This window comes from Lagopus leucura, unplaced genomic scaffold, assembly GCF_019238085.1.
Source record: "Lagopus leucura isolate 7727_CA_CO unplaced genomic scaffold, USGS_WTPT01 Super-Scaffold_100002, whole genome shotgun sequence".
Taxonomy (NCBI): Eukaryota; Metazoa; Chordata; class Aves; order Galliformes; family Phasianidae; genus Lagopus; species Lagopus leucura.
In genome coordinates, this window is record NW_024962263.1 from 63125037 (window position 1) to 63196084 (window position 71048).

At 40.8% G+C, this 71048-nt stretch overlaps 2 protein-coding genes across 2 annotated transcripts; one reads left to right on the top strand and one right to left on the bottom strand.

Annotated features, from left to right (window-relative positions):
• The first annotated feature begins 12386 nt into the window (after positions 1–12386).
• On the top strand, positions 12387–46643 carry STMN2 (stathmin 2). Its single transcript, XM_042869569.1, has 5 exons — positions 12387–12610; positions 35216–35311; positions 35955–36127; positions 42872–43063; positions 45341–46643. The coding sequence occupies exons 1-5, from the start codon at positions 12592–12594 to the stop codon at positions 45398–45400; spliced, it is 540 nt and encodes a 179-aa protein (XP_042725503.1). The 5' UTR covers positions 12387–12591; the 3' UTR covers positions 45401–46643.
• A 21162-nt stretch (positions 46644–67805) lies between these two features.
• On the bottom strand, positions 67806–70979 carry HEY1 (hes related family bHLH transcription factor with YRPW motif 1). Its single transcript, XM_042869298.1, has 5 exons — positions 70868–70979; positions 70705–70780; positions 70553–70636; positions 70394–70475; positions 67806–69670 (listed from the first exon to the last, which is right to left on the bottom strand). Exons 1-5 carry the CDS (start codon positions 70957–70959, stop codon positions 69087–69089), a joined length of 918 nt encoding a protein of 305 aa, XP_042725232.1. The 5' UTR covers positions 70960–70979; the 3' UTR covers positions 67806–69086.
• Positions 70980–71048: the final 69 nt, after the last annotated feature.

Here is a 71048-nt window from a genome sequence, read left to right on the forward strand (position 1 = left end):
AGGGAAGGGAAGGGAAGGGAAGGGAAGGGAAGGGAAGGGAAGGGAAGGGGAAAAATGATTGCTTGCTGTAGCAAGAAATATCATTCTTCACCATGATTGACATTTTCAAGTAGTTTTGCCATTTTAATGTTAAAAAAAATGAATTTTATGCTGTCATCTTTTCTTCTCTGGGGTATATTCAGACCAAATTCTTAGCTCCCAAAACTATCTCAGACACAGGAAAAACTATTATCCCACTGCTGCAATGATGAGATATATGACTGCTGAGATAAAAAGCGCATGGCTGTAGTGTGTTAGTTCATACCTACTGAATTTAGCATATTATTAGCTGACAACATTCACTTTAGAATCACTGTAGCCATTATTGATGTTTAATAATGCCAATTTAAATGCATTACTGAATTGAAAATTTGAAGTCTCCAGAATGTGTCTTATTTACCTTTGAAATCATTCATTTTTTGCTATGTAGATACATGGTTTCTCAGAAATGATGGACATTGCATTTCTTTTGCTGCTCAGGATTCTTATCATCCTTTCAGACAATTGAATTTCTTCCATTTGTAAAATCTATTACCAGAGAAACAATTGCAAGTAAAACCCAATGACAGGAATCAGAACTGCTGTGGCAATATAGGAACAGTTCATTGATCCATATTACTACCTAGGTATCCCGTTTAAAATATTATATTTACTCAGTCTTAACAATTAGAACTTGAACAACATCAAAGAAAATCTTATGAGGCTTGTATTTTCATTATACTCTTAGAACAGATTTCTGCTCTTAAGCCTGAACTACTGAGATGTTTTAATGTTTGGAAATGCCCTAAATAAATGTAACAATATTACATTTTTAAAGGCTGATTAACCAGAGAGACTGCAAAAAACAATCATAGAGGAAAATCATTGTCCAAAGAGATACTTTCCGGAAAGATTCCCAAAAAAATATTTATTTTAATCCAGATGTGAAGCAGCATTTGTTGTAATCTAAATGCAACTATTAAATTATTGCTAGTAAATACAAAAATGCTCATAAAAATTGTGACATCGTAAGTAGTTATTTGCAGAATGACTAAGAGAAGTAATAGCCCATTCCAGACTTAAAAATTTATGAATTGATGACACTGTATTGACTAGAACATTTACTGAACCTTCCATAGGTCTAATTAATCAAACTATTCACACAATTAAACATAGTGCTTAGCAGTATGACGTTATGTCCCAGTTCTTTGCAGACATCCCTGCATTAAAACATTTTCATGCTCATACAGTGGCCTACTCAGCATCTTACTGCTTATCCTGGTCATGTCAGGGAGTGCTTAATTAATATCACGTATCTTTTGCTTGCCTGCATATCAGTGTAGAGCTACTTCAAAGACATGCACACTGCAGGGAGTGATATTTACTGAAACAACACTGTTAGAAATTAGATGTAAAGCAATATTTGGTTCATTTTATCACTTAACTTGAAAACTAACTACAGTGATAAAGATGCAGGTGATTACTTGGATAAATAAGTTTGTTATATTTTGCAAATTACAGCTGCATTTTAACGTGGTCCTTCACAGAGGTATAGATCCAGAAATAGGTGGTCCTCGCTACTAAAACAGAAAACAATAACCTGTAAAGCAAAGAGTCTGAAAGGAATCTGCATGAAATCTCAAGCAGCTACATTACGGCAAGAGCAACTAAAACAATTTTTGAACACATCAAATGAAAAGTAACGAAATAAAGCTTTCTATTTCTGGATGAAATAATTTGGAAATAAACTCAGGAGGCAGACAAGTTAGAAACTTGACTTTTTTCTGTGAAGATGAGGGTTTTTTTCATCTCTCAGTATGTTCATGTGATGATGAGGTACCTTTATAGAAAACATTTAGGAAAATATGAGCCATTTTGCTAAAGAGTTGTTAGAATTTAGTTACTCTATTTTGTCTTCCTGTCAAGGTAGAAAGTTCAGTGGAGCAAGGATTTCAGGTAAAAGAGATCAAAGTTTTCTAGCTCAATGAATCCTTTGTTGCCATGAACTCACAGCTAACCGGAGATCTATTAAGGGAATTTGATCCTTGCCTTACTTTCAATCTATAAATCCAGGAACTTAAAGCTATTATCCTGAAGGCCATGTTCTTACATGTTAAGATGTTACATCTTACAGTAGCACTGTCCTCATATTGCATGATCACCTAGCAGATATGTACTGCAACACTTCAATGCAACAGCCTCACAAAGAGAAGAGCTTACAGTCAGTTTTCTTGGTTATGTGAGCTTGTCAGCACCAAAATGTTACTTACACTTTAGATGTGTAAGAATCGGTTTAGCAGCCAGGTTTTCCATTGAAATCCATCAAATAAATGTGATATTCTGAATTTTGGGTAAGGAAATGTCTTAATTCTGAAAGTTACTAGCACTTGGAAACTGATACTCTACAGTAGAACAGAATACAGCTGTCTCTAGCAGTAGCAGTACACATGCGACTGACACTGTCGAGTCCAACCAGAATGCCTATCCTACATAGTGCATGCTTCACTCCTTAGCTCATAACCTCATTTTTTACACAGGTACTTCTCTCATTCATGTTTCTCTTTCACCTTTCAGATAAAATCAACTTTCGTGTGCTGAGTAAAGCTGCAATATGTAGGTTGCCAACACTACAAATCATGCAGACTTCTCTATTGGCCAGCTTCTCTGGAAGAAGAATATAAGAAGTCTGCTCCAAGATCTTCTTGTTTTGTTTGATCTCCAAGTTTTCTTTTTCTAGCTTTCCCATCCACCTTTACATGCCAGCAGAGCATTCTACAAAACACTCTTCAACCATTCTCCAGGCACTTATCCAATCAGAGCCGTGAGACGTTCTTTCTTCTTCTAGAGGAGTCCTTGGTTCTCATGCTGTTTATCTTGCTCCACAGCTTCTGCTCTGAACAGTTTTTCTTGTATTCCCACATGCATGCAGCTGGTGAACTGAAGATTTAATCTAATTTGATTTTCCATGTTTGGTTATTACAGCAACTACGTAACATGGAGTCATTGAAAATGAATGGCAGCTTTTCTCTTTTTTCTTTTTTTTTTCATTTTCTTGCTAACATAAAACCTTACTTGACTTTAATCTAATAGTATTAGACTGAAAAGGAAATCACAATTCAGACAGGAATTTTTCAGCCCTAGAAAAAATAAAAGTGATTTACTGCTTTAATTGGCTGTTGAATTAGCTCATATGAATAATAGCTCATGGTGTTTTTAAGTTCTGTGGTTTAATAAGACTCACTTTTACTTCTCTGTCTGAAGATTTACTGGAGGATACCCATTCCTTCTGGGCATAGTGATTACTTTCAAACTCCAGACGTGAAAAATGAAAATGCTATGCAAAGCAAAAAAGTATATGTAGTATATGCTGCTGGTAACATTGGGGTTTTTTTGCTGACTTTTCTTTCCATGTGGCAAATATAATCATCTGTTACAATTATGCTGCTGGGCCAAAAAAAAAGAGGGCTCTTCATTACCTGGGACTGCATATTTATATTGCATATAAAAATATATGCAAATATAAAATACAAACATATATAAAAAATAAAAATAAAAACAAGTGAAGCCAAGGAGGGTCAGATGCATGCTGGTATACCAGTCAGCAGAACCATCACCCATGTCACAGAGCTGGAACTCAAGCAGAACATGAGCTATTTCATGTTCAGTGCTGAACCAGCACTGAAAGAAATAAGGGAAGAAGTGTTATGTGATCCAAAACATGGATTTGTACTGAACCCTTTACCTACAGTAACCACAAGCAGGTACTACTAAAACAGTTTTGAGTGTACCACTAGACAAAAGAAAACGTCAATACTAAATGAAACAATTCTGTATTCTCTTTGAAAATTGTTGTTGTGGGTTACTAAGCCAGTAGCTTACTGCTTACATGAGCTTTTACTATAACAAGCAGCAGCATCAGAGATAATTATCTAGCCTCCAGCCAGCCACAAGCTGTTAATGCTTTGCCACTATCTTTCACAGCATCAATTCAACCTCTGCCTAAGCAATATTTACCCTTAGGTTACCCAACCATACCCTCATGGACCCTACCCATTTAAAATAGGAACATAACCATTGAAAAATACATCATAAACTCAGAACATCCTAAGAACAGCCAGAACAAACAATCCTGCCCAAGAGACAGGAAAAGGCACATGGGCCATCAGTATATCTCTTAATCCCCCTCCTGCTAATATTTCCTGCAGAAGGATGATAAAAACTGATTTTACGTGTGTATTTTGATATATTGTTTAGTTACTATTTTTGCACAGGGTAACTGGTTCACTCACCAAACAGCTAATCAATATTTTGCTTTCACCTCATAACTCATTGTGTGGCCCATGCTTTGTTTACTGCTCATTATTCAATTGTGTCATGGTGGTAGAATTACTAATTTCCTCCAGGGCTTCTCAATAGTGCTCATCACTTCAACATATGAGTGCTGCAAAAAATGCAAATTAATTTATCTTCACAAAAATCCACAGTGGCAAAGAAAAGGTAGTATTCCTATCAAAAATGTATGGAGTAGAGGCACAGAAAGATTAAGGGCACACGTGTTCACTAATTTTACGTGTCCCGTCTGATGCATCAAAGATGCAATTTAAAAGTGTTTAGCAATATTTCAAACACAGAAGTTGCAGCATCAGTCACAGGTGTGAATGCTGAGCAAATTGGATTTGGGACTCTAACGGTGGTCATTAAAATCAGATAATTAGAAGCTATTAGACTATCAGAGGTTTCACCTAGAGAGACTGCAGAACTGTTTTAAGTGGATATATTATCACTAGATGGGAAAAATCCTGTGCAGCAGCGCATTAATTCAGTCACATGTCTTTCCTTTGCCTTCCCTTGCTTCATTCATTAACTACTCTCAAGCTCAAGCAATAAATGAGGCAGGAGTCATGCAGGCATCATCACACAGCCCCAGTGCATCCTCAGAGCAGGTCCATCCTGTACCACATTGGAGCCAGCAATCCTGCATAAAAACAATACATGATCACAGACGTATCATACAGGAACTGAATTAAGGTTGCCAGGCAACCTCATCCCCACATTATGCCACAAATCCTTGTCCTTCATCTTTTCAGCAAACAATGCCAGGCCCCAACTCACAACCATATTCTTTCCTTAGTCTGCCTCAGAGATCCTAATTAGCCATGCTCCCAAAGGCTTCTTCATCTCAGTCTCTTTGTCCAGAGAGTTCCAGCTTTCTCTCATTACTCCAGTTGTAATTTTGTTTTCTACATAGTCCTTAGTCCATCTCATTCCCTATTTCCCTTACAAGTTCTCAGTCCTAAGAAATGAGACAGATACAATTAAATAAAAATAAAGCATCCTCAGTGGGATAGAAACTTCAGAGATTCTAGTGAGATTTTAAAGTATCTCCAAAAGCTGTACATAGCACTTCTTTTCCTAAAGCACAAAAATATTGCCAAGATTAAGTGAATTTTTACAGTGAAAAGATAGCAAAACTTTCCACTACCAAAATAATTGTCTATCATATTTCAATTATCTATTGCAGAATAGATACTGTTAGAATGTTCCCAAGAGAAGACCACCAGAATGAACAAAACATTATCACATTACTTAGAGCTTATGGTCAAAAACAGCTAAGATAGCTGGGTTTTGTTATTGTTTTTCTTTTTTCAAACAAAACAAGTAATTGATGGACATGAAACACTGAAAACATCAAATTAAGATAATTAAATTTGACAAAGCTGTGAGCAAAAACAGGTGCTGCATGAAATTTCCTGTAAACTTTGTATGGACTACAAGCAAGACTAGAAATAGAAAAGTTCTCCTACACTTCTTTCTCAGTGTTGTTTTTTGCTACTGTTTCCCTGTAAGTGTGAATTTCACCCAAATGCAACTAATATATTCAAAATCTATTTTATATATCCTCAACTTTTTTTTTTTTTTTTTTTTTTTTTTTACTTCATTGTCATCTGTTGTCTATACAGTGATAAATTGCTGAGAAAGTAAAAATAAATTCTAGTTACAAAAGGAATACATAATGAGCCTGGTATCAGAAACAGGATCATTACTTGAGAGACAGTAATAACATAGCACTTATTCTCCTAAAATCTGCCTGACTAACAAAGAAAATGATCTGTAGTATATTTGGAGCATCTTCTTCAAAGTTTATGAGACAAGAACCATGGTGAAACAGCTAATTACCAAAATTAGCCACCACTGAGTGGTGGCTAATAAATAAAGTATAAGTATAAATAAATATTAAAATCAACAAGGGCACAAAAAAAGTTAGTCAATCCTAAGAAGAGCAAAAGCATCAAAGGAAAACCTGACTAATTGCATTTATATCTCTGCAAACAGTATGGTAGAGAGAACAAAGTGAATCAGACCTTTGCAGAATACTTTATTGCCTATTTCTCTTTACAGACGGCATTTTGCTGTTCAGAAAGACTAGAATCAGGAAACCAAATCAGAAAAGTGACAATGTATGCTTCATTTCAAATAAAAGGGCCTTCCTGGAGGACATTTTCAGTCTAGGACTTCTAATTCTGTAATGACTTGTGATTTAGATTTGTTGAATATTGTCACTTCTAAAACAATTTCATGGAGAATTTCTGACTTGCTGTGGATGTAGTTGTCACTTGCCTGTCTAATCTAATTCCTTATGCATCTTCTTCCTGCCCGCAGGGTTACTTGAAACTCCTCCCATTTTAAAAGGATCTGATGTTCTCCTCTTCATTACCTTCTACTTTAAAGAGTGAAGAACCCTATGACTCCAAATTGTAAGCATACTTAGCATATCAGATCTAGAGATGGACATAATAGGTCTTGGCAGGACCTATCATGCTTAAAATAAAGTTTATTTGCTTAAAATACGCAAAAGAAGATTGTTCTTTACAAAGGAGCCAGCCTGTAGAACTGACCACCACAGGACATAGTGGAAGGTAAAAGACAGCACGGGTTCAAGCACACTGCACAAGTACTTAGAAAGGTTTGTAAAGGGCTGCTGAATAGGAAAACTGTACCAAGCTCAAGAATCTGCTGAGAAAGTGGCTGGAATGATCCCTGGGGAAGAACTGCATGTACTTGTCCTACTCATGGCCTTCCCCAGCATTCACTTACAGCCAGTGATAAGGGAGAGGGTAGAGTCACTAAATGTGTAGAAAACATAGGAAACCAAGTCTGTAGAAACCAAACTGCGTATATTTAATAGAAGAGAGAATAACAGGAGCACTATCATGGAATTATAGAATGAACCACAGAATCATAGATTGATTTGAGTTGGAAAGAACTTCAAAGAACATCTAGTTCATCTCTTTGCTGTGGACAGGGACACTTCTTACTAGATCAGGTTGCCAGGGGCCATCCAACCTGGACTTGGACATTTCCGGGATGGAGCACCCACAGCTGATCAATCTAGTCCAGCATCTCACCACCCTTATAGTAAATAATTTATTCCAAGTATCTGATCTAGATCTACCCTCTTTCAGTTTAAAATCATTGTTCTTTGTCCAGTCCTATACCCGCTGATAAAGAGTCCCTGTCCAGCTTTCCTGTAGGATCCCCTTTAAGTACTAGAAAGCTGCACTAAGGTCTCCTTGGAGCTTTCTCTTCTCCAGGCTGAACAAGCCCTGCTCCCTTCATAGGAGATGTGCTCCAGCCCTTTGATCATCTTCTTCAACTCCTCTGGACTCACTGCAGCAACTCCACACCCTTCACATGTTGGGAGCCGCAGAGCTGAATGCAGCACTGCAGGTGGGGTCTCATGAGAGCAGAGTAGAGGGAAATAATCACTTTCTTTGACCTGCTGGCCACGCTTCTCTTGATGCAGTCAAGGATATGTTTGGGCTGCTGGCACGCATTTATCATACACACTTGCTCTCTGTTAATCCTCCTAGACCTGTGTCTATGACTGCTTTTCCTATAAGGCTTCCATTTTAGAGAGAGATGTCAGCTCTTTATCTGTAAACAGGAAATGAAAGAAGAAATAAATTAAGAAAAAGAAATGCATGGGAAAACAGATCTAGAAACATGTAGGCAGGGAAGAGTTAAAGGATTACAAAAGTGAAAAATAGGAAGTTAGAGGGGTACATCAAACTGTGTACCTCTAACAGCATTTTTGTGAGCATTCTGAAAATGCTCACAAGGCATTTTCACTTGTAAAAATGGCAAGCACTTCTAGAGGCAGTCCAGCGGTGGTCTACTTGGAGATGTGTCAGGATAAGAAAAGTGAAAGATGTTCACAGGCGTAGGATTCCCCTTCAGGTTGCATCCTTCAGGAGCTGTTGATGACCAGTTTGTCTGTGGCTAGAATGTTATTGACAAGAAGATCCCATTATCTGATGGGGACTTGAAAGGGGTGGGTATACAATTGAGAGGGTACTGGCTATATGCCTAGATGGCCCTTTGGACTGATTCAGCACAACAGTCCCCTGTGCTCAAGAATATGCTGACCTCATTCAGAGCCACAAAATTGGCTGCTTCTACGACTCTTCCCCCACAAGACCAAGGGTTGTTTGTATATTTGCAGCAGGGAATGGATTCTAGGTGCAACTAAGTCACTCCAGTAATGCAGCCTTGCACAGCTCTAGCCCACATCTCCTGGACAAGGGTACTGATGGAGGTCTAATTATGTACAATCCCCATGTTAAGCTTACAACATTGCTCAGAGATTTCTTGGAAAAAACATCCACAAATACCATAATGCCATTATTCAGGTTCCCTACCGTGATTCTGAATGTTGCTGATGTAACACCATGTGCAGTCATGCAAATATAAAAGCCTGCATGAAACCAGGCTAACACTAAAGCTGCAGTAGTCCAATGTGTGCTATGTTCAGCAATTGAAATCACTAATAGTGACACTGTTTGCAGCTGGCTTATTGAACCACTATCAAGCTGTAACAAGATGATTTTCAGAAAGGCTATGCTAAATGCTAGTAGAAATGTAAGAGTATGTTGTTGCTTCATAACTCATATGTTGCTTTGGAAAACGAAAGGATTAGAAAAGTGTAATACATGAAGAAAATGGTGATCATGATTTATATATGACTCGGTTACACATATATATCACTGCACTTTGTTTCTCTTAATGCATTCATCAGTACACAGATCATCTTTTTCTTTGCTTGTTAGAATATTTGTAGAATTATGCAGAAATTAAAAAAATTAAAAATCCAAATTACAAAATTGTATATTCATATATTTGTAGCCTCTCTCTAAATTCCACATTGAAATATGTAGGGTACTGAAATACACACTAGGCTAATTTATTCTAATCCATACTTAACCTGCTGTGAAGAATAAGTCTGGACAAAAGATTTTTTCACCCATGTTAGAAAATTATTCTGTCAAATGTTCCCTTAAGAAAATCTTTATTGTCCCCATGCTTTCAATGGTACAGAGGACCGTGTCATGATTCTGTTTTATGAGAACAAAATAAAAATAAAATAGCAAATAGTCCTCACCGAGGGAGCCCCATCCATTCTGCTATGGATGCAGGGAGAATCTAGTGGAAAAACAGCATGAGTACATAATTTGAAACTGTATCATAATATATATGTATAAGGGAATAATTAAGGTTGTACAGGCACCATTCTTCTCTGACTTTTAAAGACTTCATTGCACAACCTGAAAAACATCTTTCACCATAGCTTTGGGTGAAGGGGTGTAAGTAATGAAGATGAAATAAGTGAATCGGGAGCTAATTACTTATTAATCTTCAGAAATTGCATGAACACAAAGAGAAATTGCTTTGGGAGGCCTAAAGAAGAAGTAGGAGTGACCACAGCAAGAAACCAGCTGCTTTAAATAGGGTTGATTGTATTTCCTAGTGACAAATATTAAGTGTACAGAAGTCAGTAAGAGCTTAATTTCTCAAGTTATTTAAGTTCAGCCTATGCAGCAGAAACAAAAAGCACAGGCTAATAGGAGATGCATAACCTACTCCCACCTCTGCTGTTTGTAGGTGCCAGAGCAAACAGCATTTTCCATGCCAAAGGAGTTCGTTTACCTAGCAACAACAGTCTTCAAAGTGCTGCATAAACATTCCTCTTTCCAGTATCACCTCCCTCCCTCCTTTTCTTGTCTCCAAGTGGGTAGGAATTAAGGTTCTTTCTAAAAAACGATTGGAAAGAAAAGAAGAAATGTATAACAATGGACTTTTCAGCTATCTGGCCAAGGCCACAGGTGAAGTGTCCAGTGAAAACCCAAAGCCCACTGCTGTTTAGAAGCTTTGCCCTGAAGTGCATCCTTACAGCCTGCACACCCACAGCCTGGAGGTAGGCTAAGCTGCAGATGCATTTTAATGTCGACTAAGAAAAAGCCCAGACCATGAAAGAACACAAGTTGTAGCCTTGCTAGAACATGCTATAGCTTAATTCTGTTATCCTCTCAGATATATGTGAAACACAACATTAAAAAGTGGTGGCAGATCAGACACAATATATGGTGTGTCTAATAACTGCTCCTGTACGTGCCAATGATTGACACGACAGTGATTGCCAACCAATTTCTTGCACCACTGCCTCGGCAGGAGCCTCTTTTTGCAGGAGGAGAGCCGGTGTGAGCCTCTTTGGGCCTCTGCAGCCAGAAGGAGCTGCGGAGAGTGATGCGAGAGAGAAGGGCGGTGCCGGGCAGGGAGCGGGGCGACTCTGCTGTCACTGCGGAGGTGGCTGGGGGCAGGCTGGGTTAGGAAAAGAGAAACATCAGAATGAAATAATAAACTTAAAAAAAAGAGAGCAGACGACAAGGCGGCTTGGCTGCCTGCTGGGCGTGCCGCGGCGGGGGATGGGAAGCCGAGCTCGACAAGGAGCGTTACGGCAGGGCCGTACGGGGGTCCCCCCACGTCCCCTCCCGGCAGCTGAGCCCTCGGTGCCGGGAAGGCAGGAGCCGGGCGGGGCCGGCAGCGCGGCCCCTCACCCTCTCCGCGTTGCGGCTGCCGCGCTGCGCTGGCGCAGGGCCCGCGGGGGGAGGGGGCGGCGGGAGGAGTGCGGGGGGATGCGCGCCGCCCGCTCCGCCCTGCCCCTGCCCGCAGTCCGCCCGGCCCCACCCTCCCGTGCGCCCCGGCCGCAGCGCCGCCGCCTTCAGCACCGCGGACAGCGCCGGCTCCCGTATCCCCGCCAGCCGACGGGCTGAGGCCGCCCCAGCAGGAGCCGCCGCGGCAACCTCCGCGCTGCGGCTCCCACGCCGGTGAGTCACGGCGTCCCGCTGTGCCCGCTGTGCTGCTCTGGGCCGTCTGCTCGTCGTCCCCCCGCAGCTCACTTCCAGATCTTGCTGCTCGCACTTCAAGGAAAAACTCGGTACCCGCAATTCAGAAATGATCAGTAGTAACTCAAAAGAGAGAGCTGGCCTTTGACTGAGCTCCGGGCCCCACTCTACTCTGACACGCTTTGACTGGTCTGGAGGAAGCTCATTAATGAAACAACCCCACCAAGCTGCATACTCCAAATTCTGAAAAATTGCCCAATGGCTGCTTCTCTGCAAGCAGCATGGGGGTCTGCTACCTTCGGCCCCAGCAGAGGCAAGTGAGCTCAGCTGGATAACATAAGGATGAGATGGCCATGTGTTGTCCCCTTTGTAGCACAGGCTCAGATGCTGCCTCCTCTAGAGAGATGTCAGTTGTTTCCAGCCTTAGGAGGTGTGCAGCCATTGCCACATTTCTAGCAAAATAGTCAGGTAACCACCCACGTGTGTTTAGTTGTCAGCCACATCCTTATGAGAATCCTTAAAATGAATGGCAAGAATTCTTATGATGCATCCATCTCTTTTCATATAACAATCCTGTTGGGTCACGTTCGGCACTCTTCATCAAGAAACTCAGCCTCACAGCTTCCCAATGGCTATCCTTACTGTGCGCAGTGGTTACTGGAACTCCTTTTCACATTCATCCTGTTTTGGGCTTTCCAGAGCCCTTCCTGAGCACAAGCAGCTCTATATGTCGTTCCCCATGCTATGGCACAAAGCAAGTGGCCCAGGGTTAGCTCTTGGGTTTCTAAAAAAAAATATGCAGCATAAAAGTATATAGGATCTGCATGTACTAGTAGGAAACAGGATGCAGAAGGGAAAGTGACCTAGGCAGTTCTCCTATTGAAATGGTTTAGAAAATCCTTTCAATTTGTCCTCTCTATTTATTTATTTATTTATTGTCACAGCTTTGGAATAAAGTGTGTTAAAATGCATTTCTGCATGTTTTACAGGTAGCAACAGCAGAGCCTTCAACGCCAATAGGCTTTTTCCATGTAAGACATAAAACATTTGACATGGAATGTACTACTGAAGCCAGACCGAGGGGGGGGGAGGCGTTCAAGGACTGATTTCCATTTCAAACTGCATTCTGGCACTTTGTACTCCAGCACCATTGGTGGATCAATATTTAATGCCCAGAGATTCTGGCTCTGCAGGAGTCATGTCAGGGGACCTCTAGAGCCAATCTGCTTGGGTAGAGGAGTGATAATTATTCATGGGCTCCTGCCTCTTGCTCCTTCTCTTGCACGGCCCCACTCTGCTGACTCAGTGCCTTATTCAGTCTTCTCTCCCTCTCTGCACTGCTGTGGCTGGACCCCTTTGCCTTCAGCACCTCTGAGCGCCTGCACATCCCACCATGGCTAAAACAGCAATGGGTAAGAAAATACATCTCTTTTCCTTCCAATGCCACCTCCACTATTTCCTAGCACCACTCCATGCTCTGCGGGCTCTTCTCAGTGGCCCCAAAGTTTAGAAAAATCAAGAAAACGCTAAGCCTATTTTTTATTTGATGGATTAAAAAAAAAAAAAAATGAAGAAAAAAGAAAGGAAAAAAAAGGAATAAAAAGAAGAGATGAGGGAGGGGGAGGAGGAGGGTGGGACCGCGGGGTTCTTTTAACGTCCTGAGATCAGATTAAATATTTTCTGATGGCGAGGTTGGTAGTGTGAACACAGCCTTATTCTCAAAACGGTTTTTATTACTTCAAAGATTAGCGTATCTTATGGCACCGAATATGTACGTAATGTTAATATATGTATTAACGTAGAGCTATATTAAAAAAAAAAAAAAAAGAGAGAGAGAAAACGAATGGAAAAGTTCTCCCCCCGCAAAGATGCCCCCACCGCCCCGCAGCCCCGCCGGCGGACGTAGCGCTGCCCTTTATTTCTGAACCACGCCGCGTGGCGAGGGGCAGAGGGGGGATCCGGGGATGGCACCGCGGAGCGAAGCAGGCGGGGTGCGGTGCTGTGCGGGGAGCGGCTGCTGCGGAGCGCACTGCGGGCCGGCCGCGCCCAGCCCAGCGTCGGGGGCTGCGGGGGGGCGAGGGCAAGGAGTCCGCACCTGCAGTCTGCCGTGGGGGGGGAGGGGGTTGGAGGGGGAGAACGGGGGAGGGGATGTAGGTCACTGCACCGTCGATGGCTGTTTTCTAGCGGGTCCCACCCTGCTTTTCCTCTCCCTGGGGACTCTGCTGTTAGCTCGCGTTTGGAAGCTGCAAGCCCAGCAGCCCCACCCTGCCCCCCCGCCTCTGACGGAGCCGCGCCCTGCCGCCTCGCAGCCCCTCTCCCCGCATTGGGGGTGCGGGGACCCCCTGCTCCAGCCTTGCTCTGACCGCCGGGAGCTCGTCCGGGCACCCCGGGGACGGCGGCGGGAATGGGGGTTGGGGGGGGAGGGGGGCTGCAGCCCGGCCCCTGCCCCCTTTGTCTGAGGGCGGCTGGAGAGTGGGTGGGGAGCGGAGAGGCGCAGTGAGGGTGTGGGAGATACGGTAGCGAAGGGTGTGGGAGAAACGGCTGCTGGAAGCATCCGAACTTCAACACTTCGTGCGTTTTCCTATTTCCCTCCACCCTTTTTTTTTTTTTCTTTTTTTCTTTGGGTGGGGGGTGGGGTGCATCTGTGCAATAAGACAGGACCTGTTTGACGCAGTGAAGTTTTCACAGACGTTCACTATTAAAGTCGTGCACACACACATGACATGAAACGATGATGGAGAGCTTCAACACCATCCTTTCCCGAGAAACAAATTCCGTTCAGATTCCCACTCCGTGCACTGTCATCCACTCTCAGTCACGGTGCACGAAGTTGCACGGAGCCCTCCTGGCACTGTACGTGATGCATTCTGCGTTTATTTCTTTGAACGCTGACGTTCCGCTCCCGAGGAATAATCGGTGCGGATGGGAGGCGTTTTAGCCTGGCCATGAAACCCCTGGGGACAGGGCGGGAGACAGCTGGATGCCCGAATAGCGGGGGGGGGAGGGGGGGGAGGGAGGGCTGTGGATTGTGGCCAGCCCTGCAGTGCGAGCACGCCCTCCCCTCCCCGCTGCAGCAATCTCGTAATCGGTATTGATAATTTGTCGTCTGCCAGAGACGTATCGCTGCAGAAGGCCCTGCTAGGAGTGCTGTCAGTGGGAAAGAAAGGGCTCGTCAGCCTTTGATTAATGATCTCTCAGAGCACAAATATCGAGGTTTCTGCAGCAAGAGACATGGCGGAAATCATTAGATTTGCCCAGAGACTGGCTGGCGTATCATTCCTCTTTGCCTACTAATACCTGGCAAACAAGCAGCATAGAAAAGCAATTAAAACCAATATAACTACCTAGCTCAGGTTTCTGAAAGTACTAAATACAGTGTTCAATTAAAAATGAAGTGAATGTTAAGAAAAACATTTTCCTTCTTTAAAACTCACAAAGGCAAAAGCATCTTTTTGCCATTTCTTTAAACTTCATTCTTCTTTACTGTAGTTATTTTCAGGGAGATTTTGAATGTAGACAACATACAACAATAAACCCTTTCATCTCCATTTTGAGGATTTATTCAACAGAAGAAATTTTATTGTCTCATGGAAGAGTAGATGTTTTCTCAGTCAGATGTGCTTCCATTTTCTGCTAAATAAGCTGCATTTGTTCTGTATCCAAGCTTTACCCAACAGACCACTAAGAGACCTACACAGTGCCTGATTATTTTTTCCCTATTAAGCACTGTATTTTGCAAAGTGGCAATAAAGATGAGGCCCTGCTGTCATCAGAGCCAATGGAACATTTCTAATCAACTTAAGTCGGCCCACCATTATGCTTCTGGCCCTGCTCCAGCAAGACACTTAAGCAGGTGTCTGGGTTTGAGCATGTGAACAGCCCCAGTGGTGTTGAACAGAACTCTTCAAGTTACTCAGCTTTGGCAGGTGCTAAATACCTACCTTGATAATCTGTGTTTATCTTCTGCCATAAAGATCATTATGAAGTGTTTGGAATTTTGTTTTAAGACTGTTAAATTAAACCTTTTCAAAGATAACTCCTTTGACTTACATGGGATTTTCAACAACTAGAAGAAATTCTGGAGCTTGTTGTACCCTGAGTGCTCATGAAGTTCTTTCTGATCAGTTTGCATAATGTAGGAATGATGCCCACCAGGCACATGCATGCATGTGCATATGTGTGTGTCTTATTTAAAAAAAAATGCATATAATGTGACTGCAGAAGATGTGGCGACTTTTAAATGGCGCTCTTCTCTTGGCTTCTTCTTCCAAATAAAACTTGGGTTATATGGATATAGCACACAAGAGGCGCATTTTAGAACGTTAAATCTGCTGATTTTTTTGGGTGGGGTCACTGCAGACCTGGTAGGCCGTGTACGTGGTTGTATAATCCATCTTAGAGCATGAACATGGCAGTGTGAGGGTGGAACAGGCAGTGATGCTGCTCGAACAAAAAGAAAATGCATCTGAAATCATTATTCCGCTGTTTTCTTGCTGTGTTTCATTTAAAGAATACTTGTTCTGAGAACATGTTCAGGCAATTACCATACAGAAAGTCAAGGCGCTGCTTATGGTCTTCACTTTTTTTTATAGCAATTGGTCTAACAGAAATACACGGGATATGCGTGAATAATGTGTTAAAGGAGTGTTTTAATTTGGACTATTTTGAGACAGTCAGGAAGTCTGTGAGGTGACAAATGGGTGGAATTTATGGCAACATAAATATTTAGGCAGCCCCACGTTGCCTCTCAGTAAGACTGATTAAACCATTGTAAAAGCGCTTCAGAGCATTGTTCTTCTATCCTTTGTGTTTTAGCTACAAGCTCAGATCTAAACACTCAGCTTGATGGATGCACTGTTGCTGCTCAGCTTGTCTATTAATGGAGTACTGCATTATTGTTTTATCTGGTATGTAAACATACATACAAAGTTATGTGTATGGTTGTTGATTTTAAATGGTTCAATTATTTTAATAAGTAGGCTTTCTACCACGAAGAGCTAAGCATTTTGCTCTGACCTGCCAGTACTCTTAAACAATTGCTCTAACAGTTGCACATGAGTAGTCGTCTGGACATCAACAGCAATGACAAGCTTCAAGTTTAACAGCACATGGCCAAGTGCCAGGCCACATTCAGACTAAAAATGCTTCCTTCCATATTGTGCAGGCTTTCAGTGAGGGTTTTAAACTGTTTTCTTCCCCTTTTGTAAATAAGTGGACACAAGTTGTCAGTATACTAATTGTTAGAAATTTACATATTTGAATAGACTAATATAAAATTACTTCAAAATAAGAATTAATGTAGATGAGAATCTGAAAAGACAGTTTGTTGTGTTATAATGTTGACTGAAATGTGATTTGACTAAGACATCATCATTCCAAATTTTATCTGGGTCTCGCAGAAGAAACATTTCAATTAATCTGTTGGTCATTCTTCTGGTCATCACTATGCTAATATAAATTTGCTGGCCAGTACCGTTCACGTGAGAACTCAAGGTTAACACTTATTTACATTTTTTTCCTGTGCTTAAAAAAGTAGATTACTCTTTCTTCTATTGAAAATTTGGGATAATTTCACTAGCAGTCCATGTGGGTAAGAGCTTATGTTGCTTCATAGCAGTTCTTTATTTACCCTGTGAAATGTTGAAACAGGAGAAGAGAGCATCATCTATTCCATCACCTTATAGAAGATATCCCACAGTGTTCAGAGAAAATAAAAATCAGCAGCTTGAACACTTCCAAAGTATTCTCTTGCCTCTGCATCCATCTTCTCTTGTCCTAATACAAGCTCTATGTAGCTGAGCACTTCTCTGTTCAATAATGTATTCTTATAATCTATTCACATTGATATTTCTTTGGTTTTCTCTTAATTAATTAATTTAGCCTGGAATCTTTTTTCATTTCTTTGGTATTTGCACTACAATAGCACATTTCTCTAGATTGCACTTTGCACACATTTTTTCTTACCATAATTATGCATGTAATCTAATGGCATGGTTAGGTTTTTCCCAGGTGACATTTATATTCATTTTTTTCAGAAAGGAATTCTCCATTTTCAAATTAATACCACTAATTAAAAGACTGATTATAGCAGAGAGATTGGATGGTCATATTCAGCAATACACTTAGGTGACATTTTAGTCTTCAAAGACTGCAAAAATTAAGAGATTAATTCTCCTAAAAGCCTCCTGTGAGAAATAAGCATTACCATGTAGGCTGAAGAGCAGAGATCAGTTCTCACGTCAGGTAGGTCTGGGCAGTACTTAACACATGGAGCATTTTCATGTAAGTCTAATTCAACTGCCTTAGAAGCACAAAGCCAAAAGGAAAAAAAGATATTCAGTGTTACTAAAAAAAAAAAAAAAAAAAAAAAAAAAAGCCCTAGGCTTATTTAAGCCCTGTGCCTTAAACAAGGCATCCTAACATGATGCCACTGCAAATAATTGAGATTGTTGGAAAATGAACTCTCTGAAAGAGAATTGAATGTTAAACGGCATGTTGGTCACAGGGCGATAATCCTGCGGTCTGACCAGTGGGCAACAACTCAGCTGGAAATGGAATCCTCCAACAAGACTTTTTTCTAATTGAACATGTTTCCCAAAGGCTCTACATGTATTGACTACATTTGTCTTTAAACCTGCAATACCAGGCATCCATTTTTTTTTTTATCCTGGCACTACCAGTAGTTCTGCACGATTCTTTGAGGCCAAGTGAATATTGTGTCACAAACCAGCAGTGATCACTTGCCCTGCCTTCAAAGATCTGGTGTTAATTGTCCAGACAGCTTTCTTTTATAAGTGAAAACTACTGCTGTCATCAGGATGCTTGTGAAGAACCTTCCTCAGCAGTACCCATTAAATGGATGGTAGATGAAACAAATCTACAAGTCTTGTCTCCTTGGTTTCAGTGGAATTCAGGGCTGAGCCTACAGGAATGCAGGATTGTGGCAGATAATTCAGAGGAATGACCAATATTCACTATTTTTCGTAGGGTACACAGTCAGTGATTTCTGTGGAAGCACTCTGATCCACTGCTGGATTTTATTTTTTTTAAAGATACTGTTGATCTTGCTTGGAAGTGGGTCAGTGTGCTGCCGCAGACTGCAGCTCTACCTCTCAATCCTGAAAGGTGCACCCATGCCTGTCAAAAAGGCAGTGTTTGTTACTCTAGACATTACTCTAGTAATTAAGTAATTACTGTATGCACTACTATAGTGGCTCACCACTATCAAAAACTAAGAAACTAAAATTTTTTGAGACCTGCATCCTCAAACAGAAGAAAGGTGTCGTGCAGAAATGATGGTTCCTGGGAGCAAAATATTCAAGACATAATGTGTCTGAGCAGCAGCCAGCATACAAAGCTGCTCTGCAATTATTTCATTTTCCTCCACTTACTATGTTTTCATTTTCTGATAATACATAATTTAACAAATGAAGTGAATTCAAGCTTAAAGGATGTACAGTTAAACTGATGAAGAGCATCCACTGAAACATTAGTCACTGATTGACACATTTAGAAACATTTTTCGAAGGCGTAGTTGTCTAATCCAAGTTGTTCATGAATAGTGCATAATTTATGAACTCATTCTAGTACACAAAACCAATCACTGGGGTCCTCACCATCACGGCAGGAAGAAAGAAAGGTGGCAATGAGTGCATACTCTTCGGCCCTACAGTTGGTGGTTGGCCTCCAGTTGTGGCACTGGTCCTAGTGTGGCTCCCAGAGAATGCCAGAGCTGAGCTGTGTCCTCTTACCCATGGGAACAGCTTGATGCTGGAGAAAGGACACGAAGGCAAGTAGGTGGAAGATGAGTCCCACTGAGTACCTGGGAAGTCCTGGCTGGTTGGATGTTGCACACTACAGCCACTGGACTAAAAGTAGGAACAGTTGCAGGAGCTGAAAACAAAATTTGATTCTCTTTGGGTGGAAATTAGAGACTTTCAGGTTAAATCCTCTAATTTTGTAGAGATTTAAGCCTGTTTTTTTCTTAAATGCCAATATAGACATCCATCTCCCCTATTCGATTTATCCCTTACTCTTTCTATGATTTGACTTTCTCTTCATTACTATTGGCATAACTTTATATAATTATTTCAGCATTGTGTTGTGAAATTATGTTCCATAATGTATAGAAATGTGTAACAATGCTCTCTTGTTACTGAATTTTCAGAAAACTATCAGGTCAGAAAACAAAGCAACTTTCTGTCTAAAGATAAATTAGCTTTCTGAGCTGTTAAGGTGCTTCTTATAATCCTTACAGAATATCTCAGGTAAATGTGGTTATTTTATACCTGTTAGTGTAGAATGACTACAAACTGAGAATTTAGGTTCAGCCAGGGTATGTTTTACTTTAAGATATGCTAAGATATTTTTTAGTATTTGAGTTTTCTTACATTTAAATATATTCACTAGCCACTGGGTGACAATGCCACTGTAACTTCTGAACTTGGTATTATTTTTGATCCTTTCTAAAGTTTTGGAAAACATCAGTGACCATTTTTGCTTTGGTTTTATTATATCCTCTGGTTTCCACTCTGACAATGACTGATGTGATTTCTCTTGGCAAGATTCCCTGTGTCTAAGTGTCTAAAATTATTAGGGTTATTATTTTTTTCATCTCAAAAACTACACAGACTACATAAAGGTCAAAGATTCACCAAAAAATTGACCAACACCTTATCTATGATTGTATATTAAAATTAATGATTTTTCAGTATTTTTGTCCTCCAGTTACCTGAGTGGAGCTGTAAGAAATCTTTGTATGTTCCTGGGAAATGTTTTAAGTTAAAATAGAATACATGAACTGGTTTCCATCATTTTTTCAAATGCATTTTTTGAAGTGAAATTCAGTTCTGTAATCAATTTTATTAGGATTTATTAAATATCAAATTTAACAATTTTAATATATTTCCTTCTTACATCATTCAAATGTGAAAAGAAAGCACAGCTAATGTCACCCAGCAGTCATGTTTATTATCACTCAAATATAAAGTTTTGTGTCTCCAGGTTCTGGCATTCATTCAGTTTATTAGGTAAATGTAATACAAATGACTATTTTTAAGCTAATGTCTTTTCTATTCATTTAGATAGTTTTGGTGCTGTTAGGATTCCAGGCAGGCAGCTTTCAATATTATACATTGTAGATAGGAAAGATCCCCATATTCATTGTGGTTTTAAAAATAAAAGTTTAATATTTATTAATAAAATATTGTCCTCAAGTCAAATAGCTCACTGATGAGAAAACAGTGTCCTAATGCTAAACGTGATTGTTTTGTAAGTAGAATATCTATAGTGATTGCTTAAGAGAAATGGAGGATTCAAGTTATTCACTTCTGAAGCGTATTCATGGTATTTTGAAGTGAATCATCAAGAAGTGTAACAGTGAAAAGACTTTCACCTTTTAGTGCTGGAAGGTCTTAAAAACAGGGTTAAACATGGCAGAGGTATTTTCATGTGCACTGCAAAGTTGTAATTATCACTTGGTGTAAGTCACCAGCGTTATTCTGCAGCCTCAGCTTTTCTGGTATCCTGATCTCTGCTGCATGAGAGGTGACCAGCACAGTCAAGGGGGATAAAAACTTGCAATAATGAGAATAAACACTGGACCATAGCATAAAACTCAGGCCATTTCAGGAATCAAACAGAAACAATCTGCAACACAAAGCTTATAAAATTTCACTTGATACGTTTCTATGCAGCGACATTTCCTGGAAAAAAAGCAAAAATTAAGGAAAAGTATACTGGAAACAGAATACTAGATCACATGGACCTCAGTCTGTCCCTGAGCTGCTGTTCTAATATACCCATAGTCTTTCAATGCCATTTATTCTTCAGAGGAAAGCTTGAGCTGGCAGTCAGGAAGACTTCTATTTTTGATTTTCCAGCACTGAACTTCCTTCTGAGCATTCTGCCGTTAGAATCGCAGCTTCCCATCTGCTCCATCCCTCCCACCCACTGATTTCTACTCCCAGTCCATCTCCTTGATGCCCTTTTTCTCAAACTCAGTCTATTTATCCAGTCACCATTCTGGGTCCTTTTTCAATTATTCCATCCCTTAACAGGCTTTACCTTTTAAAATGTATTTTATTTTTATTTTCATTTATCTGCTATTCCTTCTACCAAGCAAATTCAATTTTCTTCCCTTCACATAGCCATTAGCGGTCCTTCAATAAACCTCTACACCTCTGAGGGACCAGACACAGAGGAGTTGATACCACAGAATAGTTGTTTTCTTTTTCCAATTTCCAACACTTCTCTGGCCCACGGGAGGAACAGTATTTGAAGCATCATGTGAATTCAGGCATGTCCAGAACAAAGTATCTTTAGAGAATTTGGCTGTACATTTTTGGACATGTCTCTCCTTGTCCCGAGGGAAGCCTGAAAGCAGGTATTTCAATGAGTTATTCCATTGCCAGCCTGGGCAGATTTTTCAAGGAAAGAATGATTTCCTGGCACAGAGTGTAGAGGTTTTCAAACAAAAGCAGCATTTGTCCAGTTTGCCATATGCAAGCTCTCTATTTTTCTGTAGTCATCTTCCCTGAAATCGTGAAATGATTTCAGCAGCAGGCAGCCCTCCAATCAACAAAACTGTTGGCCAAATCACTACAATTTATCCACGTGATGGTGAAACAAGGTCTCCTACGCTTCTCGTGCAAGTGAACTAAAAAAATGGCACTAGATGGGAATTCACTATAGCACTCACTATGACATATAGGCCATACATTTGAGTGGATAAGATGTGCAAAGATCAGGAATACTGATTTTGCTAGAATGATGTGCTAAACCAGTACAAATCTACTGCAATAGCCCCCATGCTGATTTACGTATTATGATGATTTTTTTCCCTTTAAATCTCCAGAAGCAGCTTAGAAAGGAAGCATCTCCTTCATTATTTTGAATAGTCATATGAGAGCCAAACACAGTAATGAAGGAGAATTGGATTATACAGGAAAAGAGACTTTTTAATACAGGAAAAGGAATTTGATTCCACGGCAGAAGAGAAAAATCAGGGCATTATAAGCTCCTGTTAGTTTTCAGATGTATTGAAATGTGTGATGAGCAGCCCAGCCCTGGAAGCTTGGTAAGGCTGTTACAAAAAGCAAGCCGAAAATGAACACCGAAGAAGTTTTCACAGTGTTGATGCTGGGATGTGGTTGTGCACAGTGTACTAGAAATGTAGGTATTGCAGGCAAGTCTCCTTACTCTAAATAAGCCAGGCAACCCCATCAGAGACCTCAGGCATCAAAAGTGCATCTTGACAGGGATCGACTGCTGATGGAGTTAATTTAGCAGCAGAGAAGTACAGCAAGTAAATAGACCCATACAGGCAGGCAGCCAGACAGACAGACAGGTACAAAGAGATAAATAGACTGACACAACAAATGACATCTATAATTATATTTCAAAACAGGAAAAAATCAGTAAATTGGAAAACTGTGTAACAGTAGAAAAATCTGAAAAACTGGTGGATAATGAAAGACTTAATTCAGAGCAGTCACATTATTAAAATCTGTGTAAGTTGCTGTAGTTTATACAGCTATGCATCTATATTACATCTTCAAGATCTGCATGTTTGCATTATGCAAATCTGAGCAAAGCTACTTCTTACATAGGTGGCTTCCTCTAACCACTGGTTGCTCTTTTTTTGTGTGTTAATTGTAAGAAGAATATCCCACCAATTGTTCTCTCTCAGACAGTTTCACGAATTATGAATAATATATTAACTTGTTTGCACCATCAGCATGGTTTTGAATAAGAGTTTGTTATTCTTTTATTTAATTATTATTCATTTTACACATCCTCTGACTAAAGTAATCAATAAGATTTATGATCTTTGCCTAACTGATAAACCTTAGTAATATGCTGCTGAGTGATATAATTATTTTCTTAATTTAGGCAATCCAATATTTGTAGATAGACCTGAAGACACGTCAGGACATGATGGTAGAAATATTTATCAGTTCATTAGTAATAATAGGTGCATCAATAGTTTAATCATGCAGAAAAATATCTGAAAGCCACAGAATAACAGACATTTTGCAGACGGCTCAAAAAAATCATCTTAGCCCCTGAGAAAGCATTTTTTTGATAAATCCACACTCCAAGTCAAAAGAACTTCTGGGTTGACTTGCAGAAAAGTCTGGGATTTCTGATTGATAATGAAACATGGCATTAATCAGCTGAAGCTCAGGACGGACAATAACTTTGAACTATTGTAATTCATTTGCAGTTCAAGTTATTGACAGTAGAATGTTGCTAGAGAGAAACTATGTCTTCTAGATAAGCTTACAGAGACCTACTCATAAATTCTACAGCTCAGTGGTTGAGCTTTTCTGTTGCATACGTGCATAGCATGTATTTTTCCTCAGACAAAGAAAGGATATGACAAATTGTGAAATGCTTGTCACCTAGCAGGAGTCAACGTTGCTGAAGATTTCATCCATCAGTTCACAGAAGTCACTTGGTTGGTTAACACAGCACTAATAAGTTTTACTAATAACGGCAATTTATGTCCGATCAAATCACAGAATCACAGGGTTTGGAAGGCACCTCAAGAGATCATCAAGTCCAATCCCCCTGCTAAAGCAGGTATCCTACAGTAGGTATCACAGGTAGGCATCCAGAAGGGTCTCGAATATCTCCATAAAAAGAGACTCTACAACAAGTCTTTTAGATTTATTATGTGGTCTGGATTTGGTTTTAGGCTTGACCATAACTGATTTAAATTGTGGCAATTTCTGGCTAAAATAGACACAGTTATATTCACAAGCTCTCTTTCTAATATGATCTAGTAGTTTTGCTTAATAACAAAACTTGCAGAGACCCTGGATTTTTTGTGCTACCTAAGATAATATTCACTGATATATAAACTATTATTTTATTTGCAGTGGTTCTAAGAATGAGATGATGACTTAGACTCCAAAAGCCATACAAAATCCCTCCCCCCCCCAGTGATGCAAAGCCAATAAATAAATAAATAGTTACAATGATGGTATCTCCTTCTGTGTATCTTATTTTTTTTTGCCTCCATCTGTTCTGTGTGTTTTATTGCTTGCAGACCTGAAAGGGTACTTGAACCAATGTGTTTCACAAAGAGGTAGGATGACTGGAGAAGTGGTAATAACTACACCTGAAGTCCAGCAGCCAAGTGGGCTGGGTCTCTCTCTTGTGCTACCACAGCAAAACGGCAAAAAGAAACCATGAGGTTCTTTGGCAAGGAGGTAGAATGGAGACCAGCGAAGGAAGGAGCTACTAGCAAGCCTTACCTCCCACAGGAGCACAAGATGAGCTTACTCTGGGAACTGAAAATCTGGTTGGAGGTACATCTAGAGATCATTTACCCTATCCTGCTACATGAAGCAGGACTATCACAAGTTCATTTAGCCAGCTTCTGAAATCTTCCATGGATAATCTCACAACTAACATCCCAAGCCACAGTTTGTGGCTGTAGCTCCTTCTGTTATCTGGCAGTACCTGGCTGGTGGAATTGGCTCTGCCATTTCACGGATCATCCCTCTAGTTCTAAGCAACTAGCCTATCACCCCTTAAGAGTTCCTTTTGCCAATTAAACAAATCTCATCTCTTCCACAAGCCTTCACAGGCCACGTGCTGCAGGTAACCCTCTGCTAGATCCACTCCTGTTTGTCCATGTTTCCCTTTAATTGGAGGCAGTACCTCAGGTGGAGCCTCACAATGCCAAATAAGTACAATCAATCCAACGTCTCAGCCTGTTCATTGACACACAACTCTGCGTCTGGCTGGACTCCCCCCTCAATTTTCCTCATCTGATGTCTTTAGAGGAGTGATAGAGGACATTGCAAAAAAGCTCTTCCACATGAGACTTTCAAAGCCCCCAAAAGAACAAAAATGGTCATTGCCCAGTATCTATTCCTATTTAGTGCTTAAAACTTCATCTTTAAGCAATAGCAGTTATGGGTTTATGTAGCTACGCACTGAAACATTATCTGAAATACCATTTAGGCATTTGTAGTCTTTTTAGGGCTGCATTCAAGTCTAAGAGAAAATTATCCTATGTTCTTAAATGCCGTGAAAATAGATTTGTACTGTGGGCATGCTGATCATTGAAATGTCTAGGAGTAACCTCAAAGATTCTAGACTTGAGGATCTGCTAAAAGATTGCTTTCTAGCCAATCCACGGCCCTCTTCTTATGAGACAACACCAAATGAAAAAAGTGAGTTTTACAAAAACTGCTTTGTATCAACGTGGTAGATCAGGGAGTTGATGTCATTAGTGCTTACTCTGTGCAGTAGTGTAAAAGACCTTCAAAATCTCAAGACATTATTTTTAGACCCAAAGATTTCCCCAAAGATAAACACACCCTAGATGTACTTCCTACATAGAGAGACTTTCTTAACTCAGGGTCGAAGTCTGTCTAACTTAGAAATTCAGTTCTTTGGAATAGCCTATAATTAAATACAACCTCTTGCTCCCATATATACCTAATCAAGAGAATTCTTAAATTATTTTTAGAAACTCTTAAATTACTTTAAGAAAAAGGGTATTTAAGCCACATGATAGTCATAAATCAGAGCATCAGAGGATCTTTAACAGGGTTGTTACATGCTTGGATTCAAAGCAAAAAAGCTCCGTAGTTAAAAGTTATACGTATGAACTCTAATGTCAAACAGTTCTATAGAGATCTAAAAGTCATCTAAACTTTGTTATGGCACTCAAATTTAAAATGCAGTTTTAATTAACATGATTATAATGTGTATGTTGTATTACTGTGAAAGTAGAAACACTTCATTTTTAAGTAATCTACTTACATACACCATTTGTAATTGTGTACAGAAGGCAAACAAATGCTTTTATTCACATGGATGAGATATCCTTATTTTAAAATGTCCCACAGAATTAAAATTCCATTCAGAACTCAGAAGAAAATGGGATTTTTCAGACTGTCTCCTTTCATTGTCATTTTCATTTTGACGTTCAGCCAGTAGTCATAGCAGCTCATAGGAGTGATTGTGTAGAACAAAGGTGTGGTTAAACATGTTTGGCTTTGGATTAAGTACATTAAATGCATGCAGATTGCTCAAAATGAACCAATAAATTTACAGAAAAAAAAAAAGGTTTTTGTAATAAGTATCATGCATATATATAAGGCGTATATAAACTAAGTAATGAGTGCTTCTGCATTTTTATATCAGACGTTATAAAATGAGTTTTCTAGGCTAGGTGACTAGGTTTATTTGAGGGGTACCTTTCCCAGCACTCACAGTAGCATGTTGTTTCTAAAATGGATTCTCCTGGTAATTATAGTGTGAAAATAATTAAAATATGTTCTGCACTCACTGAAGTGACTCAGCAAGCAATGAATACATTTAACTACTGGGATATAAAGATCAAGAGTCCAACCAAGCTGCAAATTATAATTGCATTTATTATAATAAAAGCACAAATCTCTACTTAGCTGATTGCCCTCAGTATTGTCTTTCCCTAAAGCAAATATGTGCTCCTTACAATTGAATTCGCAGCTCATTTTCTGTGTCTTAATTTATAACTAATATTTTGGCCTTCATTAGTTCAAAGAACAATTATTTAAATATTGGAAGACATTAAGGATATCAGTAACTTGGAGTGGCACAAGGCATGCATTAATGAGGACTGCAGTTACAAATCATACATGAATTATTATTAAAAAAATTTAAAAGGGCAACACATTTCATATCTGACTTCTAGTTCTTTCAAATATCTGAGTCCCAGATAAACAGCAAGAATGGACTTTCCAGTAACAGAAATTGTAGTAATGCATCTCTTTTTGCCTCAGTGAGGTGCTCCAATTTACATCAGCTGAGGTTCCTTTAATTATGGAAACAGAAAAAGTTGCATTCCATACCCATTCTTTCTTAACTGCCTGCTTTGCAGAAACGATTCCTTTGCTTGACGTTGTATCAATGGCTTACTTCTAGAACTTGTGCATAAGTCTCCGCAAGAAGTTGCTCTTATCCAGAAGCTCAGTGTGAGTCTTAGAACTGTTTTGCATCCAAATCCAGAGATGGGGAGCAAAGGGGAAGCAGGCCATAAAATAACTGAAATAGTATCAGTATGTATCCAGAAAAGATCTACATGTCAAGTTGCAAAGAAGCAGTAGCAAAACTCCTAATTCATTCATGATAATATGATCAATATCCTAGGATTATGTCATGACCCTCCAGCCAACAAAGAATAAAATGTCTCCAGAAATGTGATGCAACCCAGGAAGTGTTTGTCGAGGCTACATTTAGGGATCGCTGTAGTGCAAAATTAGTGGAAGTCTCTGAAGAGATTGTTGTGAAACATGGAATGCATGCTTCTGTTCCAAGGCTGAGATTCAAAACAAATGCTAGAAGCCAACTCTGTCACGTCCTACTCCACTAATCCAGTCTTACTGTGCTAAAATAAAACCTACAGCCTATTTCATACCTTGGGATTATGTTGTTTGATCATAGCAGACTGCTTAACTAACCAGTTACCACTCCGTTCCATCAAATTTGATTAGCATCCTTCCTTCAGAAGCTGTTCTACCAGCCAGCACCCATATCATCTGCACCATTCTCAAAGAGACAGCTGGGCCAATGAAAGAGTCACTCATTCTGACATCAGGAGACTGGGTTCTCCATGAAGCTTTCCTACAGACTGAGTCTGCGACCTGTGGCCATTTTTGTCATCTCCGGGTTATTTCATCCTCAGTGCACTCTGCCTGACTTTCTCACTTACACTTTAAGATGTTTGGTGCAGGGTGTTTGCCTCTGATGTGTTTGTACAAAAGTGGTGCATATCTCAGCTGGATGTCTGTATGCTTCTACAACATAATAATGAAGTGACCTTAGGAGCTCGCAACAGCATCTCCGATCTGGCCCTTGACTGCAGAGAAAACTGCTGTGTTCAGTACAAGAGCTTGAAATTGTGCTTCCCACCCAGTGCATGGTATCTGCATGGGCTGTCTGTAGGTTCTGTGTCACTTACCAGGGAAGATCTTCAAAGCTGTATTAGCAGACGTTCTGGGGTGAAGTATCTGACTTTTTAAGCCACTTTATATGTGACCTTTCTCAGAAATAAAGGATTCTAATGGCTCCATGTGCTGGCAACAGAGTATGTGGAAGCTCTTCAGGCACATGAGGCAAAGGAAATATGTTACACAGTGAGCATTAAGTCATGCAAAGCAAATCCAGCCAATCAGAAATTCCACAGCTTAAGGTTTTGATCCTTAAATCATCCATGTAAGTCTCCAAGAGAGAGCTTGGGGATTTTCCTTGAGAACAGGAATATTAATGACAGGATCAGACTCAGACTGATACATGTACTATCATTATTACTACTACTCTTACCAGTAGTCATAAATGAAAAGTGGAATTTAATTTTTCTGTATGACATGACAGAGCAGAGGTTGCTACAATACCATCAGAAGAGGCTGTTTTCCCAGTGGGCAGGTGTGCAGTCAAAACCACAGCAGTTCTCATGCAGGTGAGGTGGGCCAGGTAAGGGGGGTTGGTTCTCCTGGTGCAGCTCTTACTGCCCATCGCCTTTTTCTACCTGGTTCTGATTCAGGAGAATGTCTTCACTTATGTCTGAATTTCCATTGTCTTTTATGCTTCCAGAAGATACAAGAGAAGGCAGATAGCAGAATGATTACCAGGTGGGGCTGTGTTAAATGATTGTGAACCACTGGCCATACCTGGATTTCACACTTAGGCAATAATAGTGCATCAAGAACTATCTATGAGTGTGGTGGCCTCTTACGATGGTAAGCAGAACTTCAGCATCTTAAACGTCAGCATCCTGACAAATAAATTTGAAGAATTTGTCTACAGAGCCAAAGAGGTACAATGAAAAATTAAACAACTGCTTTCAGTTAACTGGCAGGAAATTATGGTGTCTCAGGGGCGTAACAGCCTTTAAGTTCATTCTTTGCTGTTCATTCTCTCCATTTTCCTCAAAGTCTGTTTTAGTAGCTGACATCCTTACCTATAGAAGAACCTCTATGGGAAGAAAACTGGGGAAGGAAGATGGGGTGTGGAGGCAGGGAAAATTCTGAGGTGAGCAGGGGGAATCTTGAGAAAATGGCAAAGGTAAGGCAGATACTGAGTGAGGAGGTTTTCTGTCCCCAGGGAAAAATCTGTGGATTTCTTTTTGAACCCTGCAAGAAGTTCACTGAAATTCAACTGAATTTCAGGAACAGCACAATCAGGGTTCAGTAAATGGATTTTCTCATAGCTCTACCACAGAAAATTACACACATAGAAACATTACAGTGCAGTAACAGCATTCTGACATCAGAAAGTGAACAACATTTGAATCAAATCCCACTCATTAAGTAAAAACTATGGACATAGCATCTGGAATAATCCAGGAAAGCATTATTGGGCAGTCTGCATAAGCAAACAGCTGCTTGTATATTCCTGTGGGTGGGTTTTCCAGCCAGATACTGCTCTGCCACCTGTGCTGTAGAAAGGCCATGTGAGAGCTTTCATTTGATGGTAGGGTTAATGGTTTGGTACAATTTGACACAGTCATAATAGTATGAAAGGTCAGATCTGTCATTTTCATCAGTTCTTGTGTTTTGAAGAAGTCATGCTCCCTAATTCCACTGCCACCCTGTGCCTCTATGAACAGTACTATTACTTGATTCTCCTCCAAACCATTTTAATCTGTTTTTCTAAAAAGGCTTTCTATTCAAAGAGAATAAAATGGCACATACTTCTGCTGGAACCTAGATAGCTTTTGTGATTTCGAAAAGTCCATGAAGGTTACAGAAATGAATGCCTAAAACTACTTTTTAAAATTCTCAGTTACTACAAACGCAGATTAATCTGTCCATGTTCTATCTCATTTTCTGCACTTATTGTGCACTTTATTGTCAGTGTTCACAAAGGAAACTCAGTAATGCACAATTTCTTTTCTGCATTCTGTTTCTTCTTTCCTTTTCACAGTTTCTGTCTCCTTCCCTTATGGCACAGATATTGAAATAGCAAAAATTCAGGGGCATGGGACATCATTCAAATTCTCTCCACACAAAACTGCTTTGCATTAAATGAAGAGCGTGCTTTTAAAGACTTGGTCAACAAAGAATGGCCCTGTTTACAGTAAAAAAGGATAAAGCCAACTAAATATTTTTTTCTGTGTGCTTTCTTTTAAATCTACAGAGATTAATCAAAATTTTATCTTCAGTGATTAAGAGAAAAGCAAAATGTGGATAAAATGCATGCCAGATAGATAATAATTTGATAGGGCTATCTTGGCTTGCTTCTGGTAGTTATCAGTTACAGTTATGGTTAGGTCGCACCATTTCATTTCACAGAAAAGTATGCACAATATTACTCAAATGAATTATGAAAATAAAATCACTGGTCAATAGAGTGTGTCTTTTGGTGTTCACAAAATGATGTGGCTTTTCATGACAAACCAAAAACTCTAGCACTTCCAAGAGAGCAGTCACAAAGTGAAATTTGTAAGAATCCGTTCTCTCAGTAACATTCTTGAGAGATCAGTGCAGAGGATGGTTGTGGTAGGTATTCTGTACCTTGCATTCCATGCTTCATTATCTTATTTCTTACTCTTACACTCTCTTCCAAATAAATTTAAAAAAATAAATAAATAAATTTTAAAAAGTGGGATTTCAGTTAGTGACTGTAATTCACCTCAGGAAGCTATCTGTCTTGTGGATGCCCAGCAAGGCAGTGGAGCTGAACTATCCAATAGGTTGCACATTTTGGCCATGGGCAATATGCCCATTCAAACTTTCCTCCAGGTGCACAGATTCTCAAAAGTTGGCTGGTGGCACTTCAGTTTTCAAAAATCAGTAACATTTTGTAATATGTAGATTGGATTCAGTACGGGAAAATGAATCAACAGACTTACGTTCATCAGATGTTAATTATAAAGTAACATTTACACTTATCTCTCTGCTTTCATGTGTTAAAAATAGTCTTGATTATGAATAACGGTCTCCTCTGTGACACAGCAATCTGTCCTAACTCTCCTTTGCCAAGGAACAAAATGTGACTGGATTGCCTATGGCCCATCAGTCAGTAAAGATTTTCATGTTTCAGTGTAAACTGTAGAAAATTCCTTATAGCTATTTGGTAACAGATGAGAGCAGACAGGGTGGTTTTAACAGTGTTTTCCCTAATGTTCCTGCTTCTCCCAGCAGTTTGTTGACTGTTTGTCCCAACTGTTTGCTGACTTCCAATGGCAGCCATAGCGCTCTTGCCTCTTAGCTTCAACCTGGGGGCGAGTTGAAGGACCTCTGTCTTTAGTGAAGAAATATGGAATGTTTCTGACTAAATCTGAGGTCAGGAGAGCAATTTTGAAGTGAATCATCAACCCCAGTTGACCAAGCTTTGGTCTACACTGCAGAGCAAACAGAGTTTGGTTGTGAAGTAAAGAAAACTGGAAGATACCCTTCAGTTGCACTTCTACTGAGCTCAGGAGCTAATGGTTGTTCACATCATGGAACTAACCTAGTCTAAAGAAAAGACCCTCAAAATGTCTACAGCATGTAGCATGGGGTCGTTGGGATTGCATCCCTCCACAGATTTCAATCTGCTGTGCATCCCTGCTTGTTATACAGATGCAGCAGGAGGATCCGGCAAGTAAAGAGCCCACAAAAATTTATTAAAGTATCAAAATGTTCACCAACACAGGGATTGGTTTCATAATTTATAGACACAGCCATTAGAAATAATTTCAGAAGTTTCAAAAGGTATTGTTGTTTGCTTCAAACTGTGATATTGAGATGCATTTGGAACACATTCAGGAAAAAAAAAAAAATTATGAATTTTTGTGTTTCAATCCAATCTGAGATTCTTCTCTGAAGCTGTCAAAGTTTTTAAGGGCATTTGGTACTATTTCCAAGCCTTTCTACAAGATTGCAAATACAAGGAATTCAATTTAAAAAAAGAATTGTATGATTGCTAATACTGAAATCTCTTATGTTTTTATCAAAAATCCGTGTTCTGAGTTCATGCCAGACTTCAAGGCATTTAATGCATCTAAACATTTAAATGGTGCTGCCTATAACTGAGACGATTCTGTTACAATCTTTTGTCAACAATTTCTTTCCTAGCAATTTCCCTATCAAAGCTTTTGTATTATTATGATTACTGTCATTTACTTGCCTTTATTTAAATTGCACATTTAATGCAATGATATGTACCCCACGTGACTGCACAAGAAGCTGTATCGTTAGTAAGCCAGTTGAAACACATTTGGAAAATAAACTTTGTTGCAATCACTGAAACTCTTTATGAGTTTTTAAAAGCTCCACTATATAACAGAACATTTTGGTACCTATTTCAGTTAACACAAGAAGACCTGTGTAATATGTATAAATGTTGCCTTTTGGTTTTAAATGTAAAATGTTTCCTTTAGAGAGAATGTGTTTCTGTGGCTACAACACTTAACTCCATAGGGCTTGGGAAATCACAGTTGTCCCCCTGTTCAGTCATGAGCTCCCTGTATGACACTGGCCAGCCACTCCAATCAAGACCACCATCTAGAGGTGCCTGAATAGTTGTCACTGGGCTAACCAAACTACTTTTTCTTACCACATATGTCAGTCTTCGTCTGGTCATGGGGGAGAAGTCTTCACAACACTGATGTTGGACACCTGAGGTGTGCAGGTCTTCCATTCCTTTGAGACCCTCAGACCTTAATTTTCCAATAGACAAAACTACCCAACAACACTGCAGGAGTACAACATGCTCTCCCAGTGGCTGCATGAGGCAGAATAGGTCTTCTCCTCCTATGCTGGCCCATGTCACCCATGTGTTGTGGTTTCTAGAGTTGCAGCAGACTCCAGAAATTGCTGTGAACGTTCAAGGTATGTTCTAACTGTGGTTGAAGGACTTCATAGGGCAAATAGAGACTAAATCAATACCCTGAGAAGCAAAATGTAATATCAGTAAAGCATGGAATGTCATCCTAATTCTGTCCATGTTCAGAATGGAATAGGACAATAATTTCAGCAGTGTGCTTTCAGTGCAGCTATTGTATTAAAAGAAATGAGAGCTGTGCACATTCTTATCTTTCTCCAGCCGTATTTTGCAGATGACAAGCTAGCACAACAAACACCCTTTTCTGATTGTTTTTAATGCTGCTAGGAAACAAGATATATTCAATGTCAAGCAAGGAGAAAAAATAATAATGGGGACCCAAAAGGCAAGATTCTTCAGACATCTCTTTACATGCCTTTTCCTACAAAGATATTTCGAGCTATGTGTTATGTCAGTGATTCATCGGGTCTTTTACAACGTTAAGCTTTCAGCTCATATTATCAATGGCCCTGTCTTTAACAGACAACCTCCTATGTTTTGACTAGCCCCTCATGCAGGATCTTTCCACAACCTCCACAATGAAGTTCTGGTGGTGTGGGCAGCTGGCTGGTCAAGCCCTCCTCCAAGGATATTTTGTACAGCCACGCTTTTGTGCTTAGAATTACACATGTGGTCACACACTTTATTGGATGAGGGCTTAAATGAATACAACATTATGTTTGACTATCAGTAGACATCAGTTCAAAGTCATTTGACTCTTCAGGGAATATTTGAGTTATTCTTTGCAAGTTGGCACTTGGTTTCAAAAGAAAAACTTGAAATCCAAACTTCCTTAGCAAGCTTAGTTCAGAGAAAGCAAAGTCTTCCATACAACCTTGACCTGAGATGCTGCTTTCACCAGTGGTTTCTGTAAAGCTTTATGTCCTTTGGGTGGGTTATTTAGTGTCCAAACAAAGATTCGTTAACTTAATTAATCATGCACTGGTGGTTAGAAATCCATTTTTAAACTGATGTATCATTCAAATACCACCATTCTGAGCATCACCTACAGGCTCTCAAGACCTCATCAGGGCCTTTCTGAGTAGGAAAAAAAAAAAAAAAAAAAAAAAAAAAAAAGAAGAGCAGCCATGAGAAATACTAAATGACAATTTTATCTGCACCCACTATTTCAGGATTACAGGGCTTTCTGATTTTCCTACTGTAACATCAAGGATTAATTTGGTCTAATCTGTTAAATGCAATACTTTCAGACCCAGTTATATTGTAAGTTATGTTTTTCGTATGCAGGCTGCAAATATATGTCTGACTCTGTAGATATGATTTTAATAGCAGCAGTGATTTGCATGTGCCAAGGTCAGTTTTGAAGCAGCCCCACCAACATACATACCTTGCACTGTGTGTGCAGCAGCTGGTGTATTGCCACAGGACTCAGGAGGCCTGGCTCTTGTCTGGGTTCTAATTTCCAGTTAATAAGCTGAGATGTCAGTAATTAGGATGGGCGAATGCAGACTATCATGTAATGACTAAGAATTGGTACCACCATTTCTCAGTCCATTACTGGAGTCTATAGGCACTGCAGACTAACACTGAAGGTAAATTGGAAGTGTGTTTATTGCATCAGCTGATATTCAGTAGGCCTGAATATGGAAGCAAAGTGACTGTACAGGAATTGAACAGGGAAATACTTCTTTGTTTCAAGTACTTTCTCATATTAAGGACATTATGCTAAGGATTTTATAAATGGATCCTCATTTCTGGCTATATTTTTAATTATCTGGATGACATTTTCATTTGTTGCAGATAATGAGTTTAGCATCTGCCTATGGCAACACATGGGCAATGTTTCAGAGCTGTTCCCAATTGCATTTGGAGACGTCATAGAAATTTGTAAGAGCTTCATTTATTTCCACCTGCCAGGAGATAGTGGGGTCATGGCACTCTTCCAATGCTAAATACATTTCCTGGTAGCTAGATTCACTTTCTTTTACTGAAAGAGGACTACATGCATTTGAGCCAAGGCTGAGGTCATGCATGACAACAGAAGCAGTTTATTCAGTACTGAACATCTCATATTTGATGTGATAAAGACTCCATGTTCAGAAGAAACAAAATAAATATTCTGGATAAATCTGCCAGGTGGGTTATGAAGCAGATTTGCTGGTCCATGGTCAGTCATCGTGGTTAGAGATTCACTAAGGAGAAGCTGAAGAAGGGGAGTTTGCTAACAAGGTCTCTTGTTTCAGCTTACAAGGAAAAGATGAAGGAGCTGTCCATGCTCTCTCTGATCTGCTCCTGTTTTTATCCTGAACCTCGCAACATGAACATCTATAAATATGATGGTGAGTAACTTTCACCTGCAGGTCAGATAAAATGCTAATGTTGGGACGTGACTCAGTTCACCATCCTGATACCTAATGTTAGACAGAGAATATTTTGCTTATTTAACCACTTCTTTTGCTGATTTGGGCTATTGCCTCATTGACTGTGTATTATTACTCATGATGCTTGATATTTTTTCTGATAGCAACTGACTAAACTCCTAAAGCTGTATCTTTCACATGGTGCTGTATTTTTCCTAGTACCTTGAGAAGTGCTTCCCATGTGAGAATTACGTCTTCACAGCTGACATCATAGTTCCCAAAGAAACCCAGAAAAGATGAAAGCATGCTTAAAATGTAATCAGTTTGGGCAGTGCTTGCTGGGAGTGTGAAATGACACAGAACCCCAGTAAGCTTCCAAAACCGCTGTAAATTTTTATCTTCATAGGGTTCGTGTATAAATAAACTATTGCAGGTAAAACGGGATGTACTTCTCCCAAGGACAATTTTCAGCCCGTAATCTGCCATTTTCTTTGAAATGCCCACAGCAAAGATGCTAAATCATTTGTCTGTATTTCCGATCCTACACTAATTTTTGTACTGCTTCTCTCCTTAACACCACCACAGTATTGAAGTGCTTACCGCTTCTCACTTTATTGTGCAGACATGGAAGTTAAACAAATCAACAAACGTGCCTCGGGCCAGGCTTTTGAACTGATCCTAAAGCCACCATCCCCAGTCTCGGAAGCACCACGAACTTTAGCCTCTCCAAAGAAGAAAGAGCTCTCCCTTGAGGAGATCCAGAAAAAGCTGGAGGCTGCCGAAGAGAGGAGAAAGGTATTTTTCGTTAAGAAAATATTAGTGATTATACCCAGCAGTGTGCAGGATAACATCCAATTTTCCTATCTATTTTGTATGTCTCTCATCTCCATGACTGACTCACAGTGTGCTAGCGTTGACAGAAGCTACTAATATGTTTAAATCGACAGGTTAGTTTATTTTCTTTCAGCGACTTGCAAACATCTGACTAGTCCGGATTTTTAGGAAGCATGTGTCATAAAATACAGGTAGTTTTGAACACAAAGTCCAAGTGGGTTCAAATTTATGTGCTTTCTCTCTGTGTGTAAGGGTACATTCAGAGTACCTATGATAGTTGCTGAAAGCTGGTTCAGTCTTGATTTAAGAGACAGATATGCAATTTGAACAGCTACTGCCTGGGTACCAAATATTGACTCCATGTAGGGTCCATGGAAATTAATCACAGGGCCTATCTGTGTCAACTAAACTGTCTTATTTATGCAGTATGGAGACGTGCCAGCCCTGAATAAAGAGTGTTCTGGATTGCTCACCAGACTACTTGATTGAAGATGCTGTCGTAGCATTTCTAGCAGACAGTCTGAGTAGTGCTGTAAATAGGCCTTGTAGAGTTATCTACTGAGTCTTTTCTCCCTTATGGTCTTACCCATAACAGACAATTCCTTTTTTATAATCATTAAGCTTGTCACAAAGAGCTTAGAAAGGTTGGTAGACCGTCTACATAGCAATTAGCACAAATGCAGTGTGCCTGCAGCAGAAAGACCCCTGCATTTACAGAATCTTTTGTAGATGTGGACAACAACGTATACAGAAGTTCAGGGACAAGAGATATGCCAGAGATAGAACATGGGGTATCTCCAGCAGCAAAAGGCTCTCTGTTCTCCTTTTGCTTCTGTCAGACCAGATCAGGGTTCCTTTCAAGAGATCTGGAGCCATTACAGCTCTATGTGATGACAAGTGAATCCCGTGAAGTCAATAAATCTGGATTCCTGATATTTATTTTAAAAGTGTTCCTTACTTTTTATTTGTGATGAAACTCTGAATCTCATTAACTGGAACAATTCAGTCATCCAGATGTTGCACATTAGTTTTATAGCTTCAGTCTTTGTTTTTGTCAAGGCATTCTCTTCAGTGGAAGGACATGCCTATATGTGAAAGGATAATCATACACACTAGCACCGGCCCAGAAGAATGAGCTGTGGCACATCGGTGTGATGGCAAGTTTCAAGGACAGTCTGTGAAGTACTTCTGTAACGAGTACACATTCTCAAGAAAGGATACAAACACAGAATGAAATGGCAACAGTTAAGAAGCCCAATATTATGCATATACTTAGTGGGAAGTAGAAACTGAATGTTCCAAAGATTTCATTTCATTGATTTCATTACTGTTCATTTCTTCCTAAAGGAAAACTCATTATTGCATTCATTTTGAATGAACATATAGCTAAATGAGCTATTTTAATAGACAAGATCTTCCATGCTAGCAGTGCAGGAGAAATTGCAAGCAAAGGAACAAAGAACAGAGCAGAAAACCTCTCTACATCACTGTTAAAATCCTTGGTGCTCCTACATCCCAAAGATTGCCTGCAGTTTTAGTCTAAAAAAAAGCATATAATGCAGAGAAGAGTGAAAAATGCAATCACAGGGATAGAACATCTTCCATAAGAAGGTAAATTAAACAGTCTATTTCTCAGCTTGGAGAGAGACAACAGGTGGAAGATAAAACAGAAGTCTTAAAGTCTTGAATGGTAATGAGAAGATAAGTAGGAACAATTATATTCTGTTTCACACATCCAAAGGGGAAGAAACATTCAACAAAATCAGACAACAATTTGAAGACAGAGAGAGGGAATTACCTTTGCATATATCATGTAATCAAGTTTTTGAATTTGTTACCATAAGCTATTTAGATGTTATTTAAATATTAATTATTTCAAAAAGACAATAGCAAAATTGGTAAAGAAGTACCTTGTAGAGATAATTTGACAGATACAACATCTGCCTCAGACAACATGTAACCTGGTGGAAGCTAGGAAAATGCATAGGAAAGAATCAGGCAGAATTGCCCAACTTCATGTATACTTTCCCAAAGCATCTTCTGCTTTCTGCTGCTGGACAAGTCAGGCAGATGTTTTCTGAGATCCAGCATGGCAGTTGTGATCATGCTTTTTTATCTATGTACCTCATCTATTAGGCATAACCATTCTAGATCATGTCCTTCCAGCACAGTTCTCATTAAAATCAAATATAACTAATGAATGAGAATTGTCTTTAAAAATACATTTACTCACTGGTTTTACACTTTATTTAGGACTTAGGCCCTGCTCTGCTAATTAGGCAACATTTGCATAGAACATCTGCAGCAATACATGCATTGCTTTGCTCTGTAAGCCCATGGAGGGGGAGCATCTTGTTCTCCTTGTCCGTTCAGTCATAGCTTTGGGAGAGCAGCTGTCTCTCCCTGTGTCTTGGCACACTGGTTGGGACAGAGAATTCTGACAACAGTCAGAAGTGGTTCTAATAATTAAAAGTACATCCCAGTGAGGAATATGCCATAAGTGAGTTCTAACTTACAGAATGGCTTGGATTGGAAGGGACCTAAAGGATCATCTAGCTCCTATCAATTTGTGCCCATTTCCTTGCTTTTATGCAGGAAAGCAACTTCATTTCTGCTACTGAAAACATCATATAATTAATTCCTTCTAATTAAGAACTTTTTATTAGGAATTTATATGTTGGCATTTGCATTGCAGTAGGAGTCTTTAATCCTACCCTGTAGTATGTCTTAAATACACAATACAATGAATAATACCAAAGTTATTGAAGCTTCTACTGAAGAATTTAATTTAAAATAAATCCATAGCATCACCAGGGTTGGAAAAAACCTCCAAGATCATCTAGTCCAGCTCTCCACCTACCCCCGGTATTCCCCCGCTAAATCATGTCCTTCAGTACAAAATCTAAATGTTTCTTGAACACCTCCAGAAACAGTGACTCCACCACCTCCCTGGGCAGTCTGTTGCAGTGCCTGGCCACTCTTTCAAGGAAGAAGTTTTTCTTAATATCCAACCTGAACCTCTCCTGGTGCAAATCAAGGCCATTACTTCTCATCCTATTGCTGTTGTAAGAGGCCAACCCCCACTTCACCACAACCTCCTTTCAAGCAGTTTCAGAGGTCTCCCATGAGCCTTCTCTTCTCCAGAAAGTATGTCTCATGCTGTGTCTCCTACATCCTAGTAGCTAAAAAAGTCAGGGAAATTTCTTGTTTAAAGTGTAATCCTTTATCTCTGAATAAATGGCTTAAATATTGGGAAGTATGCATCAAAGGAAAATAGATCAATGTGAGAAAATAAGAGCATAGAATCATAGAATCATAGAATGGCCTGGGTTTAAAAGGACCACAATGATCATCTAATTTCAACTCCCCTGCTGTGTGCAAGGTCACCAACCACCAGACCAGGCTGCCCAAGACAGATAAGTGGAATTTTCTTGCTCTGTAATAATAGTAATAACAATAATAATAAGACATTTCAAAATACAATTTCCATAATTTTGCTCTTAGAATGCTTAGTTGTCTGCATCTATCTCTGACCAGCTGAGATGCGGATTTCCTCATGAAGGACTCTGAAAACTGGGATTGCATATGGTCCTCTAGAAAGTGACATGAATGTCTTAAGGAGTTTGCCTGCATCAGTAATCTTTTCAGCACAGTAGTACATTTCTGGGAGCAAAATATCTATACCAGGAATGTCTAACAACATTTTTCACACAGAGGGTGGTGACACACTGGAACAGGTTGCCCAAGGAGGTTGTGGATGCCCCATTCCTGGAGGCATTCAAGGCCAGGCTGGATGTGGCTCTGGGCAGCCTGGTCTGGTGGCTGGCAACCCGCACACAGCAAGGGGGTTGAAACTGCATGATCATTATGGTCCTTTTCAACCCCCAGACCATTCTATGATTCTATGATTTTTATTCCTCTATATCTGGCATTAGAGGCTGCAGCTGTAGCTGCTGTGATTAAACCTTTTTATATTTAATAAGTCTTCTGAATATTCACCCAGAGTATTCTTTTTTTCCTTTCTCCACCATTTTACGCTTAATCTTCTTTATCTTCCATCCCACTTCCAGATATTTATGCACATTTTCTCATAATAGCTCTGCTAGAAGCATTTATTGTAAACCATTTACAAGTGCTTTAAAAAATGGAATATGAGAATACCTTTTCCAGCACTTCAATACAACGTTGAAAAATAAATATGCAATAAAAACTTCCTACATGTGTTAGATCCCACGTCAAATCTGTCCAAATGCATCAGTTAAAAGCCAACACCAACAACAAAGAGTCCATTAGTTCCAGGCACACTAGATATCAAGGGCCATTCATTTTAGTAATTTCTGGATATCTAGCAGGCTTTGAGCAGACTGGGTGGCCAAGATCTTTAGCCAAATGTATCTGAAACACAAAATCATATGACAATCCAGTACAAAAATGCATTGACTGGGTTCCAAAATTGTCGTAAGGGTATTTCAACAGAGATCTGAACGCAGGGGAAACAGACAGGCTCACAGCTGGTGTAAGTGGCATTAGGAAGGGGACATCAGTGTAAATGACACTCTCCTCCTTGTGTGCTTTGTGATGAGGAGGGGAGCCTTTATTCTGAACAACCCCCAAGTACCCTGAACATTTTGTGTGAGGAAAAGGGACGTCTTGTAAGGCACATCATAACGAACATCAGAAATGTGCAGTTAGTTCCTGAAGCATGGCATGGCTTTAATTTAGACTCTTTCTGATGCCAATGTAATTTACATTCAGAAAATACTGCATTAATTTGTAAGTAAGTATTTTCTTCATTATCTTGCATTAGTGACCAAATTAATTTTTAAAGTGTTGCCTGCCAGCACAGCCTCTAGAACTGTGTGTACTTTGCTATGGAGCTCTAATTTTTCACTTTTCTCATGGACTTATGATAATAGAAAGTAGTTCCAGAAAGCAAAAGGTTTCAGTGGAAGAAAATAAATCCTGACAAACAAGGAAGCGCCCCAAAGGCCCAAAGGCATTTAGATAATATCTCCCACTGATAGCCAGTGTTCTTTCAAAAAATGCTGCTTAGAAGCACAGTCCAAATCTTACTTTTTACTATGGGATGCATCCTTAGACGTATCTGTTGTCCAAATCTCCACATTCTTGATCATATATATATATATATAATGGGACTTTATGTTCCCATTTGCAATGTTTTGTCTGGCACATCAGTCATTTTGTCTGACTCGGTTGCTCTATTGCTATCTGTTCAACATGTGCTATAGTGGTAAAAGCAGTGAGGATCACTGCAAGGTACCAAGCAGCTCAGTGCAGCACTCCCATCAGCTAGCTCCAGAAACTACAGGTGAGCAGCAAGTCCAGAACTGCAATCAGGCTGGAGGTGAAAGAAAATCCAATGAATGGCCAAGAATGACAAAAGTAGCTTTATCTCTGATCTCAAGCAAGCTGTTCCAACCTTTGAAAGCCAGATGGATTTAGATCCAGTCTTGTTGCAAGATGTTCTGCCTGGCTTCTGCAACCTTGTCTATAATCTGCTTAATTTGCCTTGTCAGTATATTTGGCTGTATGTGTATCCTACCTTTGTTAATATATTTGTTTTCTTCTTCTAGCTGGATCTTCCACATATAAGAAAACAGCAGCTCTTTTTCACTCCATTAAAAGCCTCTCGATATAATTTAATAGGATTAATTACTGCTAATTGTAATTACTGGTTAAAACCCTTAATTTAGGCCTTAAGCTAGTCATTTTTATGGATAAAAATGGCAACAGTGTATTGTTATCTGTGCTGAAATATTCACTTAGCTTCCCAGAGCCATATTTCTTCCCTGTTTTCTGTTTGCCTCTCATTTTCCCTCTAATTTATTTTTTTCCAAGAGCATACAGTGCTGTTTATAATTTCTAAATAACCCCTCTGAAACACAGTCTTTTCTGCTAGACTTGCCTGAGGATGGGCCCAGTGCTGCAAATTCTCTGGTTTCTCTCCTAGCATTAGTGATTCTGTGTTATTAACTTGATTTAAAATAAATAACAAGCCTTGTGCTTCTGAGAAATAAGTTTACAAAGGATAGTATACTAGAATATGTTTAATTCCTACCTTCAGTTTTCATCTTTCTTGAATAATTTAAGTGAAAATACAATTCTTACATATTTTCTGTATAACATAACACCCTTTTTCTTTCATATTTAATGAGGAGAAGCTGAACATAAATACTGGGAGAAAAAAAACATTGTCTATATTGATTCTTTATCTTGTGAAGGATTCGTTTATCCTTCACAATTGTAAACTTCAAAGCCTGTTACTATTCAGACATACTAAAAATGCCCAACCTGGGCAAAAAAATCAGCTCCTTTTTAACACCATTCCCTTCAGCTCCCAGTCCTGTATCTCTACAAATAAAATATTCACACCTAAAGGACCGCAGCTCTCAGAGGTTAAGCAACCACTGCAATAACCGTGGACAGCACTTCTCATTAACAGAAGTGGTTTGAACACTGCTCTGCTGCTCCCTGAGGCATATTCCCCACATTTAGCCAGTGCTTCTCAGCCCGCTATTGAAACTAATCTGGTTTCTAAGTAGAAGTGATTTTACCCAGCAATGCTTTTAAAAATGAACAAACATTACAGAGTTTCCAAATTCAGTGAAGAGCCCCGTGGAGGTTATTTCGCTCCATGTGGGTTTTCAAGACACGTCTTTCAACCACACGTCTCTCTGTTTCCAGTCCCAGGAGGCCCAGGTGCTGAAACATCTGGCAGAGAAGAGGGAACATGAGCGAGAGGTGCTTCAGAAAGCTCTGGAGGAGAACAATAACTTCAGCAAAATGGCAGAGGAAAAGCTGATACTGAAAATGGAACAGATCAAAGAAAACCGCGAAGCTAATCTAGCTGCTCTTATTGAACGTCTCCAAGAAAAGGTAACTGCGCCATCACTCCTCAGTCTGGACTAGAGAAGAGCATCTGATCAGTATTTCAAAGAGATGCTGTGCATAGCTCTTTTCTCAGTTACAAAACTTTAGTTAGTTTTAAACCAGAATCCCTGATGCCTATCTAAGCCACTTTTGGGAAATCACAGGTTGGCAGGGACCCCTGGGTCCATCTGGCCCAGACCCCACTCCAGCAGAGACGACCAACACAGGGGGCCCAGATCACATCCAGGTGGTTAATGGAGGTCTCCAAGAAAGAGACTCTGCAACTTCTGGACAACCTGCATCAGTTCTCCATCACCTGCACAGCACAAAAGTGCTTCCCAGTGTTCAGAGTTAGCCTCCTGTATTCCAATTTGTGTACACTGCTTCTTGTCTTACAACCCTTTACAACCTTCCTTCAGATATTTACATTCACTGATAAGATTTCCCTTGCACCTGGAGAGGAACTTCAGTGGTCAAATTAAACATTTATCCTGTGTATATAGTTCTTGACTTCTGATGGGGAAAGAGTGAAAAAATCATGAAAAATTCTTTCCTATACATTAAAACATGCCTATTCTTCCAGTAAGTCTTGTAACTAATACAGTGTAAGCTTTCTTTTGAAGATCTTTGGTACAGCCATAGGAATTCCTCTTGAGAATCCAGTAAATTACAAAATACACAGTTGAGAGCCAAATGTACCCTTTTCCAAATCACCCCTCCTAAACAAGAAAGGAAGGCATGAGAATTAATGTTTAGAAGAGTTAACAAAAAGATAATTTACATTTATTTCTCTCACCAATGAACTTTCTAATATTTTTGAAAATAAATGATTAATAGAAATAAAATAGCTCCCAGTCACTTCCAGTGAGACCTCTCTGAATGCTTCTTTCTTTGATGGAAACAATAGTGTCATGCAGCAAAAAAGAAACCATTGTTTCCCAAAGTTTTAAGTGAATATGCAAACTAAATAATTGTGGAGTTTAAGAATTGTACTCAAATTACTCATTTTCTCAGTAGATGTGTTTACAGGCACATATCCCAAAGCTTATGAAAACAAAGGGAAAAGCCAACTAGCCATCCTGGAGATCCAAAAGGAAATGGGACAGACAGCTGGAGCATCTCGATGCTATGCTCATATTTACAGGCTGCTAATCTCTTCTTCAGCAATATCATGGCAGATGTTCATGAAATACAAAGAAGGTTTTTTAACAAAGACTATGATAACTCATTTGAGAATATTTGTACAGACCAAAAATTAAATACTACATGGCTATATAGTTTTTGCCAGCACAACACCCAACTCTTACTATGCAGGAAAAGATGATGTGAGATGTCTTCAAGAGTGACCAGAACTGTGGATGCCTCAAGGCTATGGTGCCTAGAAGCTCCTATAAGATCAAAGATAACTTTTGCATTCTGCAATTAACTGGAGCCCTGAGAAACAGGTCCCTTAGAAAATCTGGCACTTAAAATTATGAATCTTACAAGAAACTGTGATTTACAGACTCAGATGATACAATAAGCTGTGTTGGCCTATGATCTATAGCTTAACTCAGCCAATGAAAAGATTCCTGTTGAATTGATTGAATTTTTTACTAATCCCCATAGAATATCCCCTAATGTATGAAAATATCTAGGAAGTTCCTTAAACAGAAATCAGCTATGATGAGTTGCTTCTCTAGTCATCTTGTGACTTGTCATTTAGTTTTGTAACCTTTTTTTTCCACTGATCATATAGAAATGATAAAAATCTGGCAGTTTGACAGCTGAAAAACAAGAGGCACAAATCAAAAACCCTGAAATCTTGAAGCTGCCAAAAATCATACAGTTTTATAAACACCCTGAATGGAATGTTTCCTAAATTCGTTTGACAGCTGTTGTTCCTGACCACAGACCAATTTTCACAGAAGTATTTGAATATACAGTCAGTCAAATAAGTCTAAACAAGTCATGACTGGTTTAGTAAAAGAAAAGACAACATGGATATAACTGGACAGAAGGGCACAGCATTGACTTCTGGTATCTCCTCCCCAGCTTCATCATAGCAGAAGAAAGACAGAGAGGATAGCTAACTTCATTGTTCAGTCTAAGGAGGATGGAATGGAATGGAATGGAATGGAATGGAATGGAATGGAATGGAATGGAATGGAGATAGGATAGGATAGGATAGGATAGGATAGGATAGGATAGGATAGGATAGCTCAGCTATGTTATCAACAGGAACCTCCCTTGGCATGCAGGATGAGAACAAAGTTTGATTTTTCCTTTCTTGATGTTTTCCAGGAGAGGCATGCTGCAGAGGTGCGTAGAAACAAGGAGCTCCAGGTGGAACTGTCTGGCTGAGAACAGCAATGGTGGATGTGACCCATCCCCACCATTAGTAAACTCCCCCTGCCTATATTATTATGGATCATGCGATATCAGTATGGGAAATGTATGACATGGTTTAAAAAAAAAAATCAAGAACTCAATAAAAACTTTAAAAAAAGAAACAAAAAATAAAACAAAATCAATGCGGTCTCTTTGCAGAATGATTTGCTTGATGTTTAAAAAACTTGGATCTTATTTTGTAAATACTTACATTTTTGTTAAAAAATACAAGTATTGCATTATGCAAGTTATTTCATAATCTTACATGTCCTGTAACAGGCTTCTGATGTTGTCTATTTCCACTCAATTGAATTTGCTGGATCTGTCCATTTGAAGCACCTCATGTCTAACTCCATTCCCTGCGACTTTCATTCCAACTCACCACGAGGTCAGTAGTAGTTCTATGGTGCTAGAGACCAGTCATTGCCTAACAACCTAGGCTGCTTTGCCATCAACGAGCTTTGTTGAAACAGTGACTAGATCACAGGTGTCGTGACTTCACATTCAGCTGTCCAAGACAAGAGACTCTTAAAATATAGTTTCTTCAAATGCAACTCGCGCTACAGGACTCTGTAGCATGCTGTATAACTGAAGTTAAATCACCATGTGCACTACTTGGTGCTTCTGCTTTCTGAAGCAAGAGGCAACAAATAACAGCTTTGCAACTGAATGAAAGCAAGTGGTATCAGTTTGAAATGAATTTAAAAGGCACATTGTAACCATCAAGCTATGACAGATTCTAAATGATGCCAAACAGCCATACAAGTGCTAATTGTAAAGTGAGCTTAATCTACCACTTGAAAATTTATTAATGAAGCAACTAATAGATAGCATCAAGTGGCTTTATTTGTAGGTGCCATGATCTATGATACTTCTCTGATGCTACTGTAGTACATGTGTAACATTAAAAGAGGCAATCAAATATTTCACCGGGAACCCTTGAACCAGATGTTACTTTTTTTTTTTTTTCTCACACTGCTGACTTCCATTTGTCTTGACCTTTATTCTTCAGTGTTAGCCAACCCTAGAGACGGACAGCTAGGACTGAATGATCTTGGAGGTCTTTTCTAACCTTGGTGATTCTATGATTCTATGACTAAGAGGGCTGAAGCAGGAATGACTAGACAGGGTGCTTGTGCCAAGTACAGTATCATGAAACCTAACACATCATCCCCAAAATAGCTGCAGTTTTGAAGTTGTCCCTGCCCCCCACCCCCCCCCCCCCCCCCCCCCCAGAGGTTGCTGCCTGCATATTCTACTCTTCATTAGTGCTATTTTCCTGTATGTCATTGTGAGCAAGCTGTGATTAATAAAGAATTGGGGTTCTGTGAACTGAAAAAGGGCTTGTCTCTTCTCTCGCTCCATTACTTCTGGCATGTGCCTGTATGAGGTGAAAGCCTAACAAAGTCATAAAAGCATGGAAATGAGATTTAAATAAGACCTATTAATAAATCAAGTTGATTTCTCTGCTAATGCAGGTCTAGCTCCTGCTATGTGTTTTTCAGTACTTAGGCTGGTTATTTTTAAAGATTAACATATAACCTGAACCTATGCACATGACTCTAGCATTAAGTTATTACAAAAGAAATTGGTACATGGGCACCCCTTAGCCTGACTCAGTACTGAAAAAAAATGAGATTTCAAGAAAGAGAAGTAAATGAAGTTGTCCTGGGCACATACATCCATAACTGCATTAAGATTCTGGGTACTAGCACGCTGATTCTCAGGGTAAAAGGAGTTCATGTATCGGATTCACTGAAAAACATAAAATAGACCTGCTGTGCTGCAGAGATGAGATATAAAACTGGATCTGGCTCCATTTACAGCATCTAGAGAGTTAATAAAAAATTACCTTCAGCATTAGTTTTCTGATTTAAAGTCGTGCAAGTGCTGTCAATTGCTCTTTTGGAGAGATGAGCCAGAAGCTCCAGATCTGCAACAGTTGGTTTCTGACCCATGCAGGCTGTATTATTTTGGAGCCAAGTTATGTCCCTGGAAGACTTGGCCCTTGGTCAAAAAGCTGTAGGAACTCATCCACACACAATGCTGCAAGGTCAGCCACTGCGCTCAAGGAACTCTGTATCTCAGAGTGGGAGCAGCAGTCCAACTTGTAACAGCAAGTTGGTTTTGCAGCCTAAATTACTTGTCTTTCAGGCAGAATTAATAGGAGTAAGCCTGGCAGACAAGTCAAACAGTAAACTTTGAAACTGGATGTCAAGCTTCACCATTGCCAAGTCTTCAAACTTTGTGCTTTTCTTCAAGCCCTAGTGAAAAGGTCTCTCAATCAAGCTTATATTTGGCCTTAAGGTTCAGTATCTTGATTTGAGGTCTCTTGGAAACTGGTTTAATTTCCTAATGGCAAGTTACATACTGAGTTTTTCCTGACCTCTGACTCAACAAGACCCAGTTGTGTTCCAGACCCTATTTTGCTTTCTTTGCATAGCTAGCAGGGCAACAAGCCAAGGACAAACCTGTGGTGCAGGACCCAAGCAGGGCTGTCTGCCTTGTTTCCTTGGGACAAGCCTCTTTTCTGCCACAAAGGTGTCCATGTTGTCACGGATTTGACCAGATCAATCTATGTCCGTGACAGGGGCGACAGGCCTCTGCCCTCCCCCCCCACCCCAGTCCCACAAAAATGGGAAGGAAGGAAGGGAGGAAAAGAGCAGCGGCAACAATCTATGGAGGAAAACTTATTTTACTATAATATCGGAATACAAAATAACACAATATATACAATTTAGTTGAAATTGAGATTAATAAATCAGACAAGATGAGAGAGAGAGTTCCCGGGACCGATTCAAACCTGAAAAGCTTGGAACGGCTAGGAAAGCACCCTCCAGCACCCACTGCCAGGCAGCAAGAGAGCGCCCCCCCCACCCGGAAGGGCCAGACCCCGTGACTTCTGTAATGTACAGGGATAGGTAGCTGGGATTGGGCAGTGACACTTCAATGCCCTGTACACTACATGATGTTTTGATGTGGAATACTGAAACCCAAAAACAAAAAAACAAAAACAAAAAAAACATAGAACCATGACACATGTCCAGGAGGGCCCATAGCACACGCCATCCACAGAACTAGACCTGGGCCTGGGTATTAAAACTGCACCAGAGAATTAATGAAGAAGGCAGTCTGTCCTCTGCAGGCCACTGTCAGGACCAATGCTTTGGTCCTGATGGGTTTGCTGTAGGATACATATGCACACACGCACACAGCATGAAGCACCTACCTTGTCCAAGTTTTCAAATCCCATCACGTCGAACACGATGCTCTCACCAGGTTTTGGGTGGAGGAAAAGAGGATGGGAAGAGGTAGGACCTGCTCCCACATTGCAGCACGTGCCCTGTTCTGAGCTGTTCATACAGCAGGGGGCTGTAGACACCGAGTGGAAGAACTAGAGATGCTTTCCTGCACTCTCGGCTGGTGCTGCAGCGACACTGGTGCAACAGTGCCATGCAGTGGTCAGTTTTAAGAACGGGGATAACCTGAGTACACGGGATTGCTCAGATCTCTCTGAAGGATATTCAGCTCATCTGCCTCACAGTTCACACTGGGTCTTAAAACAAGGTTTTCTTAGTTTCAGCTGGGATGGAGTTGTTTTCTTCCGAGTGTCTGATATGCTTGCTTTTCTCCTAGAACCAAAACACAGCATTATACCAGATGGCTCTGAGGAAAACAATTCTGTCCCACATTAAACTAAGATGAAGGTAAATGGTGGCTCTGAAATCTGAAGATCGCAGACCTTTCCAGATTTAATGGTGTAACGTGTGGCACAACCATGTAAAGCCAAAAAGGTCTTGGCATATTGGTGTGGAGTGAGGAGTAGCCTGAATACAGACATTACAGAAGAAACTTGTGACTGTCAGAATACTTAATTCTTTGCGACTTCAAACATGTCTAGGAAGAAATGGGTAACATTCAACAACCATCCCAGATGAGAGTCATAGGAGATGATATAAAGTAACCTCTGAAATACAGGGAACAACAAGTAATGCCAGCATCAATGAATGAATCAGAGGTGGAGTGACCCATGGAACAGCTCTGACATTTGAAATGATTGGTCATCCTTAGAACTGTCACCATTCAGAAATACTGAACTCTTTTTCTCCCTCTACAAATACTGAGAACCAGGACAGAAGATGGAGAAGCCTAAAATCCAGCCTACAGTACACATAAAGGCAACTAAAGGCTCTGTGAGCTGTAGAAACAAGAGTTTGCAGTGGACTCCCCATGGATAAGGAAGATACCTGATGTACAAGAAAATGCCTATGCCTTGGGTATTCAGTAGTATCTGAGCTTTAAAACTTCCTCTGGGAAAAATAATGGTAAATTCTTCAAACGTCCACAATAAACGTAGGCAGGCATATGTTTGATAGTTTACTTGGGCAAACTTTCACTCCATCAAGCCAGCAGCATGATGCCAGCTTACCTTTCCAACCAGTACATGGATGCTGAAAACATTTTCCTACTGTGACATGTTGGCTTTGGTCAAATGGGTCCCAGGAAAGGAAGCTCCTGAGCAGCTCCTGAAGATGGAGTATGGGAAAAACATTATCCCAGATACAATCCAGGTAAGCATGGTGTAAGGAAAAAGCTGAGGAAGGAAACAATTTAAATTTTTCTCATCTGTTCTTGTTGCAAGAGATTTTTGAACAAACTTTGGAATGTGACTGTTCCATAACAAAATATGTTTTGGGAAAAAAAAAAAAAAAAAAAAAAACCAAAAAAAAAACTTATCAAATATCCAATTTGCTAAATAGTCATTTATATGACAATTTCGATAAAATCCACAAGCTCATGAGAATTCTCCTGTACAACTATTTGTGACCGAAAGAGGGCAAACTCCGATTATTTAACACGTAACAATGTGCAGTGACTTTTGTTCTGAGACACTTTTCTAGCTGTGTGCTATCCTGCAACCCTGCTTTAGAGCATCATAAAGACTGATGCAATATTATTTGTGCTGAAATCTGGATTTGAGTATATATGTTTAGAACGAAATGGAACAGAACAGAATAGAACAGAACGGAATGGAATGGAATGGAATGGAATGGAATAGAGTGATATATGTAACATAAAAATACTGTATATAATATAAACATCTTTTACGTGTAACATCAACTTCTTTATAACTGAATTTGGAGAGGCCTGGTAAAGGATGACAGAGAGGTGACCAGATTCATCATGCACTGTGTTTTACGTATCACCCTTTGCAACTGATAAAAAAGTGATGGATTACAATGGCATATAAACAGCTTTCAGTCAACAGTGATCCAATTACCTGAATGCCTACCTGCTGTAGGTATTACCTCGGGAGCAGTGCCAGATAAATGCAAGTCTTCTGCCTCCAGGGATAGGTTTGGGAGCAGCATAGTTGCTTGCTCACAGAACAGCCTGCGCGTGAATTAACTGTTTCTGCTTGGCTTCGGATGTCCTTGTAAGGAGCCAGCTCAAGTCTTTGTGCTGTGCTCCCAGGAGCTCTTATCAGTGCTGGAGAGGGCTTGATTCAGCCCATGACAGTGTGTCAGCTCAAGTCCATGCACCCATGCACTCAGCTACGTCCTGCAGCACAGCTGCAGTAGAAGGAGAGTACATCTCCTGGGTGCTGCAGGGGAGGACGAGGCTGTCATACGCCAGCTGCCAGCTGGGACACAGCAGGAAAAGGGGCCACAGTAGCCAAGCTGGGGTTCAGAGAGCAAAATTGGGTGTGCTACTTCTGCTTTGAGCTCAAAATAATTTCTGAAGGCAGGCAGGCAGGCAGACATGGGCTACTGGCACCATTTGGCCTCCATGTTGAGACATGTTTAATGCTCGTAGTGTAGCAAGCAGACTTGGCTACAGAAAGGCCTTTGCATAGCCTAAGGCATCTGCTGGCCCTCGCAGCCCGTGTGCGAGGGTGGATCCAAACAGCCCTGAGCTCCCTGGTGTGGGCTCAGAGCTGGCTGAGCTCAGCCAGCTTCACATATAGAAGCTCCCCGCTGGGAGTCCCAGGGCACGCCGGAACAAGCACTCAGCTGCCGTAATGCAGCTTCATGGGCTCTGCTCCATCCGCACGGAGGGCAGGCAGAGCTGCACAGATGGAGCCAAGGCAACACCTTATCCTGGCACCAAACTCTGACTCTTTTTTCCCAAAGCAGCAGACAGGTTGTCCCTCTGGTCACAGCTTCTACTTGGTCACAGATAGTGGACAGTGACAGATACCCACAGGTGACTCTGAAGACAGGGCAAGCTCATGGCAGCACTTCCCAGCCTCCAGCACCTCAGTATGCACCTCTGAAGCTGCCTGAGTAAGAGCTGCGTAGTATCAGTGTAGTATTTAGCATCCCTGATGGATATTTTCTTTTATTGATATGTCTGAGGCCTGTGCAAAGTTCTGGTATCTGTAACAACCCATGAATGTGAGCCACACAGGTGTGCACAGGTGTTTGATTTCACATGATAGTGCTGTCTGCTATCTGCTTCATCTTCAAGAAGCAGTTCTTTTCTTTTAGTTCTTTTTTTTTTTTTTTTTTTAAAGGAGAAGTAAATGGAAAACTTTGAGATTGTTATAATGGAGGGAAAACTGCCCTGTCCTGTAACACACATGTAACCAACATGCAGTCAGATACTATTTTACATGCAGTCTTCATCTGATTCTCCTGGCAAAGAGAACAAGGCAAGAAGTTTCTAAAACAAAGATAATTGCTTCCCAGAGGAATAAAGCATATAGGTGTAGTCTGTATCTCTCTCTTTTTCCCACCACATTTCAGACTATTTTTAATGGGCTTAAAGGCAGGACAAAAGCTACAAATTAGGCAAGTATTTCAGCATGGTAAAGAGCTCCATCTGCATTCTGTATCTCTGAAGTCCTACACTCAGCACAGTGCTGTCAGTAGTAACTGAATGATGTGCAGATCTGAAGCGTAAACAAAAATGAATGATTAAAAAAGAAGCACACTGTGTTTCCGAGCACAATGCTGATGCAGTATTGAGCTTTCCCTCCCTTTGTGGCAGAAATCAAACAGAAATACCACAACATCAAATCCGAGAGGAGCAAAACCCATAAACTTAATCTTTCTCTGTTTGTGTAACATGGGAAAACACTGTCTCTCTCCTTATTCTGCTCAGTGATTTATTCATTATTCTGGTGTTAAAGATGACTTATTTAATTTCTGGTAGTATTATGTTAGAAGCTGTAGTTGACTGAAAGCACAGAAAAGCATTGCGTTAGAAAAAAGGCTTAAAACTTGCTTTCACATCTTTGCATTACTATGAAGCCAGTAACGTTCTTTTAGTGAGCACTGCATTTACAGCAGTCTTAAAGCAACAGAAATGAAGTATGAAATTATATCTATTACAATTGGCCAGATAAGTACTGGCTGAAAATACAGCTACAAGTAGCTAGAGCAGTTGCAGTTTTACACAGATGCTAAGACTATGAATTTGAGATATCAGAAATGCCTAGAGAAGATCTATAGCAACTCATCACTTTCACAGAACTACGTAAGACCCATGAATCTTACCATCCTGAGGGCAATTTCTGAGAAAATGCCTGCAGAGGGAGATAAATCATACCAATGAAGCAATAGGCTTTGGAAATACGAAGGCAAATGTCTATGTGGGTTATTTCATGAATATTCATGTTATTCATTGCATTGCATGAGGTACCTGCTACATGTCAACTGAAGTAGCCACATCAGTAACTGCAGATATTTTATTACATCTAAATCTAAGAAATCCTACTATGAAATTATACATGTGGCACTTTCAATATCAAGTGCTGCAATTAGCACATCAGTGTATTGAAGAAAGCTTTGAGTATGATTTGTCACTGAAGTAATACAGTCTGTGAAGTATTAGCAGCCCCATATGCAATCATAAAATTATTTTAACATAATTATAAACATTTTTTAAAAATCAGAAAAAAATCACCCTCAAACAAGGGACCACTCCAGAGGATTCTTCACGAACAAGAGAAGAAAGAGTCAACAGTCCTGCACAGAAATGATCTGCTCATGATCTCAAGGCCACCTTCATTTATGTACTTGAAGGGAACATATAAACAGAAGGAGGAACAACTGATTACAAGGGTGGATAGCAACAGGACAAAGGGAAATGGTTTTAAACTGAGACAAGGGAGGTTTAGGTTAGATATTAGGGGGAAGTTTTTCACTCAGAGAGTGGTGACACACTGGAACAGGTTGCCCAAGGAGGTTGTGGATTCCCCATCCCTGGAGGCATTCAAGGCCAGGCTGGATGTGGCTCTGGGCAGCCTGGTCTGCTGGTTGGTGACCCTGCACGTAGCAGGGGGTTGAAATTAGATGATCATTGTAGTCCTTTTCAACTCAGGCCATTCTGTAATTCTGTGATACCTGCAAGACACAAAACAGCCACTGCTGCCAACAGTAGACCAGAAGGGTAGGTGATTCAGGTGAAAATTTCCTGCATTCAGGTCCTGCCATCACATAGGCCAGAGATTTTAAGCTGTCATTGGAAAACACACAGAAGCATACTGTTCCTATGAAGGGTATTAGAATCAGGGCAACTCAAAGCAGAAGTTGAAGTGTCACTAATGTCTTTTTACCTATGCTTCATATGACTCACATGCTTCCTACCTTAGTTAAGCAAGCCTCTCTCACAAACGAAGTCCTCCATGTAATTCTCCAAGTTGCTCACATAAGTTACTCATTCTCTGGACAAGTTTGTGCATGGCACTAGGCTTCATTTTGTAGAGCAGCCATAGGAGAACATGAATCTGTGAATTTCTTGAGGACTACTGAATGTCTTAGATAGAGCCCACCTTACTACAAACTGCTTAATATTTCTGGAAGAAGAGTTCTCCTGAGGCCATGGTAGAGAAGGATATGTAAAGGAAAAATGCAAATGGTTCCTAAAGCATGTTTCATCCCATCTTGGGAATTTAGTTCATCGTAAAATAAGACAATACTCACAAATCCTGATAAGAGTGTTTCATGACAAATGAAGGTCATTCTTTGGTATTTGCATGAGGGAATGAAGCAACATAAGAAGGCAACACATAATTTTGTGTGTTTGGACCTCATTAATTCATGTGTGCCTCTTGAAACTGTACAATGCTTACCCTATGAAAAGCTGTTTAAGTCACACACAAGGATTTGCACAGAATTCAGTGCTTGTTGTCAAACTGAAGAAGTGTTTTACTTTTGGAAGAATTAACTTTGCCTCTCAAAAAACAGATGTGGATCTGCAAAATTGCTTAGGGACAAGTTTCTTTCCTTTTCTTTATCATAAATCACAATTTCATTATATAGCCATCATTTTGCTTAAACTGAGTCCCTTTTCATGGATTCTTCAAAGAGGAATGTGTGGATTGTAATGAAATAGCTGTGGTACTATGAACATACAAGAAATACTTTAATTGGACATTGTTAATAACTGTTCCAAATGTTCTGCATTATATTAGCATTTAATCAGTTTTGATCATTCAGTTTTCATCCATAAGAGAATACTGAATTAATTTTTGACATTGAAACATTATCTCAATTTTTATTACTCCAAAGAAAAACTGCTACTGTTATAGCAGCCACAAATAAACACATCCTCAGAGTGAAATATTTTCACTAATAAATGTTTGTATTTTGACCATGCTTTAAAAAGTGCAATTAAAAATTAACTACAAATACCATAGAAAGGGATGAAGTAACAATGAAGATGTGTGGTCACTCGTTTAATCTTTGCATGGCTAATAAAGAATCTGACCTCAATATTCACTGATATCAACAGGAATTTGTTCCATAATGTTGAATCGAGCTCCAAATATGTCGTTCAAGATCTCACAGTTGAAAAGCTGAGTCACTGTGAAAGGGAAACATTTAGAGTCACTGGAGTAAATCAAATAGGGCACATGTTATGGCCCTTCAGATAACATCCTCTTTTCACCTAGATGCCACATCATAACCTAAAATGGAAAGTACATTGCTAATAATCTGGAACTATGGCAATCATCCATTCACGTTATTCAGATAATACTTGCATCTAACTGCTGAATGAAAACAATGAATCAAACAAAGAAACAACCAGAAACACAGACCCAGCAAAGGAAATACTGCCATTGGCCACCTTCTAAGAAAGTTCTAATGTTTAGTGCCTGTGACCCTGTGTGGGACTTGGTTCAGGAGTTGTACCTCTCCATTCTCTGACACAAATGAGATACTTTCCAGTTTTTTCCCTGAGGTTATCAAGTCCAATTATCCTTGTATCATAAATGAAGTCATCAAAATAGCAGATTTGGTGCAAGAACTACAAGCGGGTCTCTCTCCGTTGAGATGCAGGTCTATACCTAAGGAGCAGTGTGTGTGTGTGTGTGTGTGTGCATGTGTGTGTGTGTGTGTGTGTGTGTGTGTTAAGAGTAACTCTTTTTGTGCCAAATGCAGGCAGCATTGGTCTCACCATGAAAGCATGATGACATTGCCTACTTTACAGTATTCCCAGTCACAAAATAATCTTTCACCAGATAAGAAAATCAAACCACAGCCTTACAGCCTGTCTAATGTATCCCTTCGTCTTGGGTCCTAACCCTGAAGGCAGGGAAATATGTATAGATTTTAGTTAGGAATCTGAAAACAACAGCAAAGATTACTCATCACAGTTTTAATCAATCCACAAGAGTTCTACACATAGTGGAGTTTCTTTATCAGTCTTTTTGAAGATATTTGTAAATGATTCACCTGAAGAATCTTTATGCTGGCTCGTTTTACTGATGTGTATTTTCAGTGTGCTCCCAAAGGCCATATCAGTCAGAACATTCGATGGGACAAGGAGGAATTGCTGGAAGCAGCAGAGCTCACTAGTGACCCTGCATCACGGTTATTAGGATCCTGGCAGAATAACTCAAGTGAGGATAGGAGCTGAATGAAAGAAGGACCTGGTTTGCCCTGGTGCTAAGAAATGACTGACCTTTGAACAGTTAATCTGCTGGTAGTGAGCGTACCAGAATAGGCCTGAAGTAAAGATAACAATAAATGAGGCCCGGGGATGACAGCCAGAACCAGAGTCCTAAAGCATGTATCTGCTGAGCAGAGCCAAGCAAGTCATGAGACTGTGCTTCTGATCAAAGGCCTCCAAGAGGGCTGCAGCATTCCTTGGCATGTTCAGGAGATCTCAGGGCTATTTTTGACCACCACTATAAGCTGGCCAGCCAATACGTTCTGCAGATGGACAGATGATCACATCTTGTTGCCAAAAAGTCTTAAGAGATTTACAAACCTTCTCTTAAAGAGAACCACGTTATTTCTAAGCTCTCTCTGTGGAAGCAGGGTCTCAGCACAGGGTGAGCTCTGACAAGTGTCTAGCAGGAGATGTGGCCCTTCGGTTCACTTCTCAAAAGGCAATGCAGAGCCTATGCTGCTCTTTTGACTGAATCAGGGGACACCAGAAAGTCATCCATATGCCCAAGAAAGGATTGTGTCAAGACCAGGCGGTGCCTTTGTCATGGATGAGGTATGGTTCTCAGCACAGGCATGCTGTTTTGCAACATCTCAGGCAAACACAAATCTGTTTAAATTTGAAGGGGTGCTTGCCAAAGAGCTGAAGTACTACTCGGAGTAACACTCTTCTGTCAGCAGAAAATCAACAACGTAGATATTACACCTTCTGAGCATCCTTTTTAGCATTCTGAAACATAATGTCACATAGGAGGATGCCAGAGAAGTGGTGAGAAAACAAAAGAAGCTACAAACCAGAGCTTTGCTAGTCTCTGGTGGAAATGGTTTTCATGTCAAATGACATAAGCATTAAACATGACTCATTGCTGCCATTTCTCTCTGTCCGAAAGAGAGAAATGTATGCTCTGTGGTCAAGGCAGAGTGTAATAGGATGACAGTTATTAGGCACACCAATCTGATACCAGTGCAAACAAGCTGTTAGAGTTCTATAAAGGTATCTCTCCATAATGCATTTTACATGTGCATAGCATTCCATGAAGAACTTTTAGCCAGTGTGAGTGTACTGATATTTCAGGAACAAAAAGCAATACTCCTGGAGCTCTCCTGAAACCCTGCATCTGAAATTAAAAAAAAAAAAAAAAAAAAAAAGTAATTCTGCTTTATTTTCCTCCTTTATTTCTTGCCAAGTGTCAGTTATGACTGTCAGCTTGATGCAAAGAGAAGTTTAGATTTGGGGTGTCTATTATTTAGACATAAAAAAGATGAGGGAGAAGAACCTACAAATGTGTATACACGTAAGATATGGCTTTTCTTTTTGAGAGCGTGGCCCTGTACAAAGTTGGCTGCTTAAACTATGAGCTAAGTGGGCCAATCCTGAGCCATGGTAATATTTTCAGCAAAGCTCCACCAGTTCACCAATGCCAAGAATCTGGCTTATTGTCTGCCTTTCAATCTTACCTCATTGTCTGTGAGCTTTGACTTCAAGTGTAGTGTACTTCAGTAACTCAGTCAACAGAGGGAAGTAGATGGCAAACATTCCCTCCCAGGGACATGGGCTCACTTTTTGTCATTTAATGATGTGAGAGCCAGCACTGATGCAAATCCTCGAGCCAGCAATGCTCTGTTTTGCCATCAGGCTTCCTCTATAGTCAAGGCATCATTGCCACTTCACATTCAATGCCTCATTCAAGTGGCATGATTCATTTCCAACACCGGTAGTGTACATGGTTTGAATTGTATCTCACTTTTTCAATGATTTGTCCAGAATGAAGCATCTGCTAAGAAAAAAATCTAACACTGGTCTTTTTCTGCTCCTCCTGACACCTTAGAGACACACACGTCTTCAAACTCTAAGGTCAAACCATGTCATCCCCTGCATGTGATGCGCAGGCTGTTATCTCTGAGATTAGAAGAGAAAGTTCAGCAGCCAAGAGAAGGATCTGCAGTGATGCCCACAACTGCTGTTACTTTTTATACACACTTGCTTGTAAGCCAGCAGGACTCTGACAATTTTCACTGTGTTTTACTTTTCAGATTGGATCTGCAGTACAATTCTTCCATTTTTAATAAGAGTTAAAACCAATAATTATAATAAAAATAAAACCAACTATTTTATCAGCAGAAACACAAGATTATAGTATAGGTGTTTGCAGAAGCGTAGCATTCTTGTTTCATAGAGATGCCAATACAACTCTGGGAAATAAAGATGCTTTCTGACACTAGATTGTTTTCTGTAAGGGAAATCTCCATGCTCGGGGTCACTGAAATAACTGTTTTGCAGTTCTGACTGTATAACATTTGTTCCCACAGCTCTTAGAAAGAAAAGACACCCATGGACCTCAATAGGGTTCTAACCTCCATGAAAACAACAGGCTGAAACTTTCAATTTCTATGCATTCTGCCAAGATTCTGCACAGCTTTTTGGGTTTATTTTGGGTTTTTAAGGAAATCCTCTTTCCCCTGTGCTCCATGTGTTAGAACTGGGCCCAGCCACAGTTGCTGGCCCAAGAGGGACAGGAAGGAAAAGCAAACAGAGCTAGCCCCAACCTGCAGAAAGCCACTGAGACTTCAGGAAACAATGTATGCTATAAAGTCCTTTTTGGAACAAAAGCACTCTCATTGCACTCTCCTTCTCTGTTAAATCAACAGAGTTGTAAAAATTATTTCTATAGAAACCTATTTTCTCTCCATGTCATAAAATTATATGTAAGTGTTACCCAAACAGCTCCATTGCTATTGTAGAGCCAACACACCCGGCCCCAAAGGCGCAGCTCTGCTCCCATCGGCAGCCCAGCTAAACACAGCAATTGCTCCGCTGTCTCACAGCCTTCCTCCTCCAGTCTTGTGAAAGCCAGAGCATAAACCAAAATTGTTCCAGAGACACTAATATGTTCTGTTTTCTGTACTCTCCCTAAGCATAGACATAACTGACATAGTTTTGTATGTCCTCCAGAAATGAGTTTTTCTTTCTACCCAAAAGAGATTTAGTCTTTCTCTCTTATCAAGAATCCCTAAACAGGTCTCCTGTCCAAATTACAAGCTGTCTCCAGACACTATCATGAAGGGATAATTTCCCCAAGGTTATAAGGACTTCGTGTTCATTTCTTGAATAAGTTCTTGCCACCAGTGAAAGATGCAGATTGGCTATTTGAGGTGACTGAACCATGTGTAGGCAGAAATGCTTTGCCAAAGCATCTGGTTGTTTATTTAATGCTACATATTTGTGATTGTTGCTGGTATCTGGCAGCCACAAAGAAGAGGCCACAAAAGGAAAACAAGAAATTAGCCAGGGAAAAAAATAAAATCTACTACAATACTGCTTATGTCCAGAGAAGACTGTAAGGGCACAGCCATACCAGCAGCACATCAGGATCTGAGCCACCTTATGCAAGAGGAAAAGAATTATATTGCCAGTTTCTCATCCAGGTAATTATGTTCATCTCATGAATAGGGGCAACCCCATTCTAAATAAGGCTTCAGCCCACGTGTTGGTGATTCTTTCTCTCATGTCCCCTACCTCACATATCCAAGTTACTGATAAGCCACATTGGATTGCTAACAGCTGTGACATTTCTAGCAAATGAGGAGGGTTGAGGGGAGTTTCCTCTCCCTCCACACACAAGCCTTTCCTCAACTCTAACCTCTTTCCACAATCCCAAACAGCTTCTTTTCATGACTTGAATTTCTTCCCAAAGCTGCACTCTACCTGTGGACTCCCACCTCTGACATTTTTATCACTGCAAGGTTTCCCATTGGGATCCCATCTTGCACCTCTTCACGTCCCTACGACGGCCGTGTCCCACACTGGCAATCTATGCCATCCTAAAGGAGCCTTCAGCAGCACAGTGTACACCATCATCACAGTAAAGTGTGCCTCAGAAAGATACTTCTGAAACCCTTAGATTCATTTTGCTCTGGATCTGGTCCATATGAGGATAACCTACCTGTGTCACCAATTATCCCTCTCAGTGGAAGAGATCTAAGTAGCAAATCCAAGACCTTCAGCCCTACTACTAATGGACTATACGCATGATGATTTGAGGTATTATAGAGGAATCTGTGCTTTCAAATAATTTTTAAGACCTCATACATCATACACAAAAGGCTGTGTTAAAAACACAGTGTTGAGTCGTGAAGTCAAACACACAAAAATGAATCTAAGGGGAGTATTCATTTTGCCTAAGAACTTGGTTGCATTCCAACAGCAGGCTGGATTGTCTTTCATCAGGGAGCAGTGAACAGCACTAGCTGCACTGAAATATCTGAAGGTGTTAGGAGACTTCAGAGTGTGAAATACAGTCCTACTGTTAAGGGTTCTGAGGGGTGCTGCGGGAACTGGATAATTTTGTTTCTTCCCTTTACACAAGTGCTATGGGAGACTAGGAAAAGGTTTGCTAAATGTTGCTGGTGTTCTTCGTTGCCTGAACTTTGACATGGGGACTAACTGAGCCTGATTTGAAGAAGTACTCTTTATCTGTGGCTTCCAGAAAGTCAAGAGTAGCTGTGCTTTCAGTCCAGCAAATGCTGCAGAAGTACTGAGGGGAAAAAAATGAAGAGTTAACCAGGTCCTTCCACCTCAGCCAAGACCTCAACCAGGTGCTTCAGGTTTACCTTTTTGAGTCCTGCTTCTCTATCCCGAACATAGTGCCACACCTCCATGGGACGTCACAGAGATCACTTAACTTTGGAGAAGCAAGTATAGGGCTGCTGAGTTTGAGAAGCCCCGGAGATGGGGAGAAGGAGGCTTATTCACAAAAAATGCCCTTTTTAGTGAGGTTTCATTCCAAAAAGGGTCTCTACTTTCCACTCATACTCTGCTTATTCCCCTGGTTTACAATTCATTTTGCAACTTCTGCAGTCTCATAACAAAGTGGGGCTAGATGCTGTGTACAGGTCGCAGATACAAATTTGTCTTTGTTATCTTTCACTGTCCCATAGGATTAACAGCATTGTTGCAATAGTTTCTGTCATCCAAATAAGAGATGAGTAGATACTGTCACCAGAAAGTTAAATCTGAGGTGGCATCAGCCCCCAGCAAAGTCTTTCCTAGCCTTTTGCAGTCAGAGGCTTCAGACATACTTATTAAAGGAATCTCATTTGGGGTGTGTCAAATACAATCTTGTAAAAATCTCCTTTGTGATGGCAGTTTTAGGATATAAAAGTTAATGCAATGCAGATAGCTGAGCTAAATAGGCTGTATCCCAATAGACTCTGATATAAAAGGCATTTCATTGCGTAAAGCTTGAATCACAGTTTTCTCAACGACTGTTCAATATAGGATGGGTTTCTATCTCAGGCAGGGCAATGACAATATTGTGGAGGGAGGGTTGTACTCCTAGCATAAGAACTGGGAATAAGAAGGGACTTTTGATTTTTATTTTTTTTTCATTTGAAAGAACACAGCCAAAATGAAAGCTAAAGAACAATTTCATTACAGCTCCCTTTTTGCTTAAAAAAATGCACAAAGTCAGACTGTCTGGCTATCACATTATGAGGGTATTAATGCTGTGTAAAATAGCAAAAAGAAAGGCAGGGATTTTTCTAACCGGAAACCTAATGCGTCACTCCTTCAGTTCTGTCCCTGGGGGCAGACCATGGGAATTCCCAGTGTTGGGTGCCGGTGGCTCTCAGCCAGCTCTGCCACTGAAGCTGTGCTTTCAGCCTGGGCTGCTGCTGTGCTGAAGGGCTGGGAAATGAGGCTTCAGTTTGATAAACAGGAGGGATGAGGTTGCCCCGAGGCGCTGTGCAGGGAGCGCTGCAACCTCTGTCAGCGCCGTGGAGAAGCAGGGAGCCTCCTTACTTCCCAGAGAAGGGATCAAAAGTTGACAGATGTTGCCTAACAGAAAAACAACCCGCAGATTTTTAAGCTCCGTAGCAGATTGAGCTTGAACTTTTTTCAGTATGTGTTTGAGTCGTGGCTGGCTAGAGCAAGGGGAGTTCATGGGATTTCAAATCTCCCTTTTGCAACAGGCATGGATTTATGACAACAACGCAGCTTTAGAGCTACAACCGTGCCCATCAGTGTGCTTGTTTGAGGTGATGCCCCAAGTTTTGGAGTACAGCAGCCCAACCCCTGGCTGCAGGTGGGGGCTGCATGTGCCTCCTGCTCAGCTTACCCTGGCTATGTGGGAACAGAAGGTCCTTGCAGTCACAACTGAGGGACAGAGGGCTGAACCTCAGGAACATCATGCAAGGGAGCTCAAAAGAGCAGCTGTTCTGCATGGTATCACAACACTGCTGTGATGCCATGCATCTTACCCCCTTCCCCACTGAACTAAAACATATTTATTTCTGTCCAGTGGGTGTGTGCGCCATTCACATCCCCACCAAGGTAAATTCTTAAGAGGATAAAGTTTAATCATTATCACTCCTCATGCTATTTTTGCGAACAAAAACAGCAATTTTGTCATTGCGTGCTCCAGAAAACAAGTCTCTAAGGAGCTCAGACTTCCTGTTACCAGTGCCCTAAACTTTGCCCCACCTTTGTGAAGCACAGGCAACTCACAGAGAATGTCATCCACTCTAACAATTGATTTTCTTCTGTAGAATAACGTCAGACCTTTTAAATAAAAGGCTGACCTGTCTCCTTCTAAAATAATTTTGTCGGTTTTATGGAGTGTTGTTCTGATTATATACAATTCCCACAAGAAGGGAAGTACCTTTAAAATAAGGACTATTCAGTACTAGTACAGGATTTCCTCTTGTTGTTGATAATTTCCTCTTAACAGAAGACGCAATGAATCCCAGAGAAATTCAAAGGGGCAATCTACAGACAGATAGGCAACAACATTATAGGGGGCACATTGTTCAATCAAATTGATGTTTTCCTTATGAAGTAAAAAATCTGCTTGCTGTATAGCATGTGAAAGAGTTCGTACTGCACACACTTCAGTCCCCTTCATTACAATTTTAAATCACCATACAATCCCACACATTTTTACATAACCATCACCGAACAATAATAGGTGACAATTCTTTTCATTTCATCTTTTGATATTGAAATTCAGCCTCTGAAATGGTCTCTCTGATAAAGAAGACAGGCTTGGTGATAATAGAAACCAGTATTACCACGTTATTATCTGCACTATAAATAGCATATGTATAATGCAAAGTAAGTCAGCAGTTGTGAGTTCTCTCTACTGGATGTTTCTTATTACCAAAATGGTTCCATACTCCTTTCACTAGATCCAGTTTTTCACTACTAGAATGTGGATCTGTACTGTTCACCTCATGGTAAAGGAAATCTCATAGCTATGTAGATAACTGACATGTGCCCCAAAACACTGTACCAAAATCCAAGAACGAAGCAGCTAAGGCTGAGAACTTCATGGGAATGGCTGCCAGTCATCAGGAGATAGTACCAGTCATCCCAATGCATCAAATTCTCCATTGTGTTGAGCCCCACAAACCACTCTCATTCATAGACCACACTTCAACTCTTCCACTTCCTTACACTCACTTGACCAGACTGCACAAATACGATCAGCAAATCATGCTGTGATGCATTATTACAGCTGGGAATGACCACCCAAGCCCTATTTCTCCTCTACCTGATGAGACAGCCCATCAAAGTAGATAGCGACATCCACACACACATTTGTTTCAGCTCCATCTTGGTTTTAAATCACATGCCACAGTTTCTGCATGTTTATCTGATTCTGGCTTACTGAGCAAAACTATGATTTACTGAGATTATTGTTCTCCTCTTTCCAAACTCTTTAAGCACTAGCATGCAGCTTATTTTGTCATCTGACAACAGTTGTTTCCGTACCTTTGCAATAGACAAAGCAAACAATTCAGCTCTTCATCTGTTCACAGCCTTAGCTTTCCTTTGATCCACATTAGCCTTCCTTCCTGTTCTTTGCCATTCTCTCCCCAAGGCTGTCCCACCAACCTTTCTGCTTCAAAATCCTTTCTTCCGTAAACTCAGGGCAAAATGGAGAAGTACACAAACCATCAACATTTGAGCCATTACTACTGTCTGTTCCTTGACTTTGCAGCTTACCGTGGAGAAACACAGGGTTGTCTGGAGACCTCCCAGAAGCATTTCCAACACAGAAATAAGACAGTACTCTGCACAGACCTCCTGTGCTGGGGCTGCCCTGTCAGGCAGGAGCACAGAAATGTGCAGAACTGCATCCAGCTATCCCCTTTCCTTTCCTGGAGGCTTCTCCTGAAGGAAGCAGCCTGAAAAAGCCTCTGAAAAGGTCCAAAGAATGCAATGTGATTGAGGGCTCTATCAGTAAGGCAGAATGCCCCCAAGTGCTGAGCTGTTTCAGGCACTTGGAGAATTCTTGCTGTGTTACACGGCTGTTTTACGTGATAGATTGAAGAACAAGGTACAGCTTGAAAAGAACCTTTGCCTCTGAATTCTGTGGTCCTGGGAAGGCTTGGGCAGGCTGCACACAGCACGGTCAAAGCAAAGTCATTTGGTCCATGCCTTCATGTTGTATGAATAATTTGTATGAATTTGGTAAAGAAAAAAATGGACTGGACAAGATGGTATGAGTGAGTATGACATAAAATACCCAAGCACTTCCTTCATAAAGACTTTCTCCAGATGAATTCTTCAGATTCCCAAAAGACACCTTCAAATACCCGTATCTCACCAGACACTGGCATTTCAACTTTTATTACTGCAGTCATGCTACTATATTGCAGGCATGAGTTAATGCCTTCATCTTCTGGCTCCAGAAGAAAGAGACTGGCCTAATTTTTATTTACAAGCCGGGCAAAAGCCTCAGCATGCTGAGTCACCTGGCAAGTACCACGGTCCATCTCTATAGCCTTTCATGTAACACCCCAGCAAAGGGCTTTCAAATCATTTTTGTTGCCTCCCAGCAGAAAGCCCACAACCTGCACGTGATTTGCTGCAGGGTTCAGCTCAGCATGGAGTATACTGCAATCCAAACTGGGAGTTTCTGGCAAGAAATGGCTGTGAACAGGCACACAATATAAAACAGGAAGAAGGATTTCAGTTTATCTGTGCTCACTTGGGCTCGTTTGTTGTGAGGAAAGACCTGGCAGGCTTCCCACTGCTAAGTAAGCCTAGAAAGGCTCCTGTCACCTGGGAACTCACATGCTGATGTGAGAGTGAGGAGGGCAACAGTCAGGATTCATCATTTTTTAGCATGATGCTAATACAGTCTGTCATACTACGAGTGTAAGACAGGAGTGCTGAACAGAAATGGGCATAAGAACTAGTGACAGCTTTTTTCCAAAAGCAAAAAATGTCACTTTGATGAGCTATGCTTTTATGCCAAAGCACAGAATGAATTTCCAGAGGTTTGTATCTGGATTTACGCAGTATTTACCAGCTCCTTAAATTTACTCCGCACTCCAGTCCAGCTTCTTTGATATAGGAAGATAGTATTTGCTGATTTTAAATATCACATTGTCTTACATCCCACGTGAAATGCTAGCCCGAGGATTTCCAGGCAGATGCAGTTCATCCAAAGCAATTTAAGGTGGTGGAAGGGCCATGGGATCAAGTCACATCTGCATTTTCTTTCTTCTCTACCGCCTCTCTGGTTAAGCTTTTGCTTCTGGATTGTTTTGGGTTGGTTGGTTGTGTGTTATTTTTTTTTGGTTGGTTGGTAGGTTTTTGTTTGTTTGTTTTTAATAGGGTAAACAAGGACATACTTGGGGCTCAGGAAATATCTGTTATCTATAGGAGCAACCTTATTTTGCCTCTCTCTGTCTTTGGAAACCCATCACTTTGTAGGAAATAAAAATAGCTGAATGTCTCACAACTTCAGTTTTTGAGAAACAACAGTAACTGTCATTTACATAGAAAACTTCCAGCTACCACTCTGTCCTGAAGAAAAGAGAACGAGCAATGCCACTGCTTTTTCACAGCTGACAAAACAGATACGGCTAAGTGATTGCCAAGCATGACTTAGTGAGCAGCACAAGTTGTAATATAGCCCCGAACTTCTAATCCCCATGCATCAGCTTCTGGGTCAGGCTTTTTCCATTTGAATTTTTAGCTTTCCTGAGTTCCTGGAATTCATTCACCTGTTTCTAAGGAGCAGTCAGTGGATTTTCAGTCTCTAAAAGTTAATACAGATGTATTGCATAAATTGAATAAGATTAGTGCTTTAATACTTTTGCCATTGGTAATGGAAAGAGAAGACTGAGTATAAACACAGCATCTAAACTTTTATTGCCCTCTGTTTCTGAAGTTCATTCAAAATTAAGACAGTGGAACAGAAGCTATTGCAGGGGTCTTTCTACACAAAAGAGCCAGGTATTTAAAGGCAAGCAAAGTAATTTGAATGTCAGTGAAATAACCATTAAAGGGCTGAGAAAAGTTGCCATTTATTAGAAGACCTAAAGCTGCATGCACAGTAGTAATCTACGTAGGATCACTAATTTTGGATGAAAACCTAAACACTAGGCAGAGCATAACTAAACAGGAGGCAATACATCCTGTGAAAAGGAAACTGGGTTTGGAATTTTACAGCCTCTTGTTCCATGTTTATACATAAAACGCTATAATTGATAATCTCGATAACACCTATATATTCCTAGCTGCCCCAGTGTTTTTGCATTTTGTCTCTAACAGTGGCCCCCTGCAGTCTGGGAAAGAAGGTAAAACAAGGTTACACACTTGAATAACCTCCCACTCTTTCCAGCCTCACAGCAATCCTTCCGAGAAAGCCTAGCCCTCTCAGCCTCTTGTCAATGCCACTCCTTAATTGGCCCGAGAGCCCTTCTTTAAACAAAGCACTGTTCTCCCACAGGGCCGAGCTCTTTCAGCTCTTCTGGCAGAGCTAAATCCAGACGAAGATACACCACGTACCAATACAAGAGTACTAGAAATTCAAACACATGGGAAAGGAGTGAGGTACTCCCAAGAGAAATTCTCCAGGTAGAGGTTTGCAGGTGGGATCTCTGCTCATACGTCTTTCAAGGAGAAAACTCTCCATCTACATTTAAGCCTGTCAGGCTGCTGCTTGAAGAAGCAGCAGAGCATGCCATTAACACTGAATGGTGACAAGCAGAGGATCAGTCAGAGTCAGTGGGTACACCCTTCACTAACACACAGAACATGAACTCAGTGAGGCAGTTAAGAACAGAACTTTGCCACAAAGCCATAGGACTTCCATGGATTTGACCAGAAGGGGTTCCACATCCACAATGATCATTTTTTAATATTAAGACAAAGCAGTAAGAGTAATTAGGTGCTGTGCAACTTTAAGCTCTTCTTTAGCAGTAACTCGTATCTCTTCACTTCCTACCTACATACCGCCAGGCAAGGAGGAGTAACACACAAAATGCATCCTTAACTTTCATTCCCTTGGCCGTGGTCCTGAGGCACAGTGGTTCTTCACACTACGCTCAATTCATGTATGTAAGTACACCACAATGGATGAGTGAGAACAAAGTAAATGCATATGCCCAGAGAAAGGCAGCACTGCCCGTGATACCAAAGGCACAGAACTCTTTGCTGATATATATACCAGACAAACGTGTCATTTAAAATGCGTTGTTCTTTCTCCTTTATTTAACCACAACACAAATACAAGAGCAGTCAAACCTAGTCCAGTGGAACTCACTAGATAAACCTGTTCAGATTAAGATTCTCATGAAATCAAACAAAATATACATGTATACACATACGCACACACACTCACGCACACGAGAATGCAGCAGAGCCCTTGCAAAATGAGGAGTAGCACTGAACTGCCCCTAAAAGCAAAATGCAAAAACAACAACAAAAAAATGCACCAGTTAGGATACATTTGTTAAGCAACGAAGTCGTGCACTGAACAGGTTCCCACTGTACCATTCCATTGGATATCTAAATACCAGCATAATTTGTTTCAGGTGCAGATTTGAAGCTCACAAAGAGAAAGAATCTGCTTTCACTTAACCAAGAATACCAGTAACACAGCAATTGCTCTACTGTAACTCAGAGCAGAATCTGGCCCTGTAAGTTGAACATGCTGGAAGGCTACTGTGGGTAACAAATTTTCCACATCTCTAGCAATGAAACTCACCACCAACTGTAGTTTCTAATTTTGCTTTTGCACCCTCCCCATTCTAAAGTCTGCACTAAAGCACATACTGCTCCTTTGGGTGGAAGAAATAATGCAGTGATTCTGTGATGCAAAGAAACACCCACTAGGGACTAGAATAAGACCTCCAAATATACCAAATCACAGCAGAAGAAATAGAAACTGGGCTCGTAGATAAAGCTGGTCAAGCTGGTCCATCTGATTTGTCAACGCTTTGTTCAGAAATATAAGACTCCTATATAGTTTACAAAAACAGTAATTCCTTATAGAACATCTCAGTGTCAAAATATTAACAAAAACACAGCTTGTTAAGAAGAGTGGTCTTGGAAAAATTAATAACTAAATTAGGCTGTAGCTAACAATAATAGGCGATACCTCTTCACAAAAAGGCAGTCGGATGTACTCAGGAAAAACGGAACATTCGAAACGAGCTGTTACAAAATTGATTTCAGTGTTCAGCACAGATCTAACACAAGGGTTAACATCCACTATTGTTAACTTTATTTTCAGACAACTATTAAAAAAAAAAAAAAAAAAAATCCCGCTAATACAAAAATGTAGAAAACAACAACAAAAAAGAAACAAAAAAAAATCCAAAGAGACAGTTTCTAGACAAATTTAGTTAAGGTGAAGCTGTACCTTTGTCCCAGTTATTAAGAACTTCAATGTTAAGAGTGGCATAACCCAGCTCAGCTAGGTTTGCAGGCTTCCCCACCCTTACTAAAGAGTTAGTTCTTAGAAGGCTCCAATCTCAGTCCCCCATGGTCTGTATGGTTTGCCGAGGTTTGCTGATTGTGTTGGTGCAGACGGGCTCAGCATATTGGGGGACAGGAGATGGAACGAGCCAAACGAAAAGGGGAACGCAGACAGCGACGCCATGGAGGAGAGAAGAGGAGGAGACAGTTTGGTAGTAGATGTGACCACGGGGAGCACTGGTCCGACGCTGCCATTTGGGGGCACTCTGAGTGAGGAAGTTTCAGCATGTGAGGCGGCAATTCTGCCCTGGTGATGCGGTTCTGAGGAAGACACTGGAGTACTGGTATTGCCGGGCCCATTCTGAGGCAGCAGCAATGGGTGAGATATGTGAGGGTGATGTCCAAAGGCGTTGCCCCAAGGAATGTGTCCAATGCCAGCATGCGCACCGCTTGCTGCTTCCCGCTGAGAGGCGTAGTTATTGAGGTGAGACACGAGTCGGACCCGCAGCGGGTCAGAGGCATCCAGGCCCTCTATAATGCTCAGGTATCGAGCAACTTCAGCCAGGCACTCTCGGAACCCGAGACTGCGGTAGTCCATAGCCAAGGCATGAGCATCGAAATAACCTGTGAGAGAGAAAAAAAAGAATGAAGGCTTAAGACACTGTTTTCCAGTCACTGCCTGCGCGCAGCCTTTCCATGCCACCTTCCCCTATAAGTGTTTTCACTTGGATGTTTGTTAGTAATTCCAAATGCAGATTAGCTACCAAGCTTCCTATTATTTCTTTTTTGTTGCTGTTGTCTGTTTTGGGGGCTAACAGGCTTCTTTTATATCTGTGCTGTGATGCTGCAGCTCCCAGGACTACAGACTGAGACCTGTGACTGCAGACTGAAATTGCACACCGCTTCTGAAAGTACTTTTGTTCTTTTCACATCTCCCAGTGCAAGCAAAATTACAGCAAAGCAAAATCCATTACAAGCACAAGTTCTAACTTATCAGAGATCACTTTGCAAACTAGTAAATTTGCTCCCATTTAAAGCACACGTCACCATTTCTGCTAATTCTCTGATTCCATCCTTGTTTTTTCCAGTTTTATGTTCTGGAAGTTTGGCACGTTAGATGAGTGGGCACCTGACAACAACAAAACCTCACTGCTCCACACTGCCAGCAGCTGGCTCACCCCACAGTGCTGACAAACTGCTGCAGCACCTCGCAGTGCCTCTCCCCTGTAGGGCACGAGGCAGAGCTATCCCCGGGCAGCACTCTGCCTAGACACCTGAGCCCAGAAGAGCCGCAGCACTGCCATCCTCGTTGCGCAGCAGCCCAGCTGCCGCAGCTCCGAACTTTACCTTTTCCTCCGGCCGTGTGCAGCATCTTCAGGTGATCCACAGTCATCTGCAGGATTTCGGCTTTCTCCAGCTTGGCCGATCCCTGAGGAGAGAGGGGCGGGAGCTGCGGGCAGAGAGCCTCGGCGCGGCGAGCAGAGCCCTGCGCAGCCGCCTGCCTACCTGCTTTTCGAAGGCGCTGGGCACCAGCCGGCGCAGCTCGGACAGGCTGTTGTTGATGCGGTCGCGGCGGCGCTTCTCTATGATCTGCGGGGCACAAAGCGGGGTGAGGGGCCGGGCCGGGGCCGGGGGTCGGCGGGGCGGGCGGCACTCACCCCTCGGCGCCGCTTCCTGGCCAGGATCTGCGAGGTGGCTGACGGCGACGCAGAGCCCGCGGTCGAGCTCAGGTTCCTGCGGGGAGCGCGGGACAGCGGTCACCCCGGGCACCCCCGCCGCCCTCCCCCCACCTCCCCCACGCAGCTCGGCGCCCGCTCTCACCCGTTCTCGTCCGCGCTCTCCTTCTCCACCTCCACGGCCTCGTCCAGCTCCTCGCTGTCCGACGAGCTGTATTCGGGATGCGCCCGCTTCATGGCGGCGGCGCGCGGGCGGCCGCCGAGCGGGCGGCGGGCGGCGCGCGGCAGGAGGACGCGCGGCAGGAGGGCGCCCGGCGCGCGCCCCG

What these genes read in the sequence shown, in the direction of transcription:
- STMN2 (XM_042869569.1), top strand. An exon ending in CTGCCGAAGAGAGGAGAAAG is followed by an intron (nt 36,128 to 42,871) that starts GTATTTTTCGTT and finishes CTCTGTTTCCAG; the next exon opens with TCCCAGGAGGCCCAGGTGCT. An exon ending in TTGAACGTCTCCAAGAAAAG is followed by an intron (nt 43,064 to 45,340) that starts GTAACTGCGCCA and finishes GATGTTTTCCAG; the next exon opens with GAGAGGCATGCTGCAGAGGT.
- HEY1 (XM_042869298.1), bottom strand. Translation starts at nt 70,959, where the DNA reads ATGAAGCGGGCGCATCCCGAATACAGCTCGTCGGACAGCGAGGAGCTG. An exon ending in GAGAGCGCGGACGAGAACGG is followed by an intron (nt 70,781 to 70,867) that starts GTGAGAGCGGGC and finishes CGCTCCCCGCAG; the next exon opens with GAACCTGAGCTCGACCGCGG. An exon ending in CCAGGAAGCGGCGCCGAGGG is followed by an intron (nt 70,637 to 70,704) that starts GTGAGTGCCGCC and finishes TGTGCCCCGCAG; the next exon opens with ATCATAGAGAAGCGCCGCCG.